General features: G+C 50.2%; 1 long non-coding RNA gene across 1 annotated transcript; it reads right to left on the reverse strand.

The window, feature by feature from the left end:
* Positions 1-15,088: 15,088 nt before the first annotated feature.
* On the reverse strand, positions 15,089-36,373 carry LOC128854300 (uncharacterized). The gene is made up of 3 exons (XR_008453326.1): positions 36,142-36,373; positions 35,540-35,840; positions 15,089-15,974 (listed from the first exon to the last, which is right to left on the reverse strand). It is a non-coding gene; the product is annotated as an uncharacterized LOC128854300 (long non-coding RNA).
* Positions 36,374-71,573: the final 35,200 nt, after the last annotated feature.

Raw genomic sequence — 71,573 nt, forward strand, 5'->3', positions numbered from 1 at the left:
AAGGTTGGCTGTCCTGCCTAGACATTTATCAGGACATCAATCATAGAACCATAGAATTGTTTAGGTTAAAATGGACCTTAAAGCCATCCACTGCCATCCTCTGCCATGGGCAGGGACACCTCCTGCTGGATCAGGGGCTCCAAGCCCCATCCAACCTGGCCTGGAACCCCTCCAGGAATGGGGCAGCCACCACTGCTCTGGGCAACCTGGGCCAGGGCCTCCCCACCCTCGCTGCAAAACATTTCTTCCTAAGATCTCAATCTATCCAATCCACCTCAATCTATCCCTGCATTCCCTGATCCAGAGCCCCTCCACAGCTTTTCCTGGAGCCCCTTTCAGTACCGGCGCTGCTCTAAAGTTCTCCCCAGAGCCAATCTCAGTCAAGATTTCCCAATCTTGCTGGGAAAGGTCATACAAATTTTTTCTTCTGAAAATAATGATTTCTTGGAGCTGAAATGTTTCAGAGGAACATCTCAATGCCAAAAAAAGAAAAATGGAAATAAGAAAAAAGTTTGGAGTTGCAAAATACAGAAAGCCCACTGATGGGTGCCCTTTCCCAACTCAGACATTGAGGAACCAAGCAGAGCAGAGCAGAAATCCTCTGTGAGAGCGGTGCAGCCCACTGTCAGGACAGGGTTAAGGTTTGCTCTGACACCGCAGCTTCAAGGTAGGAGCTGTTGAGTGACTAGAGAAGGGCTCAGCTGACTGGGTGCAGCCCAGCTTCCCAGGATTTGTTCTCTCTTCGGTGTCTCTGAGGACTCTCCTGGATGATGCTTGAGGCCAGTCTCAACTAAGCGGTCGCCTGGAGTTGCTCCCTTTCCCCTGGGCAGACCCACTGCTCCTCTCCCAGGCCTCCTGTGCTTCTGAGTCACACAGAGTGCTTAAAAGAAAATTTTGGTGCCTCATTTCTTCATTTTCCTGTGTATGGGGATTTTCCAGCCTCTGATCCACACCCCTCATGCTGCTGCAGCGGAACTGGTTCTCCTCGCTTGGGCATGATCACTAATTGTCCCATAATTCACTCACAGCCCCTGCACTAAAGTCAAAAACCCTCTTGCTTTGTTCTGCCACTGCTTCTATGGTAAGGCAGAGGCGGTAGATGGACAGGGAGTGTGTTTTAGAACCCTCACCAGCTGCTGATGGACCATGGACAAGCAGCGATAAACTGGCTGGGTCAGGGTTGATAGAGCCATCCGTGCCTGAGGATGGGGCTCACGAGTGCCTGGAGCAGTGGCAGCGGGACTGCCAGCATCCCCCAGGCAGCATCAGCCTTTTTTCCTGCTTGGGCATCGCTCTTGGTTTCAGCAGAGTCCTTGTCCATTTATGCCCATCAAGAGCACAGAATCAAAGAATGATTTGGGTCAGAAGGGACCTCAAAACCCATCCAGTCCCAAACCTGCCATGGCAGGGACACCTCCCACTGGATCAGGGGCTCCAAGCCCCATCCAACCTGGCCTGGAACCCCTCCAGGGATGGGGCAGCCACCACTGCTCTGGGCACCCTGGGCCAGGGCCTCCCCACCCTCACGGGAAAACATTTCTTCCTAAATGAATGACAGGATCAGGCCCAGGGTCTGGGTCAGCTTTGGCTCTGCTCTGAGCTGGGATTCTCCGCGTGCAATTCCCTAAAGAAGTGGGCAAATGCAGTGCACAGAAACCCCAGGGGAACAAGAACAAAGCCGGGGCCCTTCTCTTTCCTTGGCATTATCTAGGCTCAATTATTATCTTAGCGTAACACAATCCCCCCCTCCGCTGCCTCTCACCCTGCAGAGTCATGCTCAGGCGATTTTGTTTCAGGGTAACACTGAGTTAATCTGCCTGCAGCCCTGGGGGACTCCCAGGCAGCTCTTTCCAGAGGGGGATTTTGCTGAGTCTGCGAAATAATTCAGCACGAGGAGGGGGCATTTGTGGGCTCCAAATCCCCCAGTTTTCCTCCGTCAGCCCTGACACCCCCAAATCACCGAGATCTCAGCGTGCCAGGACAGTGCCTTCTTGAAACTGTGCAAATGCAGTATTTTCTCCAACTCACAAGTTTTGCCCTGTCTTCCTCCTCCCCCCGGGCACCCGCAAGGTCACATTGGGAGCTCGTGTGATCTGATGAAAGGGAACAGGGAGGGAAAAAAAAAAAGCCTGCTGAGATGAAAACTGATCCCAGGCTCCAGGTCCAGCCTGTTCCCTTTGGCCTCTCTTGGCTCGCTCCGCGCTGCCCCAGGACGTTCGCTCCTTGCACCCGGGATGCGCTTTTGCAATGGTTATGAAAGGAATTGTGCATTCAGGTATTCTAAGAACTGGCTGAGTCTTTTGTCCGGAGAAGGATGGGAAAGCTTACGCCTTAGCGCCTGCTCCTTAAGTAAAGTGTTGTGTAACCCTGGCACGCTGCGGTGCTGCTGCCGGTGGGTGAGGGCAAACCGGGCAGCAAACAGCCTCTGGAATGCCCAGTTGGACAAAGAAAGGCCTCGTTGGGGAGCCCTGACCCTCCCTCACCCCACTCATAACCTGACAGCTGCTTCTCTGCCCAGAAGGAGATGCTCAGAGATTTACCAGCAGCCAGAGTGCTTCCAACTGTAGAGGTAATTGAAATACGTCTGGCCCGGTTTCCTGGCCCTGAGGCCACTGACACAGAACAATCGATTAAACTTTTTTCTCCTCCAAGCCAGAATGGATGCATCCAAGTGCACAGGGCAATAATATGAAGTCCCTGCTGCCCTTAAACTTCTTCCAAGAATTGTTTCTGAAAGCACTGCTTCACTTTACCCAAAACCATGCCAGGGACCTGCAGTCAGAATGAGACCTGGGAATATTCTTGATGGTCGTGGAGGACTTCCAGCCCAGGTCCCAGCGGTGCAGCCCTCTGTCATCCCCAGGTTCCCCCTGGCTGGAGAGGGCTGTGCCAAGAGAGGCAGTCCTAGCAGGAAGCAATGACTTTATGTACTTATCGGAATAGCATGGGGCGGCTGCAGCTGGCTGAAGCTTTGTGCCAGTTTGCTCAGTCCTTGAGCTCCTGCCGTCCTCAGCTAATGGATGTTGTGCATCCAAGTCTGGTGAGGAATGGCTGAGGGAACTCAGGTTTTTTTATCCTGGAGGAAAGGATGCTGAGGGGAGACCTCGTCCCTGCCTACAACTGCCTGGAAGGAGGTTGTGTTGAGGTGGGCATTGGTCTCTTTGCCCAAGTGACAGGTGATGGGACGAGAGGGAATGGCCTCAAGCTGCACCAGGGCAGGTTCAGATTGGAGATCAGGAAACGTTTCTTCACTGAAAGGGTTCTTAAAGCACTGGCAGAGGCCTTGCAGGGAGGTGGTGGAGTCCCCATCCGCGGAGGTGTTTAAAAGACAGGCAGATGAGGTGCTCAGGGATATGATTTAGTAGTTGACAGGTATGGTTGGACTTGAGGATCTTAAAGGTCTTTTCCAACCTGATGATTCTATGATTTCCAGCCCACTAGCAGAGCTCTGCAGCTTCCATTTCACGGCTCTTATCTGCAACACCTTGATAGCGCCCCAGCCTGCCTTAGGGACCAGAGGCAGTGCAAGGTGGTTTTCCCCCCAGTGCTGCCCTACACCCCGCTCAGACCAGCTGCTCCAGAGGATTTGGGTTTGGTGCATCCCTCTCTGGCCAAAAGCACCTGCACCGTGATAGGGCTGTGTGCAGTGTGAGAGGGGAATAAAGACATGGGAGGAAACACTGCTTCTTGTGCATAGGAGAGTAAGATGAAGCTGCAAATGGACTCGTGCTAAAAGGATCTGAGAGGAGGAGCGCAGGCTGTCCCCTAGACTGCGGTCAGGACAGCAAACAGGTTCCCATCCCAGCTCCTCATCTCAGGCCAGGGTGGGCAGAGGCAAACCTCATTCTTGGCTCAGCTGATTTTGGAGGCAGTCACAGCAGATTTCACAAGGGGGAAGGGATGAGGTTAGGACACCTGCAGCATGAAAGTCACTGGCAAGGCTCCACATGTCCCTGAAAACCTCTGCTATTGTTTCAGGCTCTCCTCAGCACCAGTGGGATTTTCCTGCCTCATTTCCTAAAATGCCCATCATGGTTTTCAGAGCTAATAAGGTGAAAAGATAGAGGTTTTCTGTCCATGTGACAAATACAGGGCAGCAGGACCAGCACGCCTCAGGAACTCAGGTTTTGCTGTCTTCTTACCACTGATGGCAATGGTACCACAGTCTCCAAGAAGGTTGTTTGAGGGTTATTTCCCACCACACCACAAAGCTGAAGAGCTCTTCACCTGCCAGTAACTGTGCTGTCCAAATGGGACAGCATGCCCAGCCCCCTCCTCTGGATGAATGAGCCCCAGAGAGAGATCTGCCCTTCCAGACGTGCCCCTTCCTAAGGCAAAGCATCCAAGAGGAGAGTCTTCACAGAGAGAAGCTCTCTCTTCCCGAGGAAACCTCTCCCTGGTGCCTTGTGTCCACCCAGGATGGGTCAGCACCCCAGAGGCTCATGCAAACCAGGAGTCTTTGGATGTTTGGAGTAGCACCCTTAATGCATCTTCCCCCTCTCCGTGGAAGGCTGGGTAGTGGTTAACCTACATTAAGTCCCTCTTTCAGCCTGGGCAGGAGCATCCTGAGCAGGACCGTGCCCACTCTGCATTTCTTTTGTAGGACTCCAGGCTCCTGTTTGCTCAGGAGAGCACTGAGCATCTCTCTCCTCCTTCTCCCTCATTTTTACCACTTGCATCCTTTTTTCCCCGATGCACCAAACACAAGGCATCTGCACAAGGTTTGTTCCTCGTCTGATTGCTCAGATGTCCTACCCGATACGCTCCTAGCCCTTCACTGGGAATGTGCCAAAGTGCTTTTTCTGTAGAACTGCTGGACTCTCTTCCAGAAAATATCCTGTCAGTAGCTGGATTGTTTGAATACCCAGGGAAATCAAGCGCAAACTGCAGATTGGCCAGGCGGGTTCCCAAGAAACAATTTTATCAAAACTTCTGGCAGAGAAAGCACCGGCTTTGACAGAGCCTTTTCATGGGCAGGCACGGGGAGCGGAGATTCAAGCACAGTCTTTGTTTGAGCAGAGTCAGGAGCTTGGCTCTGCTCCTCTCACTCACAGTGCATTCCTCAGGCATGGGCTGGAGGAACAACCATCTTCATCCAGAGTGTGTGATCAAACGTGCATTGGACCAGGAGAAGGCTGGTGCAGAAGACACCATTCAGGCATCTGAGCTCTTTCTATTCCCAGGGTAACTTACTGACCACAGCACTGTGATGAGGACCCAAAACACATCTTCCCAAGTATGATCTCAGATGACTCAGGTCTCATTCCGCCTCATAAATCAAATATTTTGGGAAGCTCTGTCTGTATTTTATTTTTTTTTCTCCTTTTCACAAAACCAAGCTTTCATTTCCCACAAGCAGGGAGCACAAGTTTGAGAACATCTTTACCTTCTTGTTTCAGGTTTTTAGCTAGACGTCATCAAATGTAACAGAATCATAGAATCATAGAAGGGCTTGGGTTGGAAGGGACCTCAAAGCCCATCCAATCCCAACCCCCTGCCATGGGCAGGGACACCTCCCGCTGGATCAGGGGCTCCGAGCCCCATCCAACCTGGCCTGGAACCCCTCCAGGGATGGGGCAGCCACCACTGCTCTGGGCAACCTGGGCCAGGGCCTCCCCACCCTCAGAGGGGAACATTTCTTCTTAAAATCTCATCTCAATCTCCCCTCTTTCGGCTCAAAACTGTTTCCCCTCATCCTCTCCCTGCACTCTCTGATCAAAAGCCCCTCCCCAGCTTTCCTGGAGCCCCTTTCCAGGAGCATCTCTAAGATCTCCTCAGACCCTTCTCTTCTCCAGGCAGAACAACCCCAACTCTCTCAGCCTGTCCTTAGGAGGTGCTCCAGTCCTCAGATCATCTCCATGGCCTCCTCTGGACTCACTCCAACAGCTCCATGTCCTTCCTGTGCTGAGGACTCCAGATGTGATATATTAAGTGGAGCAACACACTCCAAAGTGCCATCAGGACCTGTGTTTGCAGTGTCAGACATTGCAGCACCCGCATCAGAAGAACTACACTGCTTCTTGACCATTTTCGATGCTATTGTTAGCAGCAGTAATCCTACAGTGCAAGAGCCGGAAGGGATTAGTGAGGAAGAGCATTCTTGGTGTTCTGCAGTGATTGCACAGTAAATTTCCACAGGTTTATATGCACTGAGTTGAGGATTCCACAGATCCAACAGCACTGTATTTGTTGCTGCTTCGGTGGGCTTTTTAAACGATAAGGGGATGAAGAAAACAGTTGTACAAATAGGATGGAACGGAAGGGGTGTTCCCAAAATAGTGGTAGGGCCAAAATTTGCTTTTATAATCACAGGACAAGGGAGGACAGTTTTTGTGCTGAAAGAGGGGCGACTGAGATGAAATCTTAGGAAGAATTTTTTTCCTGTGAGGGTGGGGAGGCCCTGGCCCAGGTTGCCCAGAGCAGTGGTGGCTGCTCCATCCCTGGAGGGGTTCCAGGCCAGGTTGGATGGGGCTTGGAGCCCCTGATCCAGTGGGAGGTGTCCCTGCCCATAGCAGGGGCTTTGAACTGGATGGGCTTTGAGATCCTTTCTGACCAAAACTATTCTATGATAATTCTGTTTCTTGAACTTCAGGCAAGTGTGTCCCTTCAACACAGCTTTGCTGGGAGCACAGAAGGGCGAGTTTCTTTAGCACTGAGCATCAGTGTTGCCAGCTGCTGTCAGGCCTCAAAAGTATTAAACCAGATATTTTAGCATTTAAATTGCACATTGGATCCAATTTGGCTTACTGCATTCTGACCTTGTTTGCAGTTTTGAGCTTTTGGGTACCTCAAGTAACCTGACAGTAAAGAAGAGGCTCTGATCAGCCCTCAAGTGTGGATTTGCGGTGGGAGACCTGTGCATGCCTTTGGAGGTCTTGCCCTTTGCTACTACACTGTGCGGACCCCTGCGCTCAGACATCCTCCTGCCCAGGGCACAGCCGGGCTATCCCATGGGCTCCAGATGGTCTTGGCCACCCAGGTCTGCTACGGTGGTACCTGCATGGAGAAGAGCCCCATGCTCTCTGTCTCTCTGCCTGGCTCCTGTTTATTTGGGTTGTGTTGGAAACACAACAAAACAGCAGCTGCCTGTCCATCACCCAGATTCCAGCCTAGGCTGAGGGTGCAGATTCTTCATTCAGATGCAAAATCCAGCAGGAAGAATGGGTTTTGTTCTGGTTTTCTTACCTAAAAGACATTTAAACACTTGCAGCTATTTATCTGTTTTCACATAAGCACAAAGGAGGGCACAGACTCAAGGAGAAACACGGTTTTGCATCCCCCCTGTGCCATGGAGCTTCTTCCCCATTCCCATGGATGTCAGCAACAGCTTTGTCCACATTTCCCCTTGGCAGCGTGACTGGAGCTATTTTCTGTGGTCTGTAGCACTCTCATTTTCCATGGGGCTATAAGAGGAGCTGGAGCGGTGACATGTGACAGACTGATTTAGATCCTGAAGAGAGGGTGTTTACAGAGCTGGGACACCAGCGACGTATTACAGACAAGCAGGATGTCTTTGTTCCTATAGCTCCTTGGATCAGCAGAGCTTAACCTGCTTGCTCCTTCCATAAACATCCCAAATAGAACAGAGAGGGTCTCCAGGTCTTTTCCACCAACATTCAAGTTGTGCTGTTGCTGTCAGGGGTTTCCAGCAAGGCTCCGTTACGCCAGTGCCTGGTTAACCGCTATGACAAAGAACAAAATCCAGAGATTGAGGCAGGTGCAGCAGAAGGTAAATTACCATTTCTTTTGGGAATTACAGATACAGCAATGGGAAGCACTTCTCTTCAGAGCCCGCGACTGCTCGCAGCTGCAGGTGCTTCTCTTTTGCCCCCGCAGAAGCACAGCCCCTCTGTTGAGAAGCGCACACGCATGGTTGCAATGTCCTGGTCCTCCTCATTTCCTGAGTCAGAAACTTTCCACATGAGCACACGTGAGTGTTCCAGCCAGAGCAGGCAGAGGCCATGAGCTGAGAAAACCATAATGACTCTAGAAGTAAGAGGAATTTTGACTGAAGCTGGTGCCCAGTTGCTCTAACTGGAGCTCAGACAAAGGCAAACTGCTGAGTGGTTGCTGAACAGCCTGTGTGTGAGCCAGGGAGGAGCACACAGTAAAGCACAGCGAGAGTTACTGCTTGGGACCAAGCCCTAAGTCAGGTACTTTTCCAGCAGTGTGCAGGAAGGTTCTGAGGTCAGGCTGTGTTATGGCACTCTGGTAGAGAGCTACTTTTATCTGTAGCAAAGATTATATCCATGACCCAGTTTGGTCCCTCCACCACAGTGTCCATGTGTCCTGAAAACCACCTTCCTGATACAAACCCTGTCCTAACACTCCTATGACATCACATTGTCTTGCAAATATTAACTCCACAGCATCTGGACTGGAAGGCTCCCGTCAACCCCCGTCCACCCCTCAGATCTAGCTGCTGCCTGTGAGCACCAAGTGGGACGGAAGTAACAGGTTCCTTCCTCAGAGTCTGTATTGGTATGATAGTCGGCCAAGGGAGGATTGTCCCGCTCTGCTCTGCACCGGTGCAGCCTCACCTTGAGCACTGGGGGCAGTTTGGGCATCACAGGATAAAAAGGATCTAAAGCTACAGGAGAGCATCCAGAGGAGGACACAGAGTTGGTGAAGGGTTTAGAGGGGAAGCATGTGAGGAGTGGCTGAAGTCACTGGATCTGTTCGATCTGGGGAAGAGGAGACTGAAGGGAGGCCTCATCTTGGTCTGCAGCTTCCCCACATGGGGAGGAGGAGGAGCAGGTGCTGAGCTTTTCTTTCTGGACCCAAGGGAGCGGCAGGAAGATGCCAAGGGAGGGTTAGGTTGAACATTAGGAAAAGGTTCTTCCTCCAGAGGGTGGTGGAGCCCTGGAACAGCTCCCAGGGAAGCAGTCACAGCACCAAGCCTGACAATATTCCAGCAGCATTTGGCCAATGCCCTCAGCTCCACGGTGTGAATGTTGGGGTTGTCCTGTGCAGGGACAGGAATTAGACTCCATGGTCCTTGTGAGTCCCTTCCAGCTCAGGACAGTCTATGATTCTGTGATTCTATGATTTGCTCCCTTCAGGTCAGGCAGACTCGGGCTGATTGGCCACACCTGCCCTCTTCTCAACCTTGTTTTTGCCAAGGGAATTTGTTGATGTGAATGCACAAAAGGCATGAAATGGAAAACTTCAAGACTCGTTAGTGAGAGTCCCTAACTGTGCCTGTGCAGAGCATCGCAGCAATCCAGGTAGGAACTGCAGTCCAAGAACACCTACAGGGCTTAGCACGCTGCATTGAGAATGAGAAACATCCACGTGCTGCACCCTATGCAGTGCGGTGGCTTTGCAGCAAGCCTTGAGCCTGAGCACCGGGGTGCACATCGCATATAAATAAACCATTTCCTGAGTGATCGGAGATATGGTCAGGCCCGGTCTTCACCACTGTCTTGTCTGTTTTGAGGAAGCACTGCAGGTCCAGCTCTGTCTTCATGTGTGCTGACACGTGTTCATGCGTACACGCTGATGCTCAGGACCCACCATCAGCCTCTCGTTGATCCCTGAGCCAAGTGCTCAACCTGCCCTGTTGAACAAGGGAACACAAAATTTAATGAGTGTCCAAAAGTTTCCTTGGTGTTTACTATTGGGGTTGTGGACATTCCTATTGTTCAAGAACTTTAGTAGTGCACAGGTACGATTGGGCTTGATGATCTCAAAGGTCTTTTCCAATCTGGTGATTCTATGGAATAGCTGATAAGATTTCAAAGCTCCCTAAGTTGCCAGTCCCAGTCTCGGGAATGCCACAGGCAAATGGCAGATGTGCAGTTCTTACTTCAACACACTTTGAGTTGTATTGGTGACACTTTTGTCCTAGGAGATGTGTCCCACGGTAACTCAGAGGGGTTACTCATCAGGCTGTGCTATAGGAGCTCCTTTGCCCTGAGCGATGGAGGAAGAAGAAGACGGGGCAGTAGTAGCGTGATTACAAGCAGCTTACAGAGTGCGCCTGTAAAAAGGCAAATGAATGATAAAAAACAGGGCTGGGAGACACCGCAAGATGTCAGCTAATCCCCTTCCCAGCACGGCGGTGCTCCGGTGGCTTCTGACAGGAATGTGTCTGACCTGGTTTGAAAATCCTCCCGTGCTACACTCACAAGATTTTCCCCAGACAACTTCCTCAGCATTTGCCCTCCCTGGCGGACAAAAGATTTCTACTCATGTTAAACAAAGGCATTATTACTGTTCATTTTCACCATTTCTCTTTTCTTTGCCCACGAACAGTTTGTTGCCTTCAACTTTGTGCAGACTTTTCCCTTGGCTTGTCAGCCGCAGAAACTATTCCTGCCATCGTACAAACATCCATTTAGAAGGAAGCATGTAAATGGTTTTCCTAATGCTTCACCTTTCCTGAGCACACACACACATCCATGTACCAGCATTCTCTTCTTATTACTTTGGGAAGTCCTCTTGTTCCACCGTGGAAGGAGAAATCATCTGCCTGCTCCCTGCAACAGGACCGGCTCTCGCCAAAGTGAGGTGGGATATGAAGTGGAAATAACGTATCAGAGTCCAAAACTGAAGTGGGATTCATCGCACCTTCCCTGCAGAATGGCTAAAAGGCACGGAATCCCGAGAGAGGTCCTTTTATAAGCCCTGGGAACAAAAAAAGTGAAAGTGATTGATCTGGTTCTGAGTTACCCACCAGGCAGGGAAGCTGCGCCCCATGAGGGCCTCGTTCCCGGGGTTGACCAGGCAGCCGGTCTAGGGGCCTCACGCAGAAGCAGACGGTGACGGAGTCTCCCACACCTCTGGAAAAGGTGGGTGAAGATAGATGGAGAAGATGCAGCACCACAACCTCAATCTGGGAAATAAAAGGATCAGGGTCTTTCCGTCTTGCAATATGGAGAACATTCCTCTTTCCCAATTTTTGCTCCTTGGTTTCCCTTTCAGTGTTACTTATTTATAGAGTCCAGAGGCTGTCGCTCTACATTGTACAGAGATCATAAAACTACAGAGAAGTGGAATGGAATGGGATAGGATAGGATGGGATGGGATGGGATGGGATGGGATGGGATGGGATGGGATAGGATGGGATGGGATGGGATGGGATGGGATAGGATGGGATGGGATGGGATGGGATGGGATGGGATGGGATGGGATGGGATGGGATAGGATAGGATGGGATGGGATGGGATTGGATAGGATAGGATGGGATGGGATGGGATGGGATGGGATAGGATGGGATGGGATAGGATAGGATAGGATAGGATAGGATAGGATAGGATAGGATAGGATAGGATGGGATGGGATGGGATGGGATAGGATGGGATGGGATAGGATAGGATAGGATAGGATAGGATAGGATAGGATAGGATAGGATAGGATAGGATAGGATAGGACTGACTACTTCTTAAGCAGAAAAATGTCCCTGGTGGGGAATTTTGATGATACTCCTTGAAGAGAGTTAAACACATATTTGTGCTTAAAAATAACAGAAAAATTTAATGAACAACGCATTAGGCAGAGTCTTTGTCTCAATACGTTGTTCTACATGGAGTCTGCGCATCACAAGCGGGTTCACTATGGACCCATGCACCAGCAGCAATCCCTGCAAGGACTCATTCTGTCTCGGACATTTCTGCTTGCAGCCAATTTAAACCCTTTTTGTCGCAGAGCCTTTTTGCCCTCAGTGCCTGATAATTCCTTAAGCACAAATTACCACTGCTGAGCGGTTATAATTAGAATTTCCCTTTCATCTCAGAGAAGACAGAGGAACCAAGAACTGAGTCCTTAGGAGTGCAAAAGTGGGCAGGCTGCAGTAATGTCCTTATCTCCTTATGACTATGTTGGGCAGGAAAGGACCGAAGTGCAGGTCTCACAGCAATAAGATGACTCTCCGGAAGTCTGCTTTGTGAGGAATCATCTCCATGTCCAAGCTGAGACACCTGTTTGAAGTGTCTTAGGAAGGACATACTGGACTCCAGTCAGGCAGGGTTGCGCCTATGGGAAAGGGTGACCATCCAGCATGATTTCAGCAAGGTCTCCTTCAGGACATACTCAAAGTCAAGCAGGATGTGCTGGACAGTGATGTTCTGGTGGACCCTTCCCTCACACAAGGGACTCAGGGCAATTCTTGAAGTGGAGAATGTTTTTGCTCTGTGTGCTCCACATGAAGGCTGTAGGAGCAGTTTGAGGAGCATCATGGGAGTCTGTGGACAGCCAAGACCTTGGCCAAACAGGAGTCATCTTCAGGAAGAACTCAGGAGGCTCTGGATGAGGGATTATCAGATATAGATAAGCCACTGGTGTTTGGGCTTAGAGATAGATGGGAATCAGATGTGGGGAGGAAACTGCCAGCCATGGGAAAAGAGTGCGCAAGATCTGCCAAGGAGGTGAATGAGATTGCTGGACAGCCAGGATTGTTTCTGAGCCTTGCAGAGCAGCACCCCAGAATGAGCATTTAAAGAGCAGATCTTGCGAATAGCCTGTGAGTCCAAATTATGGATCAACAAACACAGCCAGATGGACACTGCTGCCTTCTGGACATCTGCATCATTTATTGATGCTCTCAGGACTCAGCCATGCTGCCAAAACTGGAGGCACGGAGTCCCCTTTGCCAAATCTGTACCCGGTGCACATCCTCCCGCTCTGCCACAAGGGCAGGAAAAAAGTAAATAGCATCCAAGTCATGGGCAGGAACCTGGCTCTGCAGCCCAGTTCCCAAAAGCCAAGCTTCAGTAAAACACCATCCCGCCAGCTGAACCTTCTGTCTTACTCCAACTTGTCAATGAGCCATGTTCTTACCTTTGCTTGTGGAGTGTTTCAGCTCTGATGGTTTTTGTGGGGTTTTTTTTTTTCACACGGCTTATCTCTAGCTTTACATCGATGACAATACTGTCCTTGAAATCTCTCAGATATCTGCATCCAAAATTTTTTCATGCCTGTGTGAGTGGATTAAACATTTCCCAAGCCACTGGCAAGAGATCGAGCAACCCAGACCCTCCCACAACCTTACTATTAAACCCTCTGAGCATCCAGAACAACACGGTCAATCCAGCCTGCCCAACGGGGCTGCTCTGCAAGGAGTCCTGAACCATAGCCCAGAAATAATTTGGAAGAGCATCAGTTGGCGCAGGTGAGCCGTGCTGAAAGTGGCACAGGCCCTTTCTTGGCATCGTTTACTCAACTTCTGTAATGGTGCAGAAGAGGTTTTTGATTATTACCAGCAGCTCATCGTTGCTCTGGGTTTATTCCACCTAAGTTTGCTGCAGCAGCCAGGAATGCTGAAGCTGCTGCCTTCAGAAACCTCCGGGAATGCTGGCTGGAGGCACAGTGACCTGTGCTCCAGTGACCCACACTTACGGATCATTAGTGATCTCATTCAGCTCGATATCAATTAAAAAATCAAACAAATTAAAAAAAAACCCACAATTTTAAGCCTGTAGCACAAAGAAGAAATCTGCCTCTGTGCAAATATAGCTGGAAAATCCTCAGCCCACACTCCTGGAGACACTGCAAAAAGGTGAACATGAAAGCTGGGGCTCTCTTCTTCCCCTTCTCAGCAGGATTTTGCCTGGTTGGGATTAGCACAGCACTGAGTGTGTTAACTACGTACAATATTGTCAGCGCTAGAAAAATCACTTGTCCTGTGGCTAAGCTTAACCCCAATAAGTTGCCCCGGTGAGGGCAAAGATTCAGTGCATCCAAACTGGGAAACTGAAGAGCTGTACTGAGTTCCAACAGCACAGAAAACCATCGCCCAGCATGAGCGGAGATGTGATTTACACAAATGAAGCGGTGGCACTGAGTCCGTACAGAGCCTCAGGACGGGGCCAGCCAGGCTTCCCCATCCCCGCTCGGCACACAAAGAAGCGGTAACTTGACTGAAAGGGAGAAAGGGCCACAGCAAACAGATGCCATCTGCCAGGGAGCTGACCCTGAGCCACTCTGCCTTGAAACACGGGCTCCGGTGTCAGCAGCACAGCTCTGCTTGCAGGGGTGAAACCCAGAGCAATTGACCTTTAGGGGACAGTTTGCAGAGTGCCAGCTCGAATGACACCGCCGGGAGAGCTGTGGTTCTTCTTAAGTTGTATGATATCACCCCCGAGCAAGGAAAGAGCAAAAACTCCCCTGGGTTAAAAAAAAAAAGCCTGTGATTTCTCCCCGACATCCGATTTTTGGCTCCCTGCTTCACAGATCCCCAGTTGGAGACCAGAGCTTATCTTCAAGGTATCTGCCTCTCTCATAAAAGGTAAATTGCCTTTTAACTCCTCTCCACTGGTTTATAACCTCCCTACTTAGATCTAATGATGTGCAAAAGTTTACAAAGCATTTTCAGGTGACCTGGAATGCTTGCTGGCTCTGTGAGTAGAGCAAATAGCTTAGCCAGGATAATAGGGAGGAAATCCATTGAATAGCTCAAGTCATTAAGATGTTTGCATTTGATGAGACAACTGCTGCCAAGGGCCAGAAGAAAAGCAATGAGGCAGTGCTCCTCCTGCCAGGTGCTCCATGGCATCCCTGCATCCATCCTGACCTTCCAGCAGGAAGGAGCTGGGATGCTCCAGCCTTTTTCCTAGTGACCAACTTGATTGCTTTCTGCCCGGGATCTTGAAAAGCAGTACTGCATAATTCAGCAATTCCAAACACAAGCAGATAAATAGATTTAATCCTATAGTAATCACATCTGCATCTCTCCAAAAAGCTGCCAGGAGAAGGGTTGGGACAGACGGCGTCTGAACCTGAACTTGTGAGGTGGAGTTAGAAACCTCCTCCTGCCCATCTCCAGTTTTGTAGCTTTTGACCATATTTTGCATCTTTAAGGAAACTTTTATTTTAAGGAATCTTTTAAGGAACTTATTAACTTATTAAGGAAACTTTTATTTAAGGAATCTTTTATTGCTGAGCGAAACGCACCCTTCTTCCCAAGAGCGACTGGGTAGCCAACTGCCTGAGGAACAGGGAGGACCATTGCAGGAGGACCAAGTGCTGACTGCTGTGAACTCTGGGGGCTCAGGGGGGCCGCAAAGGCACGCAGACATAAAAGCCCTTGGGCTCCTTTTGGGGGAAAAACACACACCTTGGAAAGGGAAGCTGAGAAAATCACAGACACCTTAGGAGCTGCAGATGTAAAGGAGAGTCTTATCTTTGTCATTCAGCCTCAGGGCAAAGGCAAAGGGAAGGCAGAAGTGATCAGGGCTGCAAGCAAATTAAAAAAGCTGTTTCAAACGGATTGCTTCTGTGAGGAGTCAGAGACCTTCACACAATGCATTACCAGGGCACTATCCCTGCGCAAGGGTCAGCTCCACCATGGGAGATCCCACAAGGCCATCAGGACTTCTGCCCACTTGCTCTGGAACTCGATCTTCTTCCTACTCTGTCTCCCTGCCTCCTACTGTTCTGCTTTCCCACCCCGGACTCCGGTTCCTGGAGGGCTGTTAGTGCTTCATACGAGAGACACTGCGCTCAGGATTATGTTTCAGCCAAACGGTCAGAAGAGCATTGGAGGACTCATAGTAGAAGGTTATATCGGACAAATCCAGATTAACTCTTTGCTTTTTCTCTCCAGCTGGCTGTGGTAGCTCAGCTTAGCTTGTGGAAAGGTAACGGAGAATGCGTGCCCTTCCAGAGGGATCTTAAAGTCATCCCTGATTGGGCTCATTATGTGCTGACTCCATATGTGTCACTTCAACAGCTCAAGAGCCCCTTATGAGGAAGTAATGACTTTAGAGCAAGGTACGGAATTCTCCCCCAAGCCTCATTTTCCTTTCTAGGAGTCACAACACTGGATTTTTTTATAACTAGATAAACACAATGACAGCAGCAATTGTCTGCAGTAAAGAAATCCCAGGGCAGATCAGTCACAGGTACAGTGCTGAAGTCTTCAAAATCCACTTCTGCCCTGTGGAAGCTGTGTCCTTCGCAATGCCATTGCTCTCTAATGTGATCCTCTTCTGATGCAGCGCGGCTGTTGTCCCAGGGCTATGGAGTTCCTCTTCCTGCAACAAGAAGAGATAAAGTTTTCAGACAGGCAGTCTCTGGGATTTCTGTTAGGCGCGGTTCCATGGGCACTTGGCGCATGCTGGATTTGCACATATCCCCTCCTCCCCATTCATAAATATATGCACAAGTGTCATTTTATTCACACAGATTTTGGCAAAAGGCCCATTGAATTCAGTGAAGAGAAGTCCATTGACTTTGGTAGACTTTGCACATTGCGGGTGAGAACAGATGGAGGCTCCATTCACCAGTTGCCACTCATTATTTAAAGCTTATTATTGTTAAAGTGTTTGGTTAATGCTTTCACAAATGATGCGCAACCCAAGTAGTGCAACCTCTGAGTGCTGATGAATGGCAGACACGCTCTACAAACAAGGATGGAGTGAACAAAGATCACCCCTGGGTACGCAGAGCCTACAAACAGGAACTCATTGGCTCATTTATCTCTGGACCTTCCCAGTGCGGTATGTCTGCAGCCAGTGATTTCTGCCCACAAGAGAAAGGCACTTTCCGATGATTCCACAACAGACCTGAGACAGGAGAAAGAGAAAGCAACCGCTGGTAAGCATAAGTCCTCTCTGTTGCCAACACAAAAGTCCCGTAGGTTTTCATAGAACCATAGAATCATTAAGGTCGGAAAATGCCTCATTTAGTCCAACCATCAGCCCAACACAACCACGTCCAGAAGTGCCAGGGCTACACATTTTTTGGCAGGAGCTGTACTGAGCATTCCCATAAGCCTTAGCTAACCAGAGTAGAAACCCTCCTTGCATCATGAAGAAAAAAGCAATTGCATTTCCTGAGCACAGCCAGGGAAACAGAAGCCTTCTAGAGCAAAAGATCTCCCTACACATGACCTCTGCAGCTTTGGTGAAGGACCCCTTTCCAGGGACCCACATCCGCTGTGTTTCTCAAAGCTAGATCTCTTCTCGTTCTAGTGGAGATCCATGGCTCCATATAGCAAAGAAAGTTACACGAGGTCTGCTCAGTAGCTCATGGGCACACAGCGCTCAGCAATCAGCTCTTGTAAAAGGTAGAACATTACATGGCCAACAGGGCACGAGGGCTATAGCAGCCTTAAGAAATGCACTAGCAGTTCACCAGTGAGGATTGTGCAGCATTGGCCCACGTTGTCCAAGGAAGCAGTGGATGCCCCATCCCTGGAAACATTCAAGGTGGGGTTGGACAGGGCTCTGGGCAACCTGATCAAGTTGAAGGTGTCCCTGCTTCCACAGGGGGGCTGGACCAGATGACCTGTAAAGATCTCTTCCAACACAAAGCATTCTATGATGCGATGTCATTTCTAGCATTAATAAAGCAGGAGGGCCAATGGCTCTCACGAGCAAGCTGGAAAGAGAAGATAAAAATTCATGTAAGATGAAAAAATAAAAATTACTCGTTGGGCCAGTGCAGAGGAAGCACCAACAGCTCTAACATGGGAGTAGCAACAGGGAGAGGAACAGCTGAGTCCAACGTCAGAATGCAACCAGCAAAACAGATCCGTGAAGAACAAGGAAAAATTTCTGTTGCTGCAAGCCAGAAGCCTGAGTCCATGGGACCATTTCTGCTGGAACTGGTGACAGAAACACACCTGGCACACTCAACCCAAAAATCATTCCCTGTTTCAGGTCAGCAGCCTGAGCAGGTGTGAGCCATAGATTCCTAGAATCGTCTGGGTGGAAAAGACCTTTAAGATCGTCAAGTCCAACCAGACCAGTCCACTACTGAAGCATCCCCAATCACCTCATCCACTGGTTTTTCTTTCCCAGGGATGGAGACTCCATCACATCCCTGTGCAGCTCCTGCCAATGCCTGAGAACCCTTTCAGTGAAGAAGTTTTTCATAATATCTAGTCTGAACCTGCCCCAGTGTAATTTTAGGCCACTTCCTCCCATCCATCACCAGGCAAAGCACCCTCTGAGACAGATAGAAATAATTATCATTGATATATGCAAACATCCCAAAAGATACCACCACAGGCACATGTGGCAACAGGTAATTCAAATGCCCAAATATCTGATAAAGCTGGCATCAGTGCGGACTTCTCAGAGCACCACCTTCCGGGTGTTAATTATAGGAATGCCACTGCTGCAGAGCATCTTCTTCTGTAATTCAAACCTGGATGGTGAACAGCCTCACATTTCCTGGGGCTCCTTTATATTTTAACTGGACAGTAGCAAAGGTCAGCAACAGACGAGTCTGGGGACTACCCTGTCCCAGCTGCACCACCAAGAACTGAAACCCAAACTCAGATTTCCTGATTTTGTCTTCTTTTGTGGGTTCACAACTGTGGCACTGGGTCTGTGTGAAAGTGTCAGACCTTTGGGGCTCTCAGAGCAGCAGGAAAGCACATTTCTGGTCCTGGGAAACAGAAATCCTGCCTAGAAACTGTAAAATATCTTAGTCATGTCCTCAGCGGGCTTTCATTTCTAGTGCTGGTCTTTGTGGTTTGGGGTTTCAGAGCTGGGAAGCTGCTCCTGGCATCAAGCATTTCACAGTCGTCAGGCATGCATAGACCTCTGCTTTCCTTCAGTAAAAGTTCTTCTCAACAGTCCCACCTGAGCTCTACATCATTGGAAACCACGTGAAGGTGTCTGGGAGATATCAGGGACATGTCGGGTGCGAATCCCCTGAGAAGGGGGTCAGCATAAGAGGCCATCAAGAAAGACAAGAGAAGTTCTTGTTTTACTAGGTTGGATACTCATTTTGGCACCACCAGGGCCGGGAGAGAACAAACTGAGCCTTGGGATGGGACAGGACAGATGAACTCATTGAGAAACGGGTATATGGAAAGTGGACCTCTTCCTCCTATGCCATCAAATGATCTTGACTGAGGCAGCAGCTACATCAAGAGCACATCAAATGCTTCAGGTCCTCCTGTTGCTCTCAAAGGCTCTGGATATGGTCTGCACCCTGTCAGCTGTCTGGATGGCTTTTCTGTAGGTGGACAGTCCAGCAGTCTGAGCAGCACATGCAAAAAGATGTCCCATTCTTTCCCTGGAGTCCTTGCGTCCCTGGGGGACTTCCTCACTGCCCATGTGCTCACCTGGGAATGAATAGGAAAGAATATGGGCTGGAGCTTCCAGAAAAGGGGTTCTGACCACTGGAGATGGGCTTTGTATGAGATCCTCACAAGAGAGAGTCACCGGTGATAGTGAAGACTATGTGGGAAAGGCAAGTGCGTCCCCAGAGAAATCGAGACACCCACGGTTTCCAAGTAGACTGTCTGGGGGATCGTTTGTCTGCAAACTTCCTCATCAGATTTGTCGCAGTGGTGTGGTTGTCACTGGAACCTAAGAGGCAGCCGCTTTGAGGTGGATTCCGCTTAATCGCACCCATTTTCAGCACCATGAAAGAACTCATAGGGCTTCCTCTAAACAAGGGGCAGGCTGGAGGGCTCCTCGCTTTGAGAAGAGTTGTCATCCAGATATGTCCTTTGGTTTTCATATACTCTGCACTGAAGCCTAAGCCAAACACAGACCAGAAGCTGGCACTTGTCACCCTGCAATCTGTCACCAGGGGTAGGAAAACGCATTTGCCCAGGTGTGAGCACACACAATTTACCCACCATCAGAATCAGTTAAAAACTTCCTTTTCATGTTTATTAAAGCAGTGGGAACCAATGGAAATTCCTGCTTGCTTGCAAAAATGATTTTTTTTCTCCATTTGAAATAAAAATGTCTGAATAAAAATATTCTTTCAGCACTTGGGAAAAAATATCCGGGTTTTATTCTAGATGTTTTGCAAAGATGTTTTTCTGTTTTCCCAATTCCCCTCTAAATTTCACAATTTTTTTTCTGATTTTTAATGAGCAACACGAGACAGCAGAGGAGTAAAGGGGGGTCTTGTACTCATAGAGATATATTTATCACTGGAAAAGTCTGCCCAGGGAGGGGGTCGAGTCACCTTCCCTGGAGGTGTTTAAGGAACGGGTGGATGAAGTGCTGAGGGACACGGTTTAAGGGAGTGTTAGGAATGGTTGGACTCAATGATCCAGTGGGTCCTTTCCAACCTGGTGATTCTATGATTCTATGATCATATTTAGACTTGATGTGACCCTCAGATAACACAGGCTGTCTTCATCCCAATGGAAAGCTTGGCTGGACCATTCCACATGAGCACCTCTTGCTCCCTGAACCCTCTGATTAACAACAATCAAGGAAGGTTTTAAAGACCATTGGAGTCTGGCTGGAATGATGCATTTCACACAGCTTCCCTGTAAAGAGCTGGCTCACCAGGCAACTCCTCACGAGGCTCCAATGAGCCAGCAAGAGCTTGTTCCAGCAGTAGAGCCTTGCGACAAGGGCCCAGTGGACCCGTGGAGTCTCTGTCCTTCAAGTTTTGCAGAACTTGCCTGGACAAGACCCTGAGCAGTGTGAGTGAGCATTGCAGTGAGGTCTACACCAACGATGCTGTGATTTTACACCTCGTATACCAGCTGTGCTGGAGCATATCAGGAGTGATGTCCTTGAGTGGGGTAACACCAGAGTCACGTAAGATGAACAAAGTCTGCTGTTTCTACACGTCTTAAAATGGCTCAGGTAAGAAAGTGAATGTGTATGAGCTACAGAGGAACTGAGTTCCTCCAGACCCCACTTTCTCTTTCTACTTCAGGGCTTCTTGTCATGACTACAGGAACAGAACCTTTTGGGTCAGAAAGTGGCTTGAGGGGGTTGTTTCAGGGTTTTTTTCCATCTCACGCATATCATTCCAAGGCTGGACTTGGTTTTGCGGCAGTTTCAGCCATGCTTAATGAGTGTATTACCATGGAGCTGATGCGCATGCGGTGTCTTTCAGACAATAATTGAGATATGAATCTCTCAGGCAGACTGCGACTGAGCTCATCTTACACTGGTCTCGGGCAGGTTACCCACACCTCAAGTCTCCTCAGCGGTGAGCTGTTTTTACAGCATCTCTTCTTTAATCGTTTGGGTTGACCACGTACCTTCCACCTTCCTCTTTGTGCTACCCCATGCATCGCTCAGCCTACAGACTTGCACCGTGTTTCCCCACACGGAACCACCCCAGTGTGTTGTGGAAGTCTCTCTCTTGCTTGTTTGACATCTGTGGGCATGTCTCACAGCTTTACTGAGAAAACCATTTTCTTTTACCCAGAATTTACTCATATGCTCAAAAAAGGCCACTCCTTTGTTCTGCAAAGCCGTGTCTGGCCCAAGGCAGGACACTCCCCACTGCCTGTGCTCTTCCACACCCAATGGTGCTACTCAAAAAACATGGGCTTCTTCCTCTCAGCTTCTGGAAAAAGTATTTCTTCTATATTTCAAAGCTGATTCTTCAAAAACAAAGTCAGCACAAATTCTGACCCCAGTTAAGGCCCCACCAGTGAAACTGGTCCAGGCAGGAGATGACCCTGGTGCATTTCTCTCCCAGAAGGCATCGCTGTGCCAAGCTCCAATCCAAACAGTTCTCAAATCATCAGGTTTGGGTGGTTGGAGTTAGTAAATAAAACTTGAAACTTTCTGCTGCAAACAGTCACCATAAAAACCACGGTAAAATCAAATTACGTTTCCAGGGGAAAATCCTGAGAGCCGAACATGACGGATAATCCAGGTGCAGAATTGGCCCTCCTCACCCATCCAAGCTCCTGCTCAAGTCCAGAGGACATCACGGGGAGGGATGACTCCCTTGCACAGACGTAGTGGCTCTGTCTGATGCGGCAGCGCTGCTGTCGCGTTCCCAGGCTGGGCAGCAGAGTGGGCATTGCCATCCCATCCTCCTGCAGCTCCTCTCCACAAAGGTCCCTCTCCATGCACCCAAGCCCAGACCCAAGGAGCGGTGCCACGATTTTGCAACAATAACCTGGCACTGAAGAGCAGTGGTTCTTTAAAGGGTATCAGTTAGAGTGTGCAGAGTCTAAAAATAGAGCCCCTCCGCTCTCACAATGACTCAGAGATGCAGAAGGGAAACCCACAGGCTCTGCTCTCCCCCAACTTGATTGAAAAAGTGTTGGTCTAAAACTTTGTTTTGACACAAAACTGTTTTTTGCAAAACAAACTAACTGAAAAAAAAAATAACAAAAACCAAAACAAACCTCATCTCTCGCCACCAGAGCTGCTGGGATGACTTCTCATTCTGTCTCAGTTTGGAAGGGGTTTTGGCCAGAAAAGTATGACAACTGATATGTTTTTTAATACTAGATGTCCAGCCTCCTTCTAGGATTGGTCTGCTAAGCTCTTTCTGGGAGACCTGTGAGAGCACCTGAAATGGTGATGTGAGTGAAAGGTGGGCGAGTCCTCTGAAACTTTCTTGGGCCCTACAGTACACGTTCCTGTCAGCTCTAATTCCACCTGAGGATGAAACCATATCCTCCAGATAAAGGTGATCCTTTAGTCCTTGACCTCTCTCTGCTCAGCCCGTGTCTCGGGGCATCAGCCAGCGCCGCTCAGGTTTTGGCTGTGCCAGGAGTGATGGTGGTTTGGAGGTGAAGGGTCCTGATGGGGAAGCAGAAGAGGACTGGGATGACATGGAGAGGAACACTGCTGCTTCAGTGCTGCCTCACCCACGAGGAGAGGAGGTCCTTCCTCCCTGGCTCTCTGTCTGCCTCATCATCATGTGTCATTTCAGGACTGGTTGAACACTGGGGCAGTGCTCATAGTTGGTGAATTCTCCATCTCCAGAGACTTTCAAAACACTTGTGCAAGGCCAGGAGCAATCTTCTCCAGCTTTGACATTAGGAGGTCGGACTACAAACTTCCAGGGATCCTTTCAGCCTTAATTTTTCCAGGTTTCCAGTGTAACCCCCCCATTAGTGCCTAGTGGAGTTGGACAGGTGCAGCCTGAACTGTTGATGGTGATCAGCCCATCTGCAGGAGAGCAGAGCAGGCCATAGTATCCAGGCACCAACCCAGCCTCCTCTCCATCCATCAGGTCCCAGCTGGACTTATCTTTCCTTCTCCATTTGGAGACAAAGGGAGGAGCGGCAGCACCAGGACAGTGTGCAGAAGTCTGGCTCCAGGACAAAAGCACCTTGTTCACAAGGCAGTCCCCACATCCCTACTGCCAGCTCCACTTCTGCAGAGTGCCCAGGCTCTTCATTTCCCTACGCGGTCCCCAGAGACACAACAGACCAGGCTGGCTCTGTGGTGGCGCCTGTTTTGGACTGTGTCTCTGCAAGTACTTCCTCACTGCATGCACGGGGCTGTGGAGGTGCAACCCAGCCGACTCATGACCGTTGGGATGCTGAACGGTGCGAAAGCCCGGCTTCAGCTGAGAGAAAACAAAACTGCTGCTGGAGTTGGTTCATTCCGTGTTAGCAGTCAAGCACGGACTGGTGTAAGAGCTGTGTCATGGGTGTCTCATCCTGTGCTTAACATACCCTGAGAGCATCCTCCCTGCCTTCTCTCCACTCTTTTGTAGCTCCATGCCCAAACTCCATCACAGACGGCAAGACCAGCCCTGGAGGCACACCTACAAGTGGCCTTCAAAAGATGCATTAAGTCCTTGTAGGGGTGACCACAGCAGGAACCTGTCTCAGCCCTCTGCCCGGAGGCAGCCTGCGGGCTGCATCAGAGCCAAGCCCAGCGTGAGGCTGGAGAGGACCTCAGCACATCCCTGGTGTCCCAGCGCGGGGCTGACCCAGTGGAGACACAGCTGCACCCATGGCTGGAGCACCTTCCCAGCTTCCACAGGAATGCCAGTACAGCTCTGTGCCTTCGCTCCCTGCATGAGAGAGCAAGGGAGACAGGGAAAATGAGATCAACGCATAGCAACAGGATGCCCGTAAATCCAACAGACAGCTGGGATGTGAAAGACCTCAGGAAGCCACCCCCCCCTCCTCCTTCCCTGTCAGGATCAGCCCTATCTAAACTAATAGACCATCTGCCTGCTGCCCTGGCTGGTGACCCCAGCAGGGCAGAGCCACCTGGCAGCAAGGGCTGCAGGTGCAAATGCTCCTCCAGCTCCATCCAGAGCTCCCAAACTCAGCGCTAAGGGCCAAGATCCCCCACCCACGGGGCTATTCCTTTTCCAGAAACCCACCATCACTTTACCCACCCCTTGCTTGTGTCTGAGGAAGGTCACGAAGGCAGCGTGTTGCCCCTTGTCACCACACACAAGTTTCAAGTGTCCCCTGCGTGGCAGCGGTCACTGCTCCCATGACCTTAGGATGGGCTTTGTCATGTCCTGCTGAACACCACCTGGAGCTTTAGCAAGTCCATCAGGAATGAGATTCTCTGTCCTGAGCTGACCCCGCCACAGGAATTTGCCAGATGGGGCATGTGAAGAACTGAAGCCTGGTGGCCTCTTCTCGCTGGGGCAGCTGCTGGAGGAACGGCTGAAGGACCCATGCCTACCTTTCATTTCCCCCTTGCCAATGCTTTGCAGCCAGTCTCTGGTCAGGGCAGGGGCCATCCCATGCTCTCCTTGGTTTCTGACACTGAGATAATGATTTCTGCTGCAAGAACAACCGAATTTTCAATTAGATCATTGAGCCAGAAAATTATTTTATAGTCATTTCAGACCAATCCACATTTTTCCTCCTTTTTCTCACCAAGAAGTGTTGTGTTTGGCATGAACCAGGAACATTTTTTCCCAACTGAAACAAAATTTCTGCTTTTCTTACAGGCCTCTGTAACTAAGTGGGATCCCTGGCTCTTGGGAGGGTCCATTCACTTCTTCCTCAGACTCCAGAGCTGAGGCTCTGCTCGGACATTGGGTGTTTGGGCTGAGTCCTGTCTCCACCTGTGGATGTGTCCCAGAGCAGAGGGTTAGGAGGTCTCTCTGGGCCCCTCATGACTCTTTCCTGCAGAACATTTATGGACCAACAGTCACAGACAGGAGCTAAGACCTATGGCAATCAGAATCATTTGGTTGGAAAAGACCTTTAAGATCATGAAGCCCAACCGTCCTTGTCCCCTACTGAACCATCCCTGAGGTCCTCATCTGCCCATCTTTTAAACCCCTTCAGGGATAGGGACTCTGCCATCTCCCTGCACAGCCTCTCCCAGTCCCTGAGAACCCTTTCCATGAATAAGTTTTCCCCACTATCTAATCTAAATCTGCCTTGGGGCAACTTGAGGCCATTCCTTCTCGCCCTATCACTTGTTGCTTAGGGAAGGACCATAACCCCACACTCTCTGTGGATGAATAAATATTTCATTACTCTGCACAAGGCATAGAGGACTGAGACAGACTTCCAGCTCGGAGCACCCACAGCAGCACAAAGGCGCTCCACAGCTCAGCAGCTGTGGGAGTCCAGCCCCAAGCATCTTATTCAGACCAAAAAGTCATGTCCAGTTCCTTCTGACCATCACTGACATTTCCACGAATGCCATTTTCACTGTGAGAAAAGTCGCTCTCTGTTAATAACGATACTTGAGTTGGTGGAAAACACCAGGAGCTCTCCCCCCATGGGATGAAACAGTATTTTGTTTTGTCCTGAATCAAGATTTTCTTTTCATTTTAGGCTGCAAACTTTTGGAATTCATGGCTGTTTTCCTCCCAACATTCTCATCTGGGTTTTCCTCTGAAGCTGCCAGCCCCTGGGGTGCCCTGGTAAGGTTGCTGAAATTTGTGGATACAAGGCAGGATTTGGATTCCTATGAAACACAGCATTTATTTTTTTTTAATGTTACAAATAAGCAGAATAAATGTGTGAGAGTGCTCTGAAATAGGGCACTGGGACAAAGAGAAATGCATCGTGTCCAAACTACTCGTGATGAATAGCAGCACAGAAATGTCAGTGCTCCTACACACCAGCCCATCATTAAGTACTTCCACTTTCTTAAGTGAAATGACAAAAAAATAGTTGATGCTGTCAGAACAGCACAAAAAACTCCATCCACGTCAACCTTTTAAAGTGTCAGATTTGTGCAGGAAGCAGAAGTGTTCCTGTGAGATTAGCATCTCTGTCTCAAACGTGTTTGTGAAAGGTGAGAACACAAATAAAGTGCAATACAACATTCCAGCTGCATCTCCGTGCATTTTATTAATGATTACATTGTTTTAAATGATATTCTCTGCTCTTGAGTTCACTTTCTTTTTTCAAATCATAACTAACTCAAAGGATTTTCCGGGCGCTTGCTGAGAAATCTATTCTTCCTGGACTTTGAAATAACACTTCCAACTCAGATTAGATATCAGTAAAAATCTCTTCACTGATGGGGTTCTCAGGCACTGAGAGGGGCTGCCCAGGGAGGTGGTGGAGTCCCCATCCCTGGAAGGGTTTAAAAGATGGGTAGATGAGGTTCAGTAGTGGACAGGTGCAGCTGGACTCAATGATCTCAAAAATCTTTTTTCAACCAAATGATTCCATGATTCTGTGAACTCAGTGCCTTCAGACCGCAGCGGAGCTCTGCTATATGATGGCTAATGCTCTGCGCTTTGGTAGTACTCAAAGAATTTAATTCTGCTACCACTTCCTACGGAGAAGTGGTGATTCCCAGCTCCGAGCAGTACACAGGGTAAAAGCTTGATGAATTTAAAAATCTGTTAATTTTGAGCAGAAGCTGATCCAAACTTCCTGGCAGCGAGAAAAGAATCGAAGATGCAGCATCAAGGAAAGAAGCCCTTCTCTCCACTGGTGAGGCCAGAGTGGCTGTTCTGTCTTGCCCTCCACTGGCCAAGAGCTTGGCTGGACCTTTGTAGGACCAGGGATGTTCCTTTGAAGACTTTAAGTCAGCCTCTCACCTTTCTGTCATGGCTTGAGGAGAACTTTCTTCCGTCTAAACTACGTGGCTGGGAAGTTGAGTTGAGACATCCCAAATCTGGGGTTACAGCAGAAACACTCTTCTCTGAAGAGCTGCTCCAGTGTCTGGGCAAAGTGGATGCCCTGTGCCTCACACCCCAGATCTCTTGTAGCTATACCACTGCCAAGAATATCTTTGGTTGGTTTAGCTCCATCTGCAGCAGCCAGAAAGATGGGCTCAAGGTCACATTAGCAGCTCGGCTTGTCAGTGATCTCCAGGAGTGCCCTGGAGACTTGCATTCCCATGGGACACCCTTCTGCCTCCGGCATGGGTCAGTGCTGGAGCCTCTGGCTACCTGCCTGCCTGTCAAACCTAAGCTGAGCTCAGGTTTTGCAGGTCCCCAGCACTGAGCAGCAGTACAGACCGCGGATTCATAGTCAAACATGACTATAGATACAGCACAGGAACAGCCAAGGGAGTCTTTCTGGGCATTCATTATCTTAAACCATTATTTGTCTCCCTGCTCATCTGCCTCATGGGAGATAAAAGAGGAGAACAGTGAGTAACGCCTCTAGAAGATATGCTGGGATTAGCTTAGGAGCCATAGATATTTTTGTCAACAAGAATCAAGTGGAGTTAGGGAGATATTTTAGTTTTGTAGGCAGCGTTCAGGGACTGTGCTGCTCATTACAGTGCCCTCACTTCACAACAAAGGTGAACGAATTAGAACTCGGCTGGGATTTTTTGATTTCTTGGAAATTTTGCAGCAAAAATCTGAAAATAAAAAAAAAATATATCCCATGCTCTTTATCCAGAAGGAGAAAATATAACTTGAGGTGGTAACTTCTTACTCCTGCTGAGTGGCAGATGACTCTTCTTCTTGTGGCTCTTCTCCAGATCTGTAAGTGATACCAGTAGTAGCTGGGAAAGGATTCATCTGGGGAGCCTTTGAGTGCTGTTTAACCAGCAGAAGGGCTGGTCCCGCTATTCTGCTCTTTCTATCCCAATGCCACAACCAGAGAAGAAATCATAGAATCATGAAAGGACCTCAAAGACCATCCAGTCCCAACCCTGCCATGGGCAGGGACACCTCCCACTGGATCAGGGGCTCCAAGCCCCATCCAACCTGGCCTGGAACCCCTCCAGGGATGGGGCAGCCACCACCGCTCTGGGCAACCTGGGCCAGGGCCTCCCCATCCAAGTAAATGTGTGCTGTAAATGTGATTGCATCAGCACAGAGAAGCTGCGATGATGCAGCTCGTGGCCACACAAGCAGGATTGAACTGGCCGAGCAAAAGGAGCGACTGGCAATGGTCACATTCTGGCACAGTCTCAGCGGCTCTGCAATTTCCAAGACCCACGCTTGCATCCATAGGCGATGCCTATATTTAGTAATCACGCTGGTGGCAAAAGCCCAGCCTTCAGGATGTTGATTCAGACACTCAGACACTCAGCCACTTCCTGTTTGGATGCGCTAAAATTATTTGCATCATTTAAAAAGTGATGTTGGTTAAGGGAAACAAAGAGTTATTGGCAGAGGGGTCTGAGGGCTGAGTTATGTACCCGTCCACAATGGAAACAAAAGCAGAACAAGTCTCCATCTCCAAGCTGAGGCACACACATGGCCCCAGTGCCCACCTCACCACTTCTCCCGCACGCTGGCACTTGTATTGTCACAACAATGCAGTGAAGTGCTGTGATCACCTGCTAAGCCTCCTCCAAGGGCTTCTCAGCCAGCTCAGGTGACCCAATAGCATCTCTAGCTACAGCTCAGGAGCAGATGTGTTCTACTGGCTGGAAAAGGCAATCAAAAGAGACCGGCTCCGGAGCCTGCTCCTGCTCTGCCACCCAGGTGATGTTTTTCATAGCAAAATGCAGCTTTCCACTGTCCTTGCGACCCCACTGCAGTCAGAAATGTGGCGCCTGAGACATTCATTAATAGATTTCCAGTGACTGGAGGTCCAAGGGCATGAGTCTGCACCTTGAAGGCTTTGGAGGGGGAGAGGGTGTTGTGTCTCTAAGTGGACTCAGCCCTTTTCACCCCTGTACCTGATGTCTTGCCCTTAATCTGCAAAAGCCAGTGAAAGCGCAGACGTGGTTCTGTTTGGGCTAACTGCTTCTGGGGAGAGTGGTGATGGAGAGAGCCCCTGCCCAGCACCATCAGTGTCGGAGCTCACCAGTTTGTAGAGCCACAGAGCCTGGTTGTGACCCAGGGCCACTTCTGTGGCTCCCACCCAGGGGGGCTGTCAGGGCACCTTGCTGAGGAGCTGAGCGTACTTGGAGACAGCGTTTGTCCGTACAGTCAATGCCTCTGTGGCTTCTCCACTTCCAGAGGAGAAGAAGGCAAGAAACATTTGTAAAACATTGTTTGGGAGTCCTTGCAAGTGATGCCCTCCTTGCTGTCTGCAGGACCTGGAGGTCTGATGATGTCCATCTGCTCAGTGCTCAGCTCTTCCCTAGCTCCCAGATACATAAAAAACCCCAGACCTTTACTTCAAATGTTCAAGAAGGGAGTTGTCCTGGATGCTTCACGTCCCACCCCCACAATATGATCAATTTGGCCTTTCTTCTGTTTTTTTCAAAGCCTTACTAATCTCCTCCCAAAGTCTAGGAAGGTTGATGACTCAATAGATTTTTCCCTACAGAGTCTGGACAAGCAATTTCTTGGCAAGGGTGTTTTATGACTGAGCTGCAGATGGATTTACCTATCCTGCCTTCTTTTTTAGCTGAGATACCATTCATCAGGTGGACCAGGATCTTCAAAAGCAACTGGGTATCTTAGCACCTTGACTTCTCACACCCACCTTAAAAACAAACATCTGGGCACCTAAAAGTGCAGGCAAGCACGTTTCACCGTCCCTCTGAAAAGGCTTTGCCAAAGTGCATTTTACAAGCCCAAATGACGTGAGCGCACCGTCTAAACTGAGGATTAAAAGGCAAATTAGAAATAACAAATCTCAAGAAGTTGGTTGAGTCACCCTCTGTCAATGGCAGAGGCTCTGCAATCAGAATTTAGGTCATAACTGCATTGTTATTGTATGTGCAGGAATAAACCCTGGCACCCACAGTGGCAGCTGCGTTGAGTCAGCAAGGCAAACAAGAGCCAAAAATGGTTAAAATCTCTTTTTTTTTTTTTTTAGCAACTGTTTCTGAATATCTGTTACAGCAGAGCAAACCTGCAAAGTCACAGGCCAGGATTTCTCAGAATAAAGTTTTAATTTGATTGTTGCCACGTGTTTCAAAGCTCAGGTCAAAAGTCCCACCTCGTGGTATCCCAGAGCTCTTCACATTTGAATGTGCTTTTTGATTTATTCACCTGATAGTAATGTGTCAGGTACACAACAATCATAGAAGAAACCACTGGTCTGAGAAGACAAGGATCTCCCTTCAGCGATCTGATCCATGGAGTGCGCAGTGCCTGCGAGGAGCCAGCTTGGAGACCTGGAGTGGGACGCACGTCCTCGTGCTTCCCCACACACCTTCAGCTAGCAGGAACTAGAAAGGATATTTAGCAATCGTGAGCAAGATGAGGCCACAGAGAGGATCCGAGGGTTGGAGCACCTCCTGTACAAGGACAGGCTGGGAGAGTTGGGGTTGTTCAGCCTGGAGAAGGGAAGGCTGAGGGGAGACCTTAGAGCAGCTTCCAGTGCTGAAAGGGGCTCCAGGAAAGCTGGGGAGGGGCTTTTGATCAGGGAGGGCAGGGAGAGGATGAAGTTTTCAGCTGAAAGAGGGGACATGGAGATGAGATCTTAGTAAGAAATCTTTTGCTGTGAGGGTGGGGAGGTCCTGGCCCAGGTTGCCCAGAGCAGTGGTGGCTGCCCCATCCCTGGAGGGGTTCCAGGCCAGGTTGGATGGGGCTTGGAGCCCCTGATCCAGTGGGAGGTGTCCCTGCCCATGGCAGGGGTGGAACTGGATAGACTTTAAGGTTTCTTCCAACTCAAACTATTCTGTTTTTAAGACTTTATCCCAGCCCTCAGCTCTAGCAGCTGCACACCTCCTGGATGCTGCCTGCAGGAGCAGGTTCCTTGAATACCCCCTTCTCCCCTGGACTCTTTCACCCAGTTTCTTTCTCTGTTTGGCTCATGTTGGCATTTGTTGCAATCGTGCAAGGGACTTTTTCTTCCCCACCCACGTCTCCCTGCCCTCACAACCTCCCAACTTCTCTGCTGAGTTCACTACTTTAAGCTTAAAATACCTTCTTGCTGCTTGCAGGATGGTCACACTATTTATTTAGTAACTAGTTACTAGCATTTAGTAATTCTCCAGGAGCTGCATCACTCTCAACACACCTGCAATTTTCTTCACAGCTCTTATCTGCACCCATGCAGCAACATCAAGGGCAGCCACGTCAGCGAAGAGCCTTTCTTCAAACAATTTCTCCCCCTCCTTCTGTCTGCTTGGAGGCTGCACCGTTTCCTTCAGAGCTCACACATCACTACCAAGCAAGTTCAAAATTGAGGAGCTATATATTCCCAGGTCTTTTGAGCGATTAAGCCGCGCACTGGCTTTGCAGGGTCCCGGGCTCAAGGCAGTCCAGCACCAAGAGCAGAGAGAAGCCAACTGGGGCCACAGCTCCCCATGGGTTGTTGATGACATCCTACACCAAAATTTGTCAGCTTCATAGAATCATAGAATCATAAAATCATAGAATCATAGAATAGTTTGGGTTGGAGGGGACCTTAAAGAACATCAAGTTCCAACCCCCTGCCATGGGCAGGGACATCCCACTGGATCAGGCTGCCCAAGGTCCCATCCAACCTGGCCTTGAACACCTCCACGGAGGTAGTTAATTTGTATGAGAGTGAAAGGAAACTCAAGAATCAAGGCCAAAGCAAATCACTCCTGGAAGGAACAGATCACAAGCAGCAAACCCTTCAAAAGCCATGAAACATGAGTTCAGCTGTGCTTTAACACATGGGACCCACTGACACCAGACTGAGATAAGTTGGAAGAAGGTCCTGGGGCTGGAGGGGAGACAGAGAGAAGAGAAAGAGAGAGAGAGTGTGTGCGTGTCTGTGTTTGTGTATGTATGTCACAGGCACTCCTGGAGTTGTTTGTTAAAGAATTTGCAAACAATTGTAATTGATTAAGAAACAGGGTAATTATGCAATCGGCTGATTACAGAAAAAGGGTTTATTAATCCACCAGGCAGGTCCAGCAATGGTTCTGTCAAAGCATCAGGGGAGAAGCTGTAGGGAAGAAGGAAGGCTGCACACACGGCTATGCTGGTACCCAGCAAACCTGCTGGGAGCTCTTTGAATGAGAGGCTGAGACATCTCCAAGTCTTGGCAAGTCCTGGCTGTAGGAAGCATTGGAGCTTCTCTCCCCCCACCCCGGTGCAAGCTGCAGAGCACAGGCAGATTACCTGCTCCCAGGCCTGCCCGGTTAATCTGTGCTCAGTTTCTTTATCCTGTCTGTCTATATATAGCCTCCTTCCTGGCCACCTGCAGTCACTGGTGGTGGAGGAGCACACGCCTGGCAGTGGGAGGGCAGGGGGGAAGTTCAGAGAGCATCTTGCTGGCAGCTCAGCTGCTGCACCTGGTCTGGCATCACCAAGGAGGGTGGATGTGCAGGGGGGCAATGTGCAGTCCCACGTGCCTGATCACGAAGGGAAGGATGGCAGTTTCCTCTGCCCCCCTGGCACCAGGCTCTTTTGAGAAGAGCTGGCAGGTCTTGCGCAGAACCGTGGCCAAGGTGGACCTCATTAGGGCAGTCCCAGATCAGGCTGAAGGTGAAATGAGAGATGCAGAGCACAGGGGAATGAGAGATGTTTCCCTCTCATTCATAGGGTAAGAAATCAATACAAACATAGGATTTGCCTTTCTATGAACAAGCTGGGGGTGATGGAAAGAGAGAAGACATGGGAGGTAGAAGTGATGTGACCTGTCCCATCGCAAGACTGCTGGGCAGGACGGATGGACACAGGGGCCGTGCTGGGCAAACTGAGGTGGGATGGAGGAGCCACTGGCAGGGATGGTGCAGAGAAGGAACTGGGGTCCTGCAGCAGGCTATGAGTCTTCCTCAGATTTGGAGGCACAGTGTCCAATGCAACCAGTTTGCATTCCTCCCACCCTCCCGAAGCCCTGCCTGATGCTACTCACCGGAGACATCATGTCATGCACTGCCCCTGCACTGATGTGACACCAGCGGGGGGGTGGCTGAGCCTGCTGACAAATAGCTGGGGGAAAGCCTCTGCTCACAGGGTGCTTGCCGTGGGAGGAAAAAGGAGAATACGCAGTTCTCCATGCTCTCAGGATGGGATTTTAGAAAACCTCCTTTCATCTTCCCAGATTTTCATCCATTTAAATATTGATCCTTCCATATCTACCTATCCCCTTAAAATTGCCTCTTTTCAGTTATCTCTTTTGGAGCTGAGACTATATTCAAGATTCACATTTTGATTTGCTTAAAAAAACCCCTCCATAGTGTCTCTTCCCCCATATTTTTCAGGGGAACCAAATGCAGAGCAGCTCTGCACTGCGCAGCCCGCAAGCACTCTGTCCTGTGTGTGTCCATCACATCCTGCAAACCCTCCTGTTGCTGCAGACCATGGGGAAAGGCACCACGCTGGCATCCAAGAACCCTCTCACAGCCCTGCAATGGACCGTGATGGCAGCAGGACCTGCCTTGCCAGCTCATAGAATCATGGAACGGTTTGGTTGGACTCGATGATCCTGGAGGTCTTTTCCAACCTAGTGATTCTGTGACCTCAAAGCCCATCCAGTTCCAACCCCTGCCATGAGCAGGGACACCTCTCACTGCATAAGGAAACTCCAGAACGTTGGCACAAGGATTCATGCAGGGTTTGTGTCACTGATTTAAATGAATTTATAAATCCAAACAGCAACGAGGGACGGGCTGTGCCCATTCCAACAGCCTCATTTAAAGGAAAAAAAAGGTCTAAACTACTCTCACGACAGGGGTAATCCATTGAAAAACAGAGAACCCACCAAAACCAAAGAATAACAAAAAAAGGGCATTTGGATTCCCTGGAAATCAAAATGTTAGAACTTTCTCTGTAAGAATACTTCCTGGGTTTCCTTTGTGGTGAAAGCAGGCATCTCGCCCCAAACAGCAATTAAATTAATGGGTATCAAATTCAAAAGAAAATAACCCATTAAATTGACCAAAATAAATCAAAGTGCCAAAAATCTTGCAGCACATCCAGAAAATTTTCATCTTTCATTTCTTTTTGTTCTAGCTACAGAATTGTGACACTCTTGCAGAAGATTCCTGTCCACTCAAATCTACAGGCTCTGTCTTTGGTTAAATGAAATATTTGACAAGAGGAAACAACGCACGCTTACAAGTGGTTAGTGAAGATTCTGCTTGCTGCAGTGATTTAATTCAAAGCCATTTCACATGAGGGACTGACACATCCTCTCAACACTCAGGAATATTTTACTTTTTCTCACTTTTCTCATCTTTCTCACTCTTTTCTCCTCTGTTTGCAAAGCCAAGACCATCCAGCCTGATGAGCTGCATTCAAAACAGTGGGACCACCAGGGTGAGGGAGGGGATTCTGCCCCTCTGCTCCGCTCTGGTGAGACCTCATCTGGAGCCCTGTGTCCAATTCTGGAGTCCTCAGCACAGGAAGGACATGGAGCTGTTGGAGAGAGTCCAGAGGAGGCCATGGAGACGATCTGAGCACCTCCTGTTCGAGGACAGGCTGAGAGCGTTGGGGCTGTTCAGCAGGAGAAGAGAAGGCTTCAGGGAGATCTTAGAGCAGCTTCCAGCACTGAAAGGGGCTCCAGGGGAGCTGGGGAGGGGCTTTTGATCAGGGAGTGCAGGGAGAGGATGAGTGGGAATAGTGTTCAGCTGAAAGAGGGAAGATTTAGGTGAGATCTTAGGGAGAAATGTTTTGCTGTGAGGGTGGGGAGGCCCTGGCCCAGGCTGCCCAGAGCAGTGGTGGCTGCCCCATCCCTGGAGGGGTTCCAGGCCAGGTTGGATGGGGCTTGGAGCAACTGGATCCAGTGGGAGGTGTCCCTGCCCATGGCAGGGGGTGGGACTGGGTGGGCTTTGAGGTCGCTTCTGACCCAAACCATTCCATGATTTTATGATTCTATGAAAATCACTTTTAGCTTTTGCCTGGGGGCAATCGGAGCTTCCAGTGCCAAGGGCTTATGTCAGGGGGATTTGGGCAGTTTGACACAGATAGGAGTTCAATTTGAGCCAGCAGAAATATGTCAATTGGAGCCAGACACACAGGGAAGCAGCTGGGTGTCCCGATTCCTGCCCTGTGCAGCTGCTGGGAGACACTCCAGAGTGTGCATGGACGTGCAGACCCTGCTCCTGTGGGACTTCACGTGTCCCAAACTCCTTTGAGGAGAAGGCTGGAAGGAACATGAAGAGCTCTGGCTGGGAGGGTCAGGAGAGGCAGAAAGTGGAACAGGGAATGGGAGGAAACCAGGACGACAAGAAGAACCAGGGATTCTGCACCAGCAGCTGAGCCTTGTAAGTGAGCAGCAAGCACCCAGCCCAGGGATTTACTAAATAACAAGGATACGGGCAGAAGTGCTGTGTGTTCGCTGCCCCAGCAGCGTTGGGAGTGCTTTGCTGCTGAGTTTGCTCTCAGGAAAGCCTGGCAGAGACACCTGTGCCCTGAAAAGCAATGGGTACAGGCACTGCTCTGAGTCTGAAAGCTCCCAAAGTTGCGTGGCAGGTGCTGAGCCTTTCTGAGTGCTCCCCACCAGTGTCACAGCATAGTTAAAGATGACAGGATAAACCACTAGTCCAAGAGATGAAGACCTGCCCTGGCCATCCCACCCCAAGGCAGAGCATTTCACTTGGTAATTCCTGGTAACAACTATAGATTTTTGATGAACTACGAATGATCTTTTAGAGAGACACCTCAAACCACCAGGATGATACAGTGGAGATAAATATGGGTCAGCGGTGGTTCACCACAACTCAAATACCTTATAGAAACTGTTGGGCAAGTGCAGAAGCCGAAGTCTCCAGCTCAGGTAAACTGGGGGACTCATCTCCAGCAACAAGCACTCTGTTTCCCGACGTGATCCAGCTTTGCCAACAGGGTGAGGCACTGCAGCAGTGTCTGCAGGATGGTTTGGTGGGTTCCTTCTGGTGCCTTTCTTCACAGCCAGCACACAGCGAAATCAGACGGGGCTGTCAGTGTCCCTGTAGAGGCACCACAATGTGCAGAGGATGTCGGTGGCAAGTGCTTTCATACTGCATGCTCTGAAAGTGGCTCTGCTCCACCTGGGAAAGGGACAGGATAGCCAGGAAGGAAATCTATGCCCAAATGTTGCACCAGTCCCCCACAGTGCTCTGGACCAGACCATGTCCCTGTGGCCTTTCCCTCCTCTCTTAATAGTGTTGGAGAAAGGGGAGGGATGGTGATTTCTTACAGCTTGGCCCTTTTCCCAGCCTGCCAAGGAATGCCCCACCACCAGCCGCCTTCACTGACGCCACCAGGCAGAGCTGGATGCAGGTCACCACCTCTGCCACTTGTGCCATGTGACATAAATAGCTTTGCTGACCCTAATGCTTTGGGACTTACAGGTTCTCATCCAGGTAGTCCCAGGACAGCTGCCCTGCCCAGCTTCGCACCGGCAAAATCACATTGGAAATGCAACTTGAAAGTTCAGAGCGCAAAATGACTTTGTGTTCCTGTCCCACTCCAACACCAGGGTTGAGCAGCGTGAGCGTGCGCCCCTATCCTCTCTTGAAAGTACCAGTTCTGCTTCCTCTCTTTCTTCTCAGGAAGCAGGAAAGTCACACGCTGACCTATGAGCAAGTGTTGTGTGAGGGTTAAGCAAGAGACGCTGACGGCGTCTGTCTGGGAGCCAGCAGGTAAGTCAAGAATTTCCTCAGTACATGCCTTACGCCTTGGAGTGGAGAGAGCGGCGGTGTTGCAACACCTCCTACGAGCCCAGAAGACGCATTAAAGAAGTTCACAGGATGGAAGCACTTCTTCTAGGCCTGTTGCATAATCCAGATAAGTAGATAAGCCTGTAATATTTGCACAACACCGTGTCCCTTCATTGGCCTTGTCACTGGTCTTGTTTTGCAGGGCTTAAATCAGAGGATCTGATGGATTGAGGACACCTTTCAGGTCATCTGTTCCTTGGGAGGTAGCTGTGACCCAGCTCCTAGTGCTGTGCTACTGGGAGCGTTACACGGATGGGGACACCTCACTGACAGCTGTGCTTTATGCTTTGCAAATCCATTCCAAGATATTTTGGAAGTGGCATCGACGCCTATGCAAAGCACTCGGGCAGCTTCTCATGGATGGACTGTGGCAGTGGAAAACCACCATGGGAAAAGAATCCTGATGTGCCAGAGATGAAATTACCTTTGTTCAAACACACAGATATACATGGTTTGGGCACATTCCCAGTCAACCATTGCCTTGAGCCAAAGGGCACGGGACTGAGCAGTTGCCGGACTCAGGTGTCAAGGAAAAAGATGGGACGTGGGTGAATGCATTGACTGAGCACAGACATGGTCCAGAGTCTGCTAGAAAGTGTCCTGCTTCAGTAAATCCTCTCTGGGATTTACCAGGCAGCCTAAGCAGAAGGCACAGTAGCATTTGCCCGAACAACAGACATTACCTTGCACTTCCCTTTGGAGGATCCATCCAGTGGGCTTTGGGGATCTGCCCCTGGGTGCAAGGGCACAGAGCAGAGCAGTCAGCCTGGCCCTCTGGGCACTTGCAGGGCCCTTTGTCTCGCAAACAAGCACAGAACCACACTGTGCCAAACGCTAGCCTTCCCTCCAGGAGCTTTCTGTAAGCAAGTCCTACGCCTTGCACCAAAAAGGACCTGGATGATGGGAACAGGAGGCTTAGGACTCAGCAGGTCATTGCTCGCAGCTGCCCTCACCCTGCTGGTTGTGCACGAGCCTGGGCTGACAGGCGGGGGGCAGAGGGGGAGGACGGGAACTTTCTGCCCAACTACTCCAGCCTGGTTCCAGTCACACCAGAGGTATCTTCACCTGCCAGAGGAATGCAAATCTCTTCCCTTTTTCCTTCTTCAGAGCCTGCAATGCCTCCAGGGATCTGCAGCATTTCTAAGCAGCCCCAGAGCCTCAGGAAGGACCAGAGCCCCAGGAGGGATGGCACTGCTCCTCACACCATTTAAGGACGCATGGATGCCCCATGCCCATGGCTGTTCACAGGCCACCAGTTTCAGCCCCGCTCCCGCACCACAGGGAAGATCCCAGGGCTTGCTGCTCCCCGTGTCCTCTGGGCTGTCCACAGTATTTTAGAAATGAATTTTTCCCTCCACCCTGGGTTGCTTTGACTTGCTTCTGGGCCACAGCCCTTTCCATTCAGAAAACCCCTCCATGGGTGCTCACAGCCACTGTGTGAGACTTGCAGGGAAAGCATGCATCGCTCACGGGAACACAGGGTCAGGAGGCACAGGATGAGGGCGAACAGAGCCAGAACATGCAGCTCACAGCTCCGCTTGCAGGGTGAGTCACCCCTGTGCTATTTATAGCAGTGCTGGGAGAGATGCCTGCCCCAGGGGAAGAGTATTGTGCTATGCAACCTGCCCCTGCCAGCAATAGGGACCGTATGAAGCCACCTCTCCTGAACCTTCCTTCTATATCTTAACCATGAACCAAATTTTCTGCTTGCCCTGTTCTCCACCTCAACATCCCCAGCTCAGTCCTGGAGAGATGTTTGGTCCTCATCGCCCAGCCTGGGACAGCACCAGCAAGAACCTGCAGAGATGGAGAAAGAAGCCATGGCAACTCGATCCTGTTTCTAAGGATGAGGGGAGGGAGCAGAACAGAGCTGCCTTGTGGTGTGAGCCTAGACAGCTCCCCCAGATCCCCCAAAATCTCCTCCTGGGGGAGTGACAAGCAGCCAAGCAAAGGCTGGCCAGGGAAGGAGTTGGCATAAATGATGGTAAAAGACTTTTCACTCATTGCTTTTCCTTCTTGGTAGGGGTTAGAGTGCAATTGCAAGATTGCAAAATCCACGCTTGTGATTTTTTTTTCAAATGCAAATTCTGGATTTCCAATCTCGAGCTGGCTGGAGGGCCGCCCAGATAACAAAAGACCATTTGTTTTCCTGGGAGGGAAACTTGTTCATTTTTATACACTGTCAGAAAGTCACATCTTGTTGGTCTCACTCCCTGAATTTTTTGATGGAAAGAAACAGGTGTTTTTGTAGCATCAGATGCACCAGGGAAACATCATCCCATTGCTGAAGGTGTGACAAAATGGTTAAACATGTCAGTCACTCTTGTTTGCTTCAATCAATGACTAAATAAACAGCAAGGAGAAAGGTTGGTCCTTTAGGTTTCAGTGCTCATCAGTGAGGGTCATTTTCTGCACATGGGACTTTGAACAAGTCCTGCAGGAAACCCAAGAAATGTCAGACGTGACCTTCCTGGCAAATCAAATGTGAAAAACAGGGAAGCCACACTAGGCAGCCTTTATAAGGAAGTAAAAAAAGGCCACAGCCCATTTATTTTTCCTCGGCGAGTCCTCTCTAAGGTCACTGCACTACTGTAAACTGCACCTCAGTGTAGCTGATAACAGAGTTCAGCGCTGGTGCTCTGCATTAGGCTTATGTGAAGCTAAATTCATCCAGAGGAGGAACAGGGCCTTGGAGAAAGAGCATTGAACCAATGGTTGGCAGCTGTGGTGGGGATCTGCGGATTTAATCCCAGCCTTCTGTGATTAAGGAAGGACATGGATCTGTTGGAGCAAGACCAGTGGAGGTCATGAAGATGATCCGAGGGGAAACGGTTTTCAGCTGAAAGAGGGAGATTGAGATGAGATTTTAGGGAGAAATGTTTTGCTGTGAGGGTGGGGAGGCCCTGGCCCAGGTTGCCCAGAGCAGTGGGGGCTGCCCCATCCCTGGAGGGGTTCCAGGCCAGGTTGGATGGGGCTTGGAGCCCCTGATCCAGTGGGAGGTGTCCCTGCCCATGGCAGGGGGTGGGACGGGATGGGCTTTAAGTCCCTTCCAATTCAAACCATTCTGCGATTCTATGATTCCCGGTCTTACTCTCATCCAGACTCAGAAGTCAGAGTTGCCCTGGCAAACCCTGGGGCCTTGAGCCAGAAAAAACCCAAACCTTTGCTCAAAGGAACCAGAGGTCTTTCATGGATCTGCTTTTTCAAGATCCAGTTTCTAACCAATCAGCACAGAGGGGTGCAAAAATATGTGTCCTGGTAACTGTTAACATTGTCTTCTCTCTGGGTTATGTTCCTTTTCAAAAACCCCCCAACACATTGAGGTGATTTATGCTTTAAAGGTTTTCCTATCTGCTAATCCACATTATGAGGGGGGCTGGAGCACCTTCCCTATGAGGACAGGCTGAGAGAGTTGGGCTTGTTCAGCCTGGAGAAAAAAAGGCTCAGAGGAGATCTATAGCGACCTTCCAGTACCTGAAGGGGCTACAGGAAAGCTGGAGAGGGGTTATTATAAAGGCTTGTGGGGATAGGACCAGGAGGATAGCGGATAAATTAGAGGGACGGACTAGACACTGGGAAGAATTTCTTCACTATGAGAGTGGTGAGACACTGGCACAGGTTGCCCAGGGAGGTTGTGGATGCCCCACCCCTGAAGGTGTTCCAGGCCAAGTTGGATGGGCCTTGGGTAGCCTGATTTAGTGGGACATCCCTGCCCATGGCAAGGGGGTTGGAACTGGATGATCTTTAAAGATCCTTCCAACCCAAACTATTCTATGAGTCTATGGGAGTCCCACCTAGAGGAAAAAGCTAGGAGGGGTCAAGTCACCCAAACGAACCACAAAACCCAGCCAAGAGACAATGGCCATAATGGTCATCTAGTAAGTGCAAGGTTCTCTTTAATTGATGTCTGATCTCAAGCATTACTTGAAGTCCTAACATTACAAGAGAGTATGGTGTTGATGCACTCTTTGCCAGCCCAAAAAGAGGCACCTGGCTAGGAAGACATGGACTGTGTCCTTGACTCCCTGTGTAAAGTTTGGTGTGGGGAGGCTTACAGAAACTCAGAAAGCCTCACTTTAGCCAAATGAAACTCATGCCCTATGTGAGCTGCACTCAACTTTCACTGCTAGGATGCAGGGTGGCCATGCTCTGCCTTTGCCTGCATTGCCACAATAGCTTTTATTTGCCCTCCTGATTTCTACAAGTGTTGGTTTCATTTTCTCCATTTTTTGCTGTTTAATAAGAACGTTCATGAGAACCACATAAGACCCCTCCAGCTGGAGAGGCTCTTGTGATGGACAAGCAGTGGCAAAACTCGCATCACCATGGTGAGCTCAGACCAAAGTGAGGTTGCAAGAGAGCCACTATGGGCATTGCATTTCATGGAAAAGTTTGGATCCCCAAGAGGAAATGGATAACTGTGCCCTACTTGCTGCCCAGGATGATCAGATGCAACTCATAACTGACCAAATAGAAGGAAGAGATACAATCATAGAACCATTGCGTCATAGGGTCATTAAGGTTGGAAAAGTCCTCTAAGATCATCACACAAGTCCAACCATCAACGCAACATCACTGTGCCTAACATAACATGTCCTGTGCCACATCTGCAACAAGACAAGGTAGAAACGATGGTGGTCTGAGATTCAGTAGCCAACAGCAAGGCTTGTTCTCAAACTGTGGGGTTGAGAGGGGAGCTGCATGTCTTCCTTCTGGGAGCTTGGCAGTAATTTTCACAGGAGCCAATCCATCATAAGCCAAGACTGGAGGTTGGCACAGCCGTAGCTCCCACATGGCCACAGGAGACATTGGGAGCTGCCTGCTGCCTGCAGAAGACCAGCAACATGTTCACTCTTGCAACATTGCAGAGTTAAGAGTTAAATTCTCTCTCTTAGCAAGAGCACAGAAGCAGCTCCCAGTCGCTGCCATCTGCTCTCATTCACACATGAGCTGTGCACGGGCACCATTCAGTTCTCCGTTTACTCCTTTTGACAAAACCAGAACTGCTGGGATCACATATAATGAAGGAGAAGAATGGCTGAGCCATTCCCAGTGTAGACGGGAAGCTGGGCTGGCTGAGAGTTCATGGGAAGGGGAAACATCTTGTCCAAGGAGTGACTCCTTCCCTCTGTGCTGCCAGGAGGGTGCTGTCTCCTGGGAAAGGTCTAACTCAACTGCAAGTGGCTGCTGGCATCATCCATCCAGACCATGACCTGTGTGCACAGAGCAGCCCTGCCTACTAACTTGGGTCCCCATGAGCACAAGAGTGTTTATACATAGAACCATAGAGTCACTTGGTTAGAAAAGACCTTTGAGATCATCAAGTCCAACCATACCTGGTCACTACTGAACCAGATCCCTGAGCACCTCCTCTACCCATGTTTATAACGCCTCTAGGGATAGTGACTTCCCCATCTCCCTGTGCAGCCTTTCCCAGTGCCTGAAAACCCTTCCAGTGAAGGAATTTTTCCTGATGTCCAATCTGAACCTTCTCTGGTGCAACTTGAGGCCATTTCCTCTCTTCCCATCTCCTGTCGCCTGGGAGAAGAGACCAACACTCACCTCACCACAACCTCCTTTCAGGCAATTGTGAATGGTAATGAGGTCTCCCTCAGCCTCCTTTTCTCCAGGCTAAACAGCCCCAGGTCCCTCAGCCACCTCATAAAGCTTGTTCTCCAGCCCCTTCATCAGCTCTGTTTCCCTTTTCCATGCACATCCTCTGTTTGAAGGGCATCAGTCTCTCCCCAACCAAGTTTCGCTCTGCTCCAGCCCAGCAGCAACACTGCCATTCAGCAATTAGTCCCATCACATTAAGAACTTGGGAGCAGTCCCAAGAAACCCCACGAGTCCATCTGCCCCAAACCTGGCCAGCTGAAATGGGTTGTTGCAAACGGGCATGAACAGAAACTGCATCTGCTGGAGGGCAACAACCCAATCCTCATCCAAAATCCCTATTCTTTAAAAACATGATCCATTGTCCTAAAAGCATAAACCGTTCTCTAGTTAAAAAATCACTTGTCATTGAGACATTTCTGGCAATTTGAACTTCATAAGGGTTTTTTAAAAGGATGGAAAAGGATAAAGTGTTTATAAATTATTCAAATGAAATGTTTAGAGTCATTCAAACCAAATATTTTTTTAATGGCCTTGGATGAAATTTTCAACAATTTGTCAAGCAGGAAATGGTTTCAGATGTTTATAAGCTCAAGGGATGGGAAGTGAGACCTGGTGAAAATTGCTGTCTAAAGCACTTGGCAAGCACTGGTGACAAAACAAGTCACGCCAAAGAGGGTTGAGATGGGAAAAGTAAGCTAAACCCATAGCAGTGAATTCATCTAGTGCTGGTGAGTCATGGACTTTTCTACAAGAGGGTGTTTTCTTCCTTGTCTCCTCTTTTTTGGCTCATGCAAATACAGTTTGTTCATCTGTCCCCTGCCTAGAATTTGTTTTCTGAAAGTCCCGGCTGTGCAAAGAGCTCCAGCCCACAGTGCAGGTTCCTGCCCCCCTTTTTCAGAGCAGAGGGAGCTCTCAGATGAGGTGGTGGGAACAGGGACAGGTAAAGTTTGAAAAGCTGAAGCACACAAATAGGAAGTAGGGGCGAAGGGGGTATTCACGCTGCTGCTCCTCCTCCCAGTGCAGTGCAGTGCTGGTGGGGCAGAGGGAAGATTCCATTGGAGCCAGGAGACCCTTCACTAAAGGGCCACTTTGATGGCATTCTCCACTGCTGTGGTCTCCTGCTCATCCTGCCAACTCCGCACAATTCTCCTTGGATCCTCCTTCTTGACCCCTTCCCCTTGTATTTTGCATTTGCTAAAGCCCCCAGCAGCCCACAATGGTTTCTGTGCTCATTTCCCAGGTGAATCGCCTCTTAGGAAAAACAGGCCAACGCAACACACGGGGAGCAATGCCTCCAAGATAGCCCAGAAACCCAGATAACTGCAGCCAATGAAGAAATGCTTCAGAAATTCCCCTGGCAAGGTTACATGGTAGTCTGAAATACCGTGACTTGCCCTGGTTTTGATATCCCTGGCAGGATAACTTTATCCTGACTGCTGGGAACCCTCCAACTCTGCTCTGATTGTGTTTTGCAACCCAGATATTCCAGCAGGAGAGTTGTCCCCGGAGGCAGTAGCTGTGCCAGGCAGGCGAAGCAGCTCACTGGGTGCCCTTGTCTAACTTAATTCAAAACGAAGCAGAAAGGGAGCTGCAGTAGGTGTTGAGGACTTCAACTACAGCATGTCAGCTCCTGTAGAGAAGGTTTCATTCCCCACCTCCACACTGGAGATCCACAGCAATATTTTAAATAGTCCCAGGTGTTCACTTAGGGGGAAGGATGTACAGGAGCCTTCCAGAGGCATCAGCCGTCCGGAGCCAGATGGCATACCTTTACTGAATCATGGAACCATGGAATGGTTCGGGTTGGAATTGACCTGAATGCCCATCCAGTTCCACCCCCTGCCATGGGCAGGGACACCTCCCACTGGATCAGGGGCTCCAAGCCCCATCCAACCTGGCCTGGAACCCCTCCAGGGATGGGGCAGCCACCACTGCTCTGGGCAACCTGGGCCAGGGCCTCCCCACCCTCACAGCAAAATTTTTCTCCCTAAGATCTCATCTCAATCTCCCCTCTTTCAGCTGAAAACTGTTCCCCCTCATCCTGTCCCTGCCCTCTCTGATCCAGACTCCCTCCCCAGCTTTCCTGGGGCCCCTTTCAGCACTGGAAGCTGCTCTAAGGTCTCCCTGGAGCCTTTTCTTCTCCAGGCTGAACAACCCCAACTCTCTCAGCCTGTCCTTGTATGAGAGGTGCTCCAACCCTTGGATCATCTCCGTTGCCTCCTCTGGACTCACTCCAACAGCTCCATATCCTTCCTGTGCTGAGGACTCCAGAACTGGACGAGGGGCTCCAGGCTGGGTCTCACAAGAGCAGAGTAGAGGGGCAAAATCCCCTCCTTGACCCTGCTGGCCCCACTGCTTTGGATGGAGTCCAGGACACAGTCGGCTTTCCGGGCTACAAGTGCACGTCACGTGCTGTGATGATGCCATGGTGCTAAGCAGTTACAACTCTGACACTGACCAAGACCCACATCTCTCAAATCCTTTCATTCTATGTAAAATAAACAACACCAAGAGCTTAAAAGGGATCTGACAGCATCTCCAGCAAGGGAGCCAGCCCACAGCTGGGATCAGGGCTGAGGGCAGTGAAGAGGTGCAGAGCCCCAAGGAGTTTGTTCCTGTGCACCTCCTGGTTTCGGTATTTCTCAGTTAGCTCTGGCAGCAGAGGGTATGAAACTGCAGACACAACTGAGCCCTGCATTCCACGTAAAAATGAAACTAATCAACCAGATGTTTTTAAAAAGAAGGTGATAACAGCAGGTGAAAACAAAATAGTTTGCAGCTCCTTTGAGGCTCAGGAGCCAATCCTGCAATACGGACAACCAAGGAGACCAGAGATGTTGGCTGACATCCAGCAAATCCCATGTCAGGGGATGCAGAGCTGGACAACAAGCTCTCCAGGTCCAAACACAGCGGCCATCACCAAGTGTCCTCATATCGCTCCCAGCTGGTTGGTGCTCACAAAATCCCCCGGTCTTGCAAGGACAGGCACAGGGCCATGCCTTACCAACCACTGTCATCTCGCATGGTCTGGTCTGTGATCTGCTGCTGACTGGGGGCACCAGTGTCTCTCTGGACCATCTCTAAGGTACTTTCTATCACTGACAGCCCAAGGCCATAGGTGTAAAATATCTGCATTTTTCATCATCCTTGCTGGGACAGACTTTTCCCGCTGATCACAGTCTTCCACACTGCACTGCTTGATGAGATGAGCTTGATATAGAATCATAGAATAGTTTGGGTTGGAAGGGACCTTAAAGATCATCCAATTCCAACCCCCCTGCCATGGGCAGGGACACCTCCCACTGGCTCAGGCTGCCCAAGGCCCATCCAACCTGGCCTTGAACACCTCCAGGGATGGGGCAGCCACAACTTCCCTGGGCAACGTAGACCAGTGTCTCACCACTCTCATGATGAAGTTCTTCCTAATGTGTATGGTTCCTTTCTTCCTCTACACTGTGTAAGGAACAACTGCCACGTTCAGCAAAAAGAACGCTCAGCTCTTCTAGGCGGGTAAATCTCAGGACTGCACATTGAGAGGGAAAGGTAGAGATCGAGCCAGACAGAGGCCCGTAATTTTCCTGTATCTCTGCAAGTCACTCATAGGCAGAGGGGAATCACCAGCCAGCATGGGTGAAGCTCCTCAGCCTCTCAGCTGAAGACTACCAACTCTGTTATCTGGAGTCAAACCAGGCAGATCAGAGCAGAGCACACTGAGCTGTGCAGTGTAAGACAAACAGGACAAGATCGAACCCTGCACTTGGAAACAGCTGCAGGAACCGCAGCAGATTACACGGCTTTGCAATAGTTTGCAGCTGTCAATGGAGCATGCACGGCACAAAGAAATGCCAGCAGCACCACCAGTGCATGGACACCCTTGGAATGCTACAGGAGGTGAATGCATTGTTGGGTGGAAAGCAGAGACCTTACACATTTGAGGTAGATTTGGATGGTGGATCCAGGAGGCTCCGGAAACTGTGACTATCGCATTGGAAAGGAGCTGGGGCAGTAGAAGGCTGCGAACTCAGACTCAGGGTAAGAGGAGAGAGCTGCCTCTGAGAGAGAAGGATGTAAACTAAGCTTCTGGCTGTATGACATGGCTGATAATAAAAGTTACGGCTTGTGTTGATGCCAAGAAAACCCATGGAAAGGCACACCTCAGGGACCAGCACACACAGAAGCTTAGGGTGTTGTCCGTGGTTTGGAGAAGATTCCAGCATTTATGGAAGGACCATAAAGCACTCACTCATATTACACTTTGGAGGTAAAATTGGAGTTCAAATAGCTCCAAGAACTTACCAGGACTCACCTCCCCACTGCTGGCAGAAAAGGACAGCCTGGCACCACGCATCCTGCTGGCACTGCTACATCTCCTCCTGGTCTTGTCCTTTCCTCTACTTCAAGCATTGCATATAACTGAAAATATTAAAAAAAAAAATAAAGCAAACACATAATAAAGGGGAGATTTTTGTCACAGGGAGAAGACTGTGGGGGCACAACGGGTACCAAATATTTTTCCATGCCTGGTGCGTCACTGCAAGTTGGGGCAGGTGCAATCAAAAAAACAGAGCCCGTGTTTGTGCGCTCTGAAGGCTGTTATTGAGCTGTAATTAAGACCCAGCAGGAAACTGAAACTCCTTTTTATGATGTGCAGGCTACTAATGTGTAAGTAAATCACATTTTATCTGGTTAAATAACATCAAAGCCTGGCCAGGGACTCCAAGCGGGTCTGGGTTAAACAACTCAAACTGCAATATCCGTATTATGACAATAGCATTTGGGACTGTCAAGGCATCAAAAGGTGCTGGTGGATGAGGTCTGCCTCTTGCGCTAAAGAGGGCATGGAGGTGGACTGCAGGGAGATGCAGCCAATCACCCCAGCAGCTTGAGAGTCTGGAGGCTGGGAGGAATTGAAGAGGTGAAGCAGGAAAGTTCCCTGCGAGCCCACTGCCTGCAGCACTCTAAGAGAGAGAGCAGAGTGATGCTGCGGGTGAATTGGCTTGTGGAAGCATCCACATAGCACACCACAGCCCGCATCCGAGTGCCTCACGCCAGCCACGTGCACGCAGAAGAGAGTCAGTGTGCATAGCTCAGTTCTGGCTTACCTGCACACACAAGAGTTTTATTTCAGGAAGCCACGGCCAGCCAAACTGGCCACAAACCATTTAATCTATGTGCCCAGAGGGTCTTGGTCAGTGCCTCTGACCTGGGCACTCATGCTAAAAGGCCTCCACTGCAAAAAATCTTTTGTAACGTACTATGCTCCCTTGAGCTTCTGGAAGACGTGGCTGTGATTTGTGGCTGTGACTGTGGCTGCCCAGATCCAATCCAGCACTGGACAGACAGAGCTGATGCTGGAAGGCTTGGTAAGGACTGCACTGCTGTGTGCCTGTGTGCATAAGTTAAGCACTTTACAAAGCTTTTTGGCTTTAGCTGTGTTTCTACTAATCCCTGGTGCACTCTACCCGCGTCAGAGGTAGGTATCCAAACTCTGCCTCTGTACCAGATGTCAGACTCCAGCAGCATCCACGGGGCAGGAGCTGTCGCCTACTGGGGTTCCCATCCACGGAAAGAAAAATGCAAATAATCACAATTAGAAATGCCTGTGGAGGTCACTGAGGAAGGCAAAAGTTCCAGTTGCTACACAAAGTTCAGTGCTAGACCTTAGGAGGGAAAGGTGGGGTTTATTTTTGACAAAGGGGATTCCACTCCCGCTCAGTCTTTCCAAGGTATAACGCTCACAGAGAAGCACCAAGATGTTTGTGTCCAGGTAGCTCAGCCTGGACCACTTGTAGTGACATGAGAAATAAAGAGCAGCAGCTCCCAGAGCTTCGGCACATCTCCTGGATTCTTCTTAGATGGGTGGCCATGCACTGGGTCCAGTGCAGCCTCTTGTATCCTTTAGGAATGGACAGTGATTGTGGTCTTCTGCTTCTTTATCCCCTCCTGCTGCCCTGAGGAGCACTGCTGATTTGCTCACAATGGTTTGGTCCCTTTCTGGTATATAATGCCGCCTTTGGTTTAGGTTGTCCTTTCTTTTACTGTTCTGGAAGCCTCGAGAAATTTCAGGCTATTGCTCTGCTCCAGCAGATCAGCAACATGCCATTCTTTTAACTCTTCTTGCTTCTTTTCCTGCTGCTTTCCCATCCAGACGTCCCCATTCAGGTGCATTTTAAGCCTCTGTTACAACTCTCCACTGCTGAACTCCAAAGTGTCAACACCATGGTACAAAAATCCCTAAAGGCACAGCAAGTTTGGGTTTCTCGTCACATTGCTCAGCACACGAACGACCACAACACTCTTCCCTCTCACCACCTCCTTGGAGAGCTTCAGCATCAGCATTAAAAGCTGTATTTAGCCATTCATTCTCTCTGTGGAATGCCGATACCATGATAGATTAAGAGAGTATACCACAGACCATCTTGTTTGCCGTGGTGTCTCCTTTGAAATCGTTTCTTTCAGCAGTTCAGTAGATTCCCGAAGAAGTCACACATTGACTTTGTTATACTACATTGGGGCCCTACAGCTTTTAAACTGAATGTCTGAGTGAATGGACTCATGCATGGACAGAGACATCTGCTCTGTCTGGAACAGGTGAGACTTGGCACAAATCCTACCACCAGGAAAGGTTCTGCGAGTTCATATGGTCTATTGATCAGGTGGGAGTCTCTTTTTGTGTGACATCTCCTCTCTCATCTGATATCCACGTCTGAGATTATTCCAGCTTCTGCCAACCAAGCTCCTAAGGTTTCTCCATGCAAGACCAAAAGCCAAAGATTGAGATGTACCAAGGAGCATCACACCACTTGTCAGGGTGAAGCCATAAATCTTCAGATAACCACCCAGCCACATGTGGAAGTGCTTCCAAAAATGACCAATAAAAGATGAAACTGCAAAGAAAGGAGAGAGAGACAAGAACAGGTTGTGGGACATCACCAAGGTTTTCAGTGTACTGTATAGGAATCTGAAGAAAGCCTCATGGACCCTACTGGGAAGGGATTCCAGCAGCACAAGATCACAGTCAGTCACATCTCATCCTTCAGCAGCACTCAGACTGAGTGCTGACACTGCACTTTAGTTGTCCCTCAGCCTGAACACCACAAAGACACCACAAATCCCACCAGAAGCCAGGCTGTTCCAGGCTGGGAGATGGAAGGGGGACACCCTGGGGAAAGACGGGAAGGGGTCATAAGGCAGGAGCTTTTTCGCAGGATGCATCAGGAGAATGAATCTCGTGGAGGGACAGCATCTTCTTCCCTCTCCAGGTTTTTAAGGGCAGAAGAGCACCAGCTCTCAGCAGCACAACTCAGGATGCCCGACACAGAAGAGCAGAGAGCTGCTGAGAGCTGCAGAGCAGGCACCCTCCATCCCTTAGGGTGCTTGTGAGGCTGGCACTTAGTTCAGGAGGGCTTTGACCTTCCTTTCTACCTGTGAGTGGAGACACAGGACTTCCAGAGGAAGGAACTTCCAGAGGAAGAGACTTCCAGGGGAAATCCCTCCACCAAGCCCAGAGGAAGCTGGTGGGCAGCCCCGGCTGGTGTCCCCAAACCAGCAAAGGGGATGTTTAAGCTAAGTGTCTCTTTAAACCTGCCCTGGCACAGCACTTTCATAGCACAGCCAAGGCTTCTCTGCTGGCCTGGACAATGTCGTCCCTGTCTGGGCCACCACATGGACTCTATCTGCGACCTCAGGAACTCCCTGTTGTCTATAGCTGCTGCTCACAGAGCCGCCGGCTGCCCGAGTAGCTCCCACACCTACAGACTGAGCCTGAGCTGCCAGAGCTGGCCCAGCAGCCCAGCCCAGATTGCAAATCCACAGCTGACAGGGCAAGCCCGGAGCAGATGGGACAGCATTCCCCGGCTGCAAGCAGAGCCTCTGGCACCCTTCATGGGCTGCTCTTAGAGGGATTACGCTTGCAAATGAACTCAGCTAGCAGGGACTCCTGAAATACCAACTGCGCAGCTAAGGGACCGTCCTCTGCTCCACTCCCACCACTTGCAGTCTCTGAAGGGTGCTGTGATATTCAGGAAGATCCCATCCTGCCCTCTGTTCCCTCAGCCACAACCCCTGTGAAGGGTCTTACAGGTAGAGTTCTCCTACCCTACCATGTCTCATGGCAGATACTCACGCAGCGCTTTGGCAACCGCCTCAATCTTTCTATTTTCTTTTTTTTTAAGATGGTTTTCCTTTTCCACTTCAAAGTTCTCCAGCTCCCTCAGAGAAACGGGTGCTGTTCTTATCTGCAGGCACAAGCTGATAGCAGGTGAACTCTGGCAGCTCTTCCAACAGGGTGTGTGCAAGGTGAATTCAGCCATAAAGCCATCACAGGTGGGGTGTGATGATTTTTTACCCTCCTCACTCTCTATTAGGCAGTTGCGCTGATGTACAGATTCCCCGTCCCCCATGGGTTTACACGTCCTAAGGGAGGCAGGGCTATAAACGCAACTACCCAACCCCATGTGAGATTGGAATCATCTCCACAGGGAAGTGGTGGATTCCTCTGCACTGGACACTTGTAAGGCTCAGCTTGACAGTGTGCTGGGCTGTCTCCTTTAAACTGTAGATCACCTGAAATTGTTGGACAAGATGATCCTTGAGGTCCCTTCCAGCCTGGTATTCTATGATTCCATGAGTCTGTGCAGGATCAGGGATGCCCTAACCCCCCAGAGGCAGTCTGGGATGGTTCTGCAGTCTTTCTCGCCCTCCCCAGGCATTGTCCCCGATCCTGTGTAGCGATGGGGAACCGAGGGCTGGGAACCCACGGTCCCAGTGAGGTGCGATGTGCCTGTTGGAGGTGCGGGGCAAGCTGTGCATTTCACGGTGCTGTCAGCAAGCAGAGACGGACAATGCAAGGGGAGGGAAAGAAGTGGCTGAACAGCCCTTTTTTGGGGAGAGAGGGGTTAAAGGCCAGGCTGTGTGAGCTGCAGGAGGGAGTCGGGCTGTTTTCAGCAGAGCTGAAGTGAGAGCAGGGCCAGACACCCCCTCTCCCCTGGCAGGAGGATGCCTTTGTGCACAGTTGATGCATAATAGATCCTCTGAGGAAAGAGATACTGTCTCTTCGCTCCCAATACAATTTCAATTAGATGAATAGCAGCATAATCCCATAGAGGCGCTCAGCTGGGAACTGACCATGTGAGAGGCAAGCGAGGCCTCCTCCAGCAGAGCAGTGAAAGGGGATCCCCCCCAACCTGTCGGCGAGGAGCTGGGCCCCCAAACCCTCCACCAGGGACCATCTGCTCGGGCAGCAGCCCCTCCTCCCGCAGCCCCCAGCCAGGGAAGAGCAGGGGCTGCCAGTGCCTTCTGCAGACAAAGGCAGCACTCCCAAGCTGGGGCTTTGGGGAGAGAGAGCCCCATGGGCTCCCAGAGCATCCCCTGAGCTCCAATCCTTTGGGCAGGCAGCTCTAGGAGGAGATGGGGTGATGAAATGAGTGTGTTGTCCCCTGGACCAGGGGATGCACTGCAGGCTAGGAGAAGAAAGGGAAGAGGAGATCTCACAGGGCACTCAATCCAAACTCTGCTCCTTCTCCTCCTGCTCTGCCCCCGGTGCATCCCAGGACTTGCTTTTCCTGCCAGTCTGGCCAAAGGGCAGAGCCGCTCCACCATCTGCCAGCAATAAACACAGCAGAAGTGCAAGTGGCTGAGCTGAGTGCTCTCTTCCCCCTGAACATCCCTGGGCTCTCAGAGGGATTTTCCCCCCATGCTGAAATCCTCAGACTTTTCCCTAGTGCTGGAGAAGCAATTTGGGGAAAGTCTTGAGAAACCTAGGTTGTGCAAGCAGGAGTTTAAGGTGATTTTCAGCCCACAAGGCAACTGACAACACCTTTGTCAGCAATATTAACCAAAACCCGCCGGTTCCACTGTTCCAGCAAACCCTTTCCAAGCAGGAGTGCATCACAATTGTAGGACATCACTCACTGCTCCACAACGGGTGTGTTTGGCTCAGGGATATCAAACTCCACTCCTCCAAGCATCACAACATCCTTCAGAACCACAGACACACACACTGAAAAAGGGGGACACCCTGTGCCTCCCTGCCTTAGGAGAGATGGGAGAGCAGTTACAGAGCTCAGCACATGAAGGAGCATCATCCAGTGCAAGGGCAGCGTGGCAAGATCTGCGGGGCAACAGCAAGTCCTTTTCTTGCTAAAGTCAACAGATCTGAGCCTGAATACACACAGCTGGGCACAAAGCGACTAGAGATCACATCTGCTGAATGAGAAGGGGTCATTGTTATGCTTTGTCACCCGTTTTGGAGCAGATAGCACTTTAAAGCCATTTGGTTCTGCGCTCCGAATAGTTAAAAAGGTCAGGCACTGAGCATGGGCAGTGGGATATTTTCCCAGTGTTGGAGCGTGATGTGAATGTTCCCAGGTGCGAGTGTTTGTCTGAACATCCGCTGCCTTCCCAGTCCCGCTGAGCTTTGATCCCTTCCCCAGCTGAGACCTGTGCACGTCGCGCTCTCCATCCCTGCTAACCCTTCCGCTCTGCAACTTGTTGCTGTGCAGCAGGGCTAAAGCTACAGCCAGAAGCTCCACAAAGCCAAATAACAGAGCAGCCGGTGGATGAGCTCCCAGGGACCCATGGGCTCAAAGGCTGGGCTCAGCCACAGCCCGAACCTGCCACGACACCTTCAATTTACTGTTAATCTGAAATGCAGCCAGAACACACTAATGAAAGACTGGTTACTGGTTGCCAGTGAAAGGGGATGCTTCATGTCCTGGGATGCCTGCTGGAAGTGTTGTGCATAGTGGGTACCCACAGTCTTGTGCCCTACCACGCTGCTCCTCAACACTGTTACCCACCACTGCTCCCCATGACGTTGCTCCCCGTTACGTTGCTCCCCATCACGTTGCTCTCCATCACGTTGCTCCCCACCACACTGCTCCCCATCACTGCTCCCCACAACGTTGCTCCCCACCGCTGCTCCCCACCACACAACTCCAAACCCAGGCACAAATCGTGGTTAACCTTTGCTCTCTCTCATCTGTTTGTCCAGAGGCTACAGAAATATTGCACAAGACACGTGAGAGCCAGAGAAACAAAAATAACTGTCCCAGAGTGGGAGGGGAGGGGGAATTTCTGGAAAGTCTGTACTTATCACAGGAAGGGAATGCATTTGGGAAAATAATGCAGCCCAGGTATCCCATTATCAGCAGCTGAAGGTATGTGCTGGAATCTCCGAAGGGACAGAAACACACCCTCATGACTCACATACAGTAGGGCTCTGAGCTCTGCTCTGACTTTGACGTCCTGTTTGCTCTTTTCATAACCAAAACAACTTGCTTTCCCATCAGCTCAGCTCTTTCCAACTACCCTGACTTTAAAATTCCTGCTAATTCCCTTTCCCTCCTCTCCCTCTATCATTGCTGCAAAACAAAGATGAACATGTCCTAATACCTCGTTGTTTCTGGATGACACAGGATTAACTGGAAGGAGAGAAACTTGATTTTGCAAAACCAATTGAGGTTTGACTTGCATGAAAAATAAACACCCTGCTTTGCACAATGCAGAAATGATAACAAGATGTTTGCATCTACCTGCAGATCGATTTTACCCGGCTCTAAGTGTATTTGTGATGCTAAAATTGGAGCCAGAAAGGCTTATAATATTGGGAAAAAAAATTCCTGTAGGCTGAAACTCTTTTCAGGCACCAGAAAAGGTGGCAGAAGAGCCCAGTGAGTATCCAGGCTGAGTTTTTGAAGAGGATCATACATAGCAGACCATGCAAATAGAGCCTCCTGCATCTTTTGTGTTCCCTTTCCATGAACCTGTGACTGAATGAGTTTTCCAAGCACAAATGTTGAAGGAAAGTGAAGTTCAAAGCTGCACGCATGAGTAACCATGGAAACTGAATTTTAAATTTGCACATGTGAGTATTTGTATCCAAAGGACTTTGTACGCTCGGCCAATGCGGGAAAAGGGACACCATCATGTCACAAGCAGCCAATCGCAACTTCGAAACACAGCTTGAATTTCAAATATCACCTACTTAGAGCAAACCTCCATCCACCAAGAGGGGGGAAAAAGAAACGTGAAAAAAACTGCCTCCAATTGCCATCTGCTCGTGAATGTTCCACAATTAGCAGAGCCAGCTTCATTGGATACATTATTCATTGTGGATTATTCGCCCAGATCTAACAGCGATAGTGAGACGGGGTATTTAAATATTGTGATGAGGAAGGTTTCAGGCATAGAAGGTGCATGTGAGAGTCCTGGTGTATGAATATGGATGCGCTCCTGTCCTGCAGGAATCTCTGGGAACAATCACTGTGTGGCGAATACCTCGTTCTCTGCATCACCAGAAATCCTGGAGCTCCACCATAAACTGCATGTTTTGTTAAAATGCCTTTTTCTGTTCATTTGTCCTCTGTCCCAACCCCTTCTCCCTCAGCTGGGCCACAAGTGCACCAAACTCAGGTCCCATTTTAGCGAGAAATTTATTTGCTGTTTCTTTGCTGTGGCTTAGGTTATAGAAGAGGTTTGTCGAGACAATATTTTTCCCACTTCCACCTCAGCCTTCCAGCATGACCTACATCAGGCAGAGATAATAATGAAAACAAAACAAGAAAAAACCTAAGTGTGTGCTGTGTTTGCAAGCACGGCTTTCCTAGGAAATCCCAGGAGGGCCACAAAGATGATCCAAGGGCTGGAGCACTTCCCATCCAAGGGCCGACTGAGAGAGTTGGGGTTGTTCAGCCTGAAGAAAAGAAGGCTGAGGGGAGACCTTAGAGCAGCTTCCAGCACTGAAAGGGGCTGCAGGAAAGCTGATTGGAGCTCTGGATCAGGGAGTGTGGGACAGGACAAGGGGGAACAGATTTCAGCTGAAAGAGGAGAGATTGAGATGAGATCTTAGGGAGAAATATTCTGCTGTGAGGGTGGGGAGGCCCTGGCCCAGGCTGCCCAGAGCAGTGGGGGCTGCCCCATCCCTGGAGGGGTTCCAGGCCAGGTTGGATGGGGCTTGGAGCCCCTGATCCAGTGGGAGGTGTCCCTGCCCATGGCAGAGGGTGGAACTGGATGGGCTTTCAGGGCCCTTCCAACCCAAACCTTTCTGTGATCCTGTGATTCTATGAAATCTTCATAAGTAGCCTTGCAGTTTCAGTGGCTGCAGCACAGAGCGGGTTTGGGCTCCTTTGCAGGTTCAGCTTCTGCGTCCCAGAGCCAACTGCTCCGTGGCCGTCAGTGGCCCCTTGACCCTTGCAGACCTGTGTGCCAGATTCATGGCAGAATGCAACATTCCAAGAAATCCCTCGACTAGAGATGACCAGTAGACGCAGAAAGAAACAGCGCTGGGAAGGAGGCAAGTTTGGAGGGGTGCGCACTGGGGCAAGAGACTGGGGATCAACAGAGCCAAAGCAAACAGCTGTGCCAGGATTGCTTAAGGAGGAACAGCCCACAGAAAAGGAAAGGGGAAAACCGATGAGAAAAAGGAAAAAAAACACACAAATCTAATGAAAGAGTCCAAAGTAGCACAGGATGGGGTTATGTAATTTTAATTTGTCCAGTGCTCTTCGCAGACGAACACTCCCCCAAAGCAGCAGGGACTTGTGCAAGTGACAGTTGTGAAATCCCTGTGCTGCTGCCAGCCGTTGCCCAACCCCGCCAGGCAGTAACGCTGCACTGCAGAGGACACTGATCCTCCAAACACCACAGCCAGGATCTGCCATGAGGTCTGCACATAGACCTTCACTGTGGAATCAGGGCTGAAGCCCCTTCTAAGCACGGCACTGGACAATGGTGGCCCAAAGCATGGCAGTCACCTGCCAGGAGAGCAGCTCCTGAGGTCTCGTTGAGATGGTGCAACCATAATGCAGTAGGACGTAGTTAAGGACAGACAGGACAGCTTTTCTGCTGTTACTAGCAGCAGCTCCCAGGCTACTGGTGATGTAGAAGGTAGGTGATCTGGTCTCTAATGGTCCAAAGAGCCCCATGCAGGATGTTTACAGTGTCACACACCGGCACAGAAGTGACTGCCCTGGAGCTTAATTCCTTCTCCATGAGCAAAACCTTATCTCCCGCTGAAACAGAAGAACGTGAGAAACTCACATCAAAAAAAGCTCACATTGTCCAGGACTACATGTGCTCAAAGCTCACAAGGAAAGTGATCTTCCTTGGGGTGCATAGGCACACTGAGCCTAATTTCTTGGCTCCAAAGGTTTTAGGCAGGGGGCAAGCTTTGGTTCAGTGCATGGACACTCGATGTTAGGAACCTGGGCTGTCTTGGGCAGGATCTGCTGAACCCACACGGGCCAGATGAAGATCTTAAGATGCTCTCTTGAAGGCAAGCCTGTAAAACCCACCAGTGTGGGGCTCCAGACCCTAACATGCTGTCTAGGAGCTCACCAGGAAGGACTGTTGGGACTGGGGTTTATTTAGACCTTCCTACACAGATTCTCATGATTTTTGACTGGAAGGGAAATTACCAGTTTGGAGAGCAGCTTTGGTAGTGGGTGATTGTCCCATGCTTGGAGTCTGTAAACCAACAGGGGTGTCTCCCCTCAGCTCTGCTCTGCAGGGTTCCACTCAGTGGGAGCTGCAGAGAGACACTCCCTGGCCACGCTCTGCAGGGGCGACAGTGGGCAATGAAATAGTGATATGGTGAGTACCGTATTTGCCAAAAAATGTGATTTTCATCCTTTAAAGTTGAATATTGAAGTTTAACATGCAGCATAAAGTTGGTTGAAAAATATTTTATTACCTTGATTTGCAGTGCCAGAAGGAGGGACAGTCCTGTTCATCTACACACCCAGGGAGACAGCGAGAGCCCCTTTTCACTGGCTTCATCCCTCAGCTAGAAGACCCACACAACAGGGATTCTTCATTCCACACATGCAAAAACAGTAGTTGCTGCATTAGTGAGCTCCAAACGCAGAGCAGGACCTACCCCATCTCCTGTCCTAGAAAGCGTTTCTGTTCTTGCTCAGAGCTGGATAAGAGCAGCACTTGTACTCATACACTTTCAGATGTTTCTTCCTTTGTCCCAGGCCTGCAATGCTCCAGAGATGCTTTGGAAAGAGCCAGGATGGGAGAAGGATATGATTTCAGTGCCAGTGCAGCATCCGGCTCACCCCAATGAGCCCTGGAGCATCTCTAAACTGTGTCTCATGACACACATGCATGAGGAGCTGGTGCTCCTCATTTCCTACTCTTCTGTCACTCAGGCCCTCAGCAAGCCTGGAAAAAGCAGGCACAAAGACAACGTGCCCCAGGGGCCAGATGAGGGGCACAGACTGAGCCTGGAACCAGCTGAAAGAGCCCTGGAGAGGGGAGATGAAACTGCAAAGGATGGTGACAAGTATCAAGTCCTCAAAGGGAACAAAAGCAACATCTCCATGCAGAATCATGGAATCATATCATAGAACGGTATGGGTTGGAAGCAACCTTATAGCTCATCCAGTTCCACGCTCCTGCCATGGGCAGGGACACCTCACACTGGATCAGGTTGCTCAGAGCCCTGTCCAACCTGGCCTTGAACGCCTCCAGCGTTGGGACATCCATGACATCTTGCCTGGTTCTGTCTCCATTTCCTCTTGGTACTCAAAGTCTTTTCCCAGACATAGGTGGGACCATGCACTCTTTTGCCTATCTCTACTGGCCAGACAGGACACTGGGGGACCCAAAAACTGTGGTAACATCACTGTAGTCAAGGAGAACATCTCCTCCATCCAGCAAGGGCAAAACCTATCATCCTGCTCTGGATAAGGAGTCAGGGGTGCAGATGCAGAGTTGTTGCTCTACACATCTGAAGCTGGGAGAGGAATCACCCCATCCTTTTGTCCACCTCTGAGACAAAACCCTTCAGTCACACTCAGGAAGTAAAAGAGCTGGGAGAAAAATAGAAACAATGAGGAGAAAAGCAAACAATTCCAGAGGACAAAAAGGAAAATGAGGAAAGGATGTGAGGGTGGCAGTGATGAGTTTCACAAAGTGCTACCTGAACTGAAGCCACTTTCACAGGAAAATTAAACGATGCCTCTAGGTGGTCAAAAGTTGCCACCTGCAGATCCAGACCTGTTCATCTTGACGAGTTTCCAGTGAAAACACTGTTGGGCCAAAATGGAAATCTGTTGTTGGAATGTGTCAATTTAGATTTTATTCTGTATGGAAAAAGTTCAAAATGAATGCCTTCATTTTTCCTTTCTCCAGAAATATTCATTTGACTCTGATTAATTTCATTTAAACTGTTATAGCTAAATAACTTTTTGCACCAGGATAATATATGTGCCTCCACAGTAGACGTTTGCCATGTAAATCTTGCTGAAATGAGCTCCCATTATAAAACTGCTGAATTCTGTTCTGTTTTACAACCACGTTTTTCCCAGGTGACATGTTCCAATTTGTGCACTGATGTGAACTCACGTGGATTTTCTTATGGCTGAAGTAGCCTTATATGGTAGAATCATGGAATCATTGAGGTTGGAAAAGACCTCTAAGCTCAACCAGTCCAGCTGTTAACCCAACCCCACCATGCCTACTAAACTATGTCTCAAAGTGCCACAGCCACTCACTATTTTAATACCCCTGGGGATGGAGACCCCACCACTTCAGGATGTATCCTGAAGTCCCACCAAACTGTACTTGAGGCTGGATTACAGGATGAGTATCCAGGATGAGTAGTATTTGCAAGATTTTCCTGGGATTCAGTCCTTCCCCAAGGCAGCACATAAAAAGTCTTACCTTGATGAAGCCATCCGGTTCCAGCCCAGATTGAATCACATAGGTACTCAAATCATGGTTAATATCCTCTGAACTTTTGTGGTATGCAAAAAGAGTCTATTTAAATCCATAGCTGAGATTTGACTTCTTTAATTGACCTGGGAAAGACGCCTTTTTGAGCCCTGAGAAGAAAAGGGTTATTGCTGTCTTGTAGGAGGGTTGCCTGGATGCTCTTCCAGACCTTTCATCGGTGACCTGGAGTGTTCTGTGCCTTGTTTTCTCATTTGTAAGGACTTAATTTTCCTAAGAGGATGTCTGCAAACTCACTGGTCCTCATAAGCCCAGCAAATGCACACAGGAGGACAAGCAAGGGAGGTCATGGGAGCTTAGCACCACCACGGGCTGTCACGGAGCATGCTGCAAGCTCTTGGTACCAAGCAGCTTTGCTCTTTGATCCTGGTTTCTCACCCAACCATGCTGCACAGAGCATTTTTGGGCCAGCTCCACTCAAGGCTGCTACCTAGCAGTCATACGGACAAGAACACCCTGGGTTCTTTTGCCATGCCCAGACCACCACTGTCTCAGACACAACCCAACTGGTTCCCCACAAGCCACACATGGACCTGCTGCAGGAACTGCTGTGACTGTCCTGTCCCAAGCACATGCCCTTTGCAACTAATGCTGTCTCTGCACATGTGTCTGTACAGCACCTACCACAATGACCTAGTAATTATGACAGAAGCTAAATTACTGCTAAAATTAGGTGCTTATTAACATCATAGCCTCTGGGCACCACCATAACGCTTAATAATGCTGCAGTCAAAGAGTAACTCAGGACCCATCATAATTTTCATGAAAATCTGTCCTTGGGGACAGAGTTTCTGTACAAGAACTCAGTTTTCCATTAGGTCTTATTTTACACATGAAAAAGAAAAAATCTGTCTGTTCAACTGCCTAAGGATTTCAGTTGAGTTCGATGACATTAGTGACAAATGAAGGTGTGCAGATGTTGTCACCCCTGAACTTGACTTTCGATTGCAAGCTTTGAGTCATAAGCTTCAAAGATAGCTTTTGGGTGTTAAAGCGCTTGGACTCGCGACAACTCATACGTAACGGCTGAGGCAGGTCCCACACTGCCATTCCCACATGTATCAGTGCATTGGAACTGGCACCATAGAGCCAAAGGCAGGCTCGGTTTTCTCCTGCCTAGGTCCCACCATCTCCCTCCTGCAACCATTGCTCTCCTACTGGGCTCAGCTCCAAACCCCAGATGAATTTAGGACCGTGAGTGGAGTAGAGCATGGCCAAAACTCAGTCTGCTGGATTTAAAATCTAACCTAGGTGACTGAGGCATGGAGATGATCCATGGCAGGTCCCTCAGGGAAGGCTGAGAAGCAAGAAGATAAAGGCAGGTGGTTCAGGTGCCACTTGGTCAAGCAAGGAGTGAGGAGAGTTCAGCATGCCATGGGGAGGTGGAACATGGTAGAAGAGCTGTGGGGCACTGCCCTGGTCCCACAGTTGTCCTCTGCCAGACATAGGAACCTGGAGAAGACATAGACATCCTAGCAGGGGTCGTCTGACCGTCTAGCATGACGGTCTAGCATGACGGATCTCTGACTTGGAGATGCAGAGGCAGGATCAGAGAAGAAATTGCAAGGGCAGGGCCAGACCAGTGCCTTCTCTGAAGACAACCCCCCGCCACTCAGCTCGGCTCACTCTTTATCTCAGGTGAAGGAATGACTTGTACGGCCCCAAACGAGCAACCTCAAGGCTGTAGGCCAGCACGGCACCAGCCAAGCCGGGAAGTCAGACGCTGCTATCGCACCACACACCTTCTCTTCTGCTGCTGATTAATGAGGTTGACAAGGAAGGACTCAGAGGCTCCTCCCAGCCCTGCCCCCCACTCACACATCTCCCGCTCCCCCCAGCACTCATATTATCTGTATCAAGCACATTTTTATGTAAATGTTCTAACCATCCCTTTCAGAGGCACAAAGCCTCCCAGACTGAGCCCCTGAATGGCATCGGCACATTTCTCGTGCCTCAGCTGCTCGCCCAGACAAACAGAAGTGTGGCTCTCCACAAAGGGCCATGGTAATGCCGAGCTGGAGGAGAGTCCAGGGGAGGGAGCAAGCAGGGGCCAAAGTTATTTCAATGACAGAAGAAAAGCCAGGCTCCTGGTATCTCCATGAGTCAAGGAAGGGACAGGCCCCACAGATGGATAAATAGAGCTGCACGAGGCAGATGGCTCAGCCTCACAACAACGCACAGAATCCATTTGGGTTGGAATGGACCTTCAAGCCCATCCAGTTCCAACGCCATGGGCAGGGGCACCTTCTGCTGGATCAGGTTGTTCAAAGCCTTGTCCAAACCGGCCTCATCTCTGGTTGGCATGGTGGGCTCTGAGGTCCACCATGGGGCCCTGGAGCGTTGCTGTGAAGGCAGAGGCCGGGCTTGCCACCTGGCACCTCTCTGTGGAGAATAACACAGGGAAGCTGAAACAGCCTACGAGGTGGGAAAGGTGTATGGAAAACCAGGAAACACTGAAGACTCTCACACGACATCCCCATCTGCAGGGGGCAGTCCAAGGGACAAGATGAGAGGCAATATCCCACACCCCACCTTCACTCCACCACAGCTGGGACCTTCATCTCTCCTGTGGTGGAACTCCATGAGGCTTCTCCTCATGGGCTGGTCCTCGGCGCATGGTGACACATCCAGCACCTCTGCCTGCACCACGCGTGCAAGCATCCTGGTTCAGGATAGAAAAATTTCTTCTGCCAGGAATAGGTCAACAAGTAATGTGTTCATTGAGAGGTGTTTCAAAGTATCCAAAGATACCTCTTACCCTGTCTTTGGAGACGGTGTACCAAAGAGGTGTCTCCCCAACTCCACCCACCCAGCCAGAGGGACTCTATGTTTCCTCTGCAACATTTTAGCAAGGCAAACCAAGGATTATAACTTTGTGCATCCCTCATAGGTTGGATCTTCACATCCATGGATTAGGAACCTCATAAGAGTCTTGATGGGTTTACTAGGGACGTGGCTTGCTTTGGCCTTCCCAAGTGCTCCATCCTGTGCTCAGTAAAGCTTCCATGGAGACAAGACGGGATCATTGGGTGTTCCTGATGTGCAGAGGACCCAGCGTTTGTCAGAAGGGCCCAGAGGGAAGAGAGGGGAAGCTCAGGATTGCTGCACTGGTGGGACATGTCACAGAAAACCCCAAGGGAGCTGAATGTGTCTGTCTGTGAGTGAGGTCCGTATGGGGAGGATGCGCAGAGAACTGAAGGCAGAGCAATGAAATGACATAGGGATTTGCCACCCACCACCTCACACACTGTCAGAAGATGAGAACATGGGACAAATGTCTGTGCCCAAATGGGATGACCTGGGGCTGCCCAGGTGTCCCACACCAATCTCATCTGCCGTTCACATGGTCAATTCTACACCAGCAGCTGTGCTCTGACAATGGAGAGCAGCAACACCAGACCCCACTGGGCAATGTTCTCCCTCTGCTATCCTCTGCTGTCACGCCTTCCAGTGGCTCACACCAACCATCCCATGAGTCTGCTGTGACAAACTGGGCAGGTTTCATCGGGGACAGGTGGCCAGCACAGCATGGCATTCCCAGCATCACTATGAGCCAGAGCACTGAGCAAGCTTGACAAGAAGGTCAGGATCCATGCGGAAAGCCCAAGGCTGTGTTTCCAGCTGCTTATCATGTACAGAAACCCAGGCAGCACATGGCCTTGCTCTTGCTGCCAGCCAAGCTGTGCACTCAGCCTATTCGTCTCCCTCTGCAAAATCAGGCCAAGGGCATACAGGCATCCTTTACGCTGATTCTTTCGCTCTGTTTATAATTCACCATTAAACTGCAAGTAAGTTTGCAGTGCAAGGCAATAACTACAGGGGCAGTCATGGGACGAGCATTGGATTTGCCCCCCGTGTTCAGGGAAGGGCTGGTGCCTGCCCTCCCCCTTGCCATAAGCATGGACAAGCGGCCAAGGAGAGGATAGCCTGTGTCCCAGCCCTGTGGAGTCACAGGGACCATAGGGACCACTCTCCCATCCCGCTTCCTCCAGGGCTACCAGCCTCCTCCCCTCTCCAGATCCTCCAGCACTATTTATGCCAGCAGATTTTGCATCATCCACCTGCCCCACCAGCAGGAAAGAGAGGGAGGGACAACAGTCCCATGGGTGGGAAGGAGATCTTGAGGATGAATCTGGAGTGGGTCTGACAGAGTGGATTGTGCACATGGCATGAGGCTGGGGCAGCCTGGGTCTCTGGATCCTGCCAATACCAGGTCAGCTCAAGGGCTAAAACAAGCTTTCTGACCACAAATTAACTTCTCCCTCACTCCCTCCAAACACGCAGCTTTCTGACCTTCCCCAGGCCCTGGTCCCCATCCCACCACCAGGCTGAGGACTGCAAACCCAAGCAAAGTGCAGCTGAAGTTTGGGTCAGCTCAGCATCTTTGCCCTGGAACGTGGGCTTTGCAACGAACAATTATGATAATTGCCAGTGACAATAACAAGCAGAAAATGTTTGTGTCATGGCAACACAGGAAACAAACTCCAAGCAGAGCCTGTGTCCATCAGACATTCCTGCCAGCACAGCTCACGTCCACGCTGCTGCTGATGCCCCTGACTTTTCTAACAGCCGGGCCGGATTCAGTACTCCGCTCCACACCCACCAGCTCGGAAGCCAAACCAGTGTGGGCTGCATGACCCAAGAGCTGTCCTGACCTGGAGACAGCAGTTACGGTTACACACGGGATGGGTTTTGCTTGGATAGGGATCCCTGCAGTGCTCAGCCAGCCCCACAATGTTACCCCACTCCAAGCTGATCTTCTGTGCCTCTCCAAAATAGGGATGCACGAGGTGACGTCCTTGGGAAATGCTACTTTGCCAATTCTGCTGGGGGATTATTCACTGCCCGACGCACACAGGGATTCCTCCAGCTCTTGGCATCCCTCCCTGGCCTGAGCGCTGGATGTGGGTTGGGTCCCATCCAGCTCAGTCCTTGCAGACGTCAAGATGTCCACAAGCAAAGGCCATTCCCTGTTATTTTGCAGCAGGTCTCTTTATGACAGGATGGTGGGAGACCCATCAATGCCAGCATCCGCACCCAGGTGTGTCACTCCCTGTGCACCTGCCACCGCCAGCCTTCTCTGCTCCCCTTTCTCCTCACTCACACCCTTCTCTGGACCGAGGCCAGGGGAACAGAATTCCAGCTCCACAGGACAGCGATTCAGCAGTTTATAACCAAGGTTATAATTGAAGCTACATTCATCCAGTTTGGGAGCTGGCGTCTGCTCATGAGCACCAAACCACGCAGCGTCAAATTAGAAACCAGGAAGAAGGCAAATACATATCGTTCCTGTCCCAGAGACCTGCACCCCTTCGGTCCTCAGCTACCTGCTGTCCTCCGTGACATGGCTCTACAGGGCCCACGCGTCCAGGGGGAATGGGCTGGATTCTTTCACTATGTTCACCACCAGCATTGCTTTTTGTTGCAATTAAACCTATGCAGTCAGCTAAAGACAAGCGAGCTGGATTCTCATTACCAAGGGCATGCTCTGAAGACAAGGATGTTGTGTAAGAGCAAATGGATGCTGTGATGTGACCTTCGGCATCTTTACTGCCAACAGTAATGGACGAGAAGCAGCCAGCACAGATTGGCTTTAAGATTCCAGGTAGAAAACTGGTGTCCCCTATCTTGTTTGAACTCCAGAGTCACAAACAGGCACATGGCACAGCATGCAGGTCCCCAAAACACTGAAGGATTACCTTGGAGGAAGCTCTCGAGCTCCTTATTCATCAAATCATAGAATCATAGAATCATAGAATGGTTTGAGTTGGAAGGGACCTTAAATATCATGTAATTCCAACCCCTCTGCCATGGGCAGGGACACCTCCCACTGGATCAGGCTGCCCAAGGCCCATCCAACCTGGCCTTCAACATTTCCAGGGATGGGGCAGCCACAACTTCCCTGGGCAACCTGGGCCAGATCCTCCCCAACCTGAGTGGTCAGGGCAGTGTCCTATTCCACTAGAGACCACTGTCAATAGCAGAGGATGCCACCCATGGCTTTGCCTGGCAAAACATTGGAAACCTTTGAGAAATCTCATGCAACAAGAGTGCAGAGATAACTCAATAAGGGAGAAAGTACCAGCCAGCTCTTCTGCAGAGGTGATGGTTAAGGGAACAGTTCCTGGAGCAGCTCCCCTTCACTCTTGAGGCAAACTGCACCGGACATGGGCACTGTGCCTCATGGCACTGAAGGTGTCTCTGGGCAGCGAGGCAGGGCTTTGCTGTCTTAGGAGCTGTGCAGCCACAGTGGACACTGGAGAACTCATGGTCTCACCCCTTGATGAAGCACACATGTGTCTGTACAGATCAGGAGACCGCAGAAACCACAGGACAACACTGATGTACTGATAGGTGTTGAGCTCAGCCTTAGGCATGCTCATTTTCACCGGCAGCACAACAAAGAAGATTCTATGATTCCATGAGAAAAGGAAGGTTTGACAGAGGTAACAGGATTACGGTTCTGGTGTTTGCCTTCCACCATGGAGAACAACAGATTAGGAAACCCAAAGCATCTGAGGTTGCTGAAGAAAAGCTGTTCATGAATGACTAGTGGTGGAAGTGGACCCTCTGACAGGGAAACAGAAGGATGATGTCCATGGGAGGCCTTGAAAAGGAGGCAAGTAACTTGTACCTGCTCTGGGGAGACCTTGGAGCAGCTTTTAGTACTGAAAGGGGCTCCAGGAAAGCTGGGGAGGGACTCTTGATCAGGGAGTGCAGGGAGAGGACAAGCAGGAATGGTTTTCAGCTGAAAGAGAGGAGATTGAGATGAGATCTTAGGGAGAAATGTTTTGCTGTGAGGGTGGGGAGGCCCTGGCCCAGGTTGCCCAGAGCAGTGGTGGCTGCCCCATCCCTGGAGGGGTTCCAGGCCAGGTTGGATGGGGCTTGGAGCCCCTGATCCAGTGGGAGGTGTCCCTGCCCATGGCAGGAGTGGAACTGGATGGGTGTTGAGGTCCCTTCTGACCTAAATCATTCTATGGTTCTGTGACAGAAGCGCAGGGAGTGATGTGAAAGAGGAGTGATGCAGGAAAGCAGAAAGACAGCTTGGTGTTTCAAACTGCGATCTGGGTGGGTGGTAGCCTGAAAGTGGTCAGAGGAAGATACAGCAGCTGTACTAACACAGGTACAGGACAGGGAGGACACAGGCACGTGTGCTGATGGTATGTGGGCAGGAGAAGAAAGGCTGCACTGGTGAGATATTAGACACAAAGAACCTACAAATAGGGCACTGTCTGGTCACAGGGGCTAAGGAGGAGAGCTGGGACAACCCTGGCTTCCAGGATATAACAGGCAGGACAGAGCTGGCCCTGGTGACTGAGGGTACTGAGGGTATCCAAAATGGTGTGGATTAAGAACTCGGAGCAAAAGATGCTGGGCTTGAGCCAGCAGCTGATCATCCTAAATCCCTGGTCAGGACCATTGGGATCCAGAGAGAAGGGAATCAGCACATTGCATCCTCATCAATAACATAATGAGCCTTATGGTGTGACAGCACGAGGTCCAGTTGCTCAGAGGTCCCTCTCCCGAGGACAGAGGAGAAGAGGAGCAACAGGAGGCTGAGGTCAGTTTTGTGTCCATTAGCTCCGTGCCCAGCCAGAAGCGACTGGTGCAAGAAAAGCACCACAGCAGGAGGTGTGTCTTGAACCCACCTGAACCACCTTAGGTGGTCCCCTGCCACCCAGTGTGCAGGTCAGCAGCGCTGAAGCAGTGAGGACTGAACGCTCTGCATCCCCATCACTTTATCCCTCTCCTGGACTCTACTCAGGCGCAGCCAACTGCAAAAGCCACCCACACAGCAGGCTGCAGGACAGCGCTTGTGCGCTGAGGAAGCTGCTGGCTGTGGTGCGTGCACCAGTCTGTGCCACCCAGAAGCTCCCAGACAAAGCCCACAGTGCCAGGCTCTGTAGGAGAGGAGCTGCCGAAGCCCAGGTTGTGCAGGGAGAGGAGCTCTGTCCACAGATACCTGTCGAGTGATGCTTCCCTTCCGAAAGCTGCAGAAGGGATGTTGTGAGATGCAGGCTGATTTCACAGCAGGATCCAGCATGGCCCTGTCCCAAAAAAAGAGAGGAGATGACACCAGGAGAGCAGACATCTGGGAAGGTCTGACAAACCCATTCCAAATTTTTTTTCATCAGCTGAGCAGGAAATATTGCTAAAGCCCCAGAGACTCCCAAACAATTTTGGGGTTTTCCCTTGCCTGGAGTTAGGAGTGATTTCCAGGGCAGAAACAGTGTCACAAAGTCTGGCAGCCCAGATGTTCAATGGTGCTTCCACTTCCAGATGTCACTGTGTGCCTCATCCTTCAGTCATTTGGACTCTGCGCAATACAGTAAATGGATATTTGTAATTATATGCTCAGCACATAAGGTGCACAGGAGCTCTGCACACCAAGAACAATGCAGAAAGGGCTCTCAGGTGGTCCACCAGCAAATGCAATGTTTGACACCAAGCCATCCTTGCTGTGGTACCTAGGTGAGTGTGGAGAGGAGCCCCAGCAGCTCACTGGGGACAAGGCAACACCTCCGCCTGGGACACCTCCAGGGACTGCATGGGGCCGAGTTGTACTCAAAAGTGCTATGGAGATGCAAACAAAACAGCCACAAGGATCCAGGTTTGGTTCTTCTGTTGCTGCTCATTCTGCCTTGACCATAAGCCAGGGGTTCCATGAGCACCTGATAGCAGCAGCACAACTGGAGGCTGCAGGGCAAAGTCCTTGCTGCCAGGAGCTGTGGGAATGTAGCTGCCGGCCTTTCGCTCTGCCCTAACCGTGACGATGAGCATGCAGCACCCCTTGGAACCCCTCCATCCTCCACAGACCTCCAACACCAGAGCACTAATCAGCCTTCGTTGGCAGCAGCCCAGCAGGACACACAAATTGGTGTCACCATGGTGTCTTTCCCACTTTGATGTCCCCGGCACCTTCTGGAAATGCCTTTTTTTGTTCCTGGGCCTTCCCAGAGAGCTTTGTTCTTGGGGCACAGCTCTAGAATCACCTCCAGTTTCAGGTGTTTCGTAGCAAGGAGCTGGTTGCTCACTCTCATCAGCAGGTCCCCAGCCCAGGGGGTCTGAGCGGACGGTATTATAGAACAGAATTCTAGAATCAAGGAATGGTTTGGGTTGGAAGGGTTCTTAAAGCTCATCTGGTTCCAACCCCCTGCCATGGGCAGGTTGGTCAGGCAGGGCTTGGCCTTGGTAAAGCCATGTTGGCTGTCTCAAATCACCTCTCTGTCCTTCACGTCCACATGCATGGGTGTCTTCATACGCATGTGGCCACACGCAGCTGTTTGTACCACGCCAGCAAAACCTCATGCCAGGAATCCGCCAGCGGAGCAGAGTTGTGAATCACTTCTCAGCTGCAGGGCTCTCAGAGGAACTTTTAGTACCTACAACCACATAATGAGTAAAAGCCTTGAACTGGAAAGGTAAATAGACATATAATTTATATTTAATAAGGCAGTTAATGTAGTGTGTGTCCAGTGAAGTCCCACCCAGCTCCTAGCACCCATTTATTGAGGATACTCCCCATAATAAATTCCAAATCAGTGATAATGGCTGTATTTGGAATTATATTAATAACTGTGCAAGTGTGTCTGAAGCCCTGGAGATGGGGATACAGCAAGTGCTGCCCCTGCTGTGCAGGCACTGAGACAGACGCGCCCAGGAGGGTTTCAGAACTTTATGTAGTTGCCATCAGCTCTAAATGAATGAATAAATCACCTCCCCGTGTGCCCTAGCAGAGGGGACCCGCTCTCTGGCACTGAAGCAACAAACATCATCCACAAGGGACTGACGGAAAGAGAAGATTGAAACCCTGCAGAAAATGTTTCCCTTTCAAAATCTCCTACCCTGGTCTGAATATGTCTGCGCAGACAACTGACTTCTCAGTCTGGCTGCAGTTTGGGGGACAAAAGCTGTGATATCAGGTACCCTGGAAGCAAAACTCTTTAAAGAAACCTCAGTTAAATTAAATCCTAAGGAGAACCGGGAAATCATAGAATCATGGAATGGTCTGGGTTGGAAGGGACTTCAAAGTCCATCCAGTTCCAACCTCTGCCATGGGCAGGGACACCTCCCACTGGATCAGGTGCTCCAAGCCCCATCCAACCTGGCCTGGAACCCCTCCAGGGATGGGGCAGCCACCACTGCTCTGGGCAACCTGGGCCAGGGCCTCCCCACCCTCACAGCAAAACATTTACCCCTAAGATCTCATCTCCACCTCCCCTCTTTCAGCTGAAAATCATTCCCTCTCATCCTGTCCCTGCACTCCCTGATCCAGAGCCCCTCCCCAGCTTTCCCAGAGCCCCTTTCAGCACTGAAAGCTGCTCTAAGGTCTCCCCTCAGCCTTCTCTTCTCCAGACTGAACAACCCCAACTCTCTCAGTCTGTCCTTGTACGGGAGGTGCTCCACCCCTTGGATCATCTCCATGGCCTCCTCTGGACTCACTCCAACAGCTCCATGTCCTTCTTGTGCTGAGGAGTCCAGAGCTGAATGCAGGGCACCAACTGTAATGAATTCAAACTGAAAAAAGAGGCTTATTTTGAGCATTATCAAAAAGCTTAGAAATAAGTTGGATATTCATTTCAAAAGAATGCACAATGCCGTCGATGTAATTAATTGAACTATTTGTTTCAATAATACATTTAATTTTCAGCACTTAAATAAATACATTTTGGGGAAAAGTGCCAGATGAGAAGTCTCAGTTCCTTTTAAGATCTTTATGTTCCTCTAGCTCAATGATTTGCTGTCACAGACGCAGGCTAAGCCTATATCACTTCTTTTTGTAATGAGTAGGATTTTGTCCTGTTTTTGCCTCTATCTCCTGGGTCTTTGTCCACAAGCCAGCAGCTCCCTCAGACACTCACCCACCATGCAACCCACACAGGCATGGGAAGGCTCCTGCACCTCTGTGCACCCTCACAAGCACTCATGCATCTTCATGGTGAGCCAAAAGGTAGGGAAGACCCTCGTCCCAAGGAGCTGTGAGGTCAAGAGTATTTCAGGAAGGCCGATAGTCATCTTCTAGCTTTACTGGTGGCTACTTGGGGTCTGAAAAGCTGAGGGGTAACCCAGTTGATCAACTCGGGGCTTTTAACCCAGGGCACGTAAAGGGAATCCAAGAGTTGGTAAACACAGTGTCAGGAGGGCTTTACTCCAGCCCGCTGCCACCAACACCAAGTCTTTAAAAGCCCAGCAGCAGAGATTCCCTCTGCTCTCTGGTGTCCTGCACCATCTTCCTGAGGAAGACTGTCAAGTGTATCCCACATTGTAATTTTTGGCCACAACCCCTCTTTGTATCCTTTGGTACAACCAAGAGGAGACTGAGACCTTCTTTTTGTAACAGATCTGCTTCAGGGAAAAGGGTGTGATCTGGCCTTTTAACAGACTGCTGTGTAAATGTTAGTGCAAAAGGAATAGGGGCTGAGCCCAGAGAAGGGTCTGGCCCTCCTCAGCCCTATTAGCTCTGCCACATTCCGGGAGGTGGGGTTTCCCATCCTCACCATCCCTCCTCTTATGTCCTTTCAGCCACGGCCGCTGTTGTGTAAGGGCCAAGTCTTCTTAGGCACTCCTGAGCTCTTCTTGCCCCAAAGCAGCAAAATGAAGAAAAGATAAGGTGTCCTGGTATGACCAGTCCCTTGGGAAGGGAAAGACTTCCAGGCTTTGTCTTACAGATCAGATGTTACCAGGCAGACAGACTAACAAGGTATATCCACTCCAGGTTGGTTACTGCACTGTGCTCTGCCCGGTGAATGGGCAGCAGCAGTTGAGCTGTGACTGGGCTGGCCTTGCTTGCAGGGTGTTGGTTGCTGAAGTCTGTGAAAATCACCACGAGGCCAGAAACTTCCCATTTCTACTTGTCCCATCGTGTGGAATTGTACGTGTGTGTTGCTACTGGAGAAGATGGACTCTGCAGGATCTCTAGGCTCTAGGGTATTTCTGACTTGGCCACTTGAAGGACATTGGCATGCTTTGAAGGCCCAGACCCATTCTGATAGCCCTGAAGCATCACTGTCGTCTTTGCAATCACCGTGCAGCTGTGCCGGGGTCCTCTTTCCTTGGGAGGTACAGAGCTGCCTGGTCCTCACCTCATTCCTGCTGCCCAGCCCCTTGCTGCTTGACGCCTTCAAGGGACCTTGCAAAAGCTTCTTCCCTGGGAGCCTTCCTGAGCCAGAAGCCCACAGACAGGACTTCGAGTGCGTGTGGATCCTCATCCCACAGCAGCCCATAGCATGGAGCTCCCCTGGACCATTGGAACCACAACTCTGCTCTGCAGATGGGGCCCAAACCCATCGCGGCCGTTCAAGGGACCCTCAGCCTCAGGCATGGCTGGAGGTAAGAGCCGCTCAGCCATCACTCAGGAGCTGATGACTATCCAGTATGTGGTGAGAGTGCTCCCAGTGCTCCCACTGAGGCGGTGTCTGGGCAGTGCCAGGCCAAGGCCAGGAGCCCAGCCTGGAGATGTCCTCACCCTGCAGCTCAGCTCATATCTTTCCACTCGCAGGAGAGATTACGCAGCCAGGGACTGACGTTCAGCACCTGCAATAAGGCAGTAGGGAAAGGAGAAGATGAGGTTCAATCCTGCAGTTTCTAAAGGGTTAAAAAAGCAGGACCAGCCCTGCCTGCAGGAAGCACTGCAGGAGTTTTGCTGCCTGCCCTGCCAGCTCTGCTGCCCGCAGAGCTCTGCTTCTCCCCAGGTCCCTCACACAC

Source organism: Cuculus canorus, chromosome 22 (assembly GCF_017976375.1).
Source record: "Cuculus canorus isolate bCucCan1 chromosome 22, bCucCan1.pri, whole genome shotgun sequence".
Classification (NCBI taxonomy): Eukaryota; Metazoa; Chordata; class Aves; order Cuculiformes; family Cuculidae; genus Cuculus; species Cuculus canorus.